Below are 60,948 nucleotides of genomic sequence, written 5' to 3' on the forward strand. Positions count from 1 at the left end.
CCAACGGTTTGTGATTTACCATTGACTACTACTCGTGCTTTGTACCTGTCTAAAGAACCATCCATCTTAAATTTGTGACGAAACAACCAATGACAACGGATAACAGGATGCGTTGTTGGACGGGGAACTAACTCCCAAGTACCATTGTCTAATAGTGCCTTAAATTCTGTATGCATGGCCCGTTGCCAGTGAGGATCCGTTAATGCTTTTAATGGAGATGTGGGAACTGGTGAGATGTTTGAGGTTAATAGGTTGAATTTTGGATTAGGTTTTAGTGTGCCAACTTTTGATCGGGTTGTCATATGGTGAGTGTTGGATGGTAAGTTAGTAGAGATGGTTGGGGCAGGTTGGTGAGTAGTAGAGTGGTTATTTAGGTTAGGTGGTGGTGAGATTGGTACATCAGTAGGTATAGGTGACTGTTGAGATGAGTTAAGGGTGGTTGGATTGTTAAGGGAATGTACAGCAGGTGGTGTAGGCAAGGTAGTGGTAGATGGAAAATTAAAGGTGGTGGATGGTGGTAACGGATCGTCTAAAAATCGGTAGGAGTGTGACGGTGTAGGTCAGCAAAGGGAAAAGAGGATTCATCGAAATCGACGTGTCTAGAAATATGGACTTTACCGGTTGAAGGATCTAAGCAACGATAGCCGCGAAAGTTTGGCGGGTACCCCAAAAAGATACAGCGGACAGAACGAGCTTTCAATTTATTTGGTTGGGTGGAGGACATGTTGGGGTAGCATGCACAACCAAAAACTCTAAGGTGGTCATATGTTGGATGACAGAGGTATAGTGCAAAGGTAGGGGTGTTATAATTTAAGCGAGTTGTGGGAAGTATGTTATGAAAGTAAGTGGCAGCGTATAGAGCCTCAACCCAATATGTAGGTGGAATATGAGCATGAACTAGCAGGGCGCGAACAATATCGTTGAGTCGACGGATCATCCTTTCGGATTTGCTGTTTTGGGGTGATGTTTGGGGGCATGAAAATCTAAAAACAAGACCATTTGTGGATGCAAATTTGTGGAATTCATGGTTATCAAATTCTCCTCCAAGGTCACATTGAAATGACTTGATGCTTTTGTTAAATTGGGTGAGAATGTGTTTGTGAAATTTTACAAGTTGGAAATGCTTCTGATTTTAGGCGTAAAGGGTACACCAATACAAAGTGAGAATAATTGTCGACAAGAAGCATGTAGTATTTGTAGGATGCATGGCTAAGGATGGGAGAGGTCCACAAGTCACAATGGATGATGTCAAACGGTGCAAAAGTAAAGGAATTTGAATCATAAAATGGAAGTCTCTTGCTATTAGATAAATGACAAGAGTTACGAAGAAACATTTTTATTACATGCAAGTTGAAACCGACTAGACATAAATTCTAAAACTTGTGAACTTGGATGACCGAGACGTTCGTGCCATTTAATTGGGGAAGAAGCCAAAAAAACTTGAGTTGGGGAAGTGAATGGGTAGAGATCGCCGTCGCTATCATGGCGTGAAAGTACCTGGCCAGTCTTGAGATCCTTCAAGGTAAAACCATATGGGTCAAATTCAATAGAAACATGATTGTCTCGAGTAAATTTACGAACGGAAAGTAAATTTTTAATAACATTAGGGGCATAAAGAATGTTGTTAAGGTGATAGGTACGGTTAATAGTTTTGTGAAAGCCATTCCCGGATCCAACAATTTGCAACGAATCACCATTTCCTACAAAAATATTGGCATTAGTAGACGTAGTAAAATGAGAGTTAATTTTACCTTGATCTGAGGTGATGTGTGACGTGGCTCCAGAGTCAAAGTTCCACTTGGGGTCGGATTGATTCAGATTGAGAGTGGACAAAGATGCACCAAGTTCTGTGGGTTGAAGTGGATCGATGCTGGGCTGCATGGGATATGTTGGGTTGCATGGGTATGGCGGTTGTGGTGGAGTGACGAGGCCGAACCCAGGTGGTGGTGAGTGAGGTTGCTTAGTTTGAGGGTTTAATGGGGCAGTAGGGAGGTTCCACGAGGAGGTCCAGGGTGAATGAGCGGGGTATGGGGAGGGAGGTGGAGCATTCCACCAACCGTAGGAGCCATAGTTTCCATAGGAACTAGAGGGGTTGTGATATGAATGTCGTCCACGACCGCGACCTCCTCTCGAGTAACCACGACCACGGCCTCGACCACGGTAGTTTGAGCGTTGTGGGTATGATTCGAAAGACTGAGAGGGATTGTAGGATTGTGGAGGTAGTGGGTTAGGGTATGACTGGGGCTGCTGTGGATAAGGCTGTGTTATTGTAACATGATTGATCATGGGTGCTTGATATGTCCATTTATATGCACATTCCCATATCATTTCTAAGACGTTTTAAGCTTAATTATGTGTAAATTATATGTATATTCGATGCTTTGATGGTGTTGCTAGTGATTTCAGGCTTAGAACAGGTAAAATGGTTAGAAACACCTATTGGACGACTTTTAGATGCATTGGGATGGTTCGTGGACGCATACGAGTGAAGATGGAGTGGAAACTACAAGTTTTGGCCGAAAACAAGGCTGGTGCGTCGCACCATGTAAGGAGGTGCGAAGCATTTTTTACTCAGAAACTTGGAAGAAGTTGGAAAGAAGGGAGGTGCGACGCACCAACCCTGTGGTGCGTCGCATATCGAGCAACTTCAGATTTGGTAACAAGGCCAGGTGCGCCGCACCTGATGCTTGGTGCGTCGCACCTGTAGGTCGGTTTGTGAAGACCTTTTGCAAACTCTATAAATACAAGGCCATAACCCTCCCATTCGACACACAATCACTTCTAGTCGACTTTAGGGTTCTTTGGGGGTATTCTTAGCAGCTTTTTCGTCCATCAAGGTCTAAGGGTTGTTCGTGATCTCCAAGGCATTCGGTTGTCGATTTTCTTAGCATTTACTTGTTTTCTACACATTGGTACAATATATTCTTCTATATTTTTACTCTTTGTGCTTTGTTTTTGATTATGAGTAGCTAAATAATTCGTCATCTACTGAGATGAAGTGATACATTGAATAATGGTTGCATAAATCTTTTGAATTCAAGTTGATTTGATTTAACGTTGTGTCGTAATCTTAGCTTATTAAATCTTTATTATTTAACTCTCAATTGCGGATAGTTTTTGCATAACTTCAGTGGTAACTAGGTTGTGTAGAAGTTATTTTGATTGCTTGGTTAGAAGCAATTGTTTCTATGACGGGTACGGTAGGAAGTAATTGATAGTTAATAAGGGTTAACGGGTTAATGGTTGGGTACAATCAATAGACACAATTGTTATCTAAATAACCAAAACAATTAATTGGGTAGGAAAGTTATGAAAGGCGTCTTGGGGTATGGGTATCGGTCTTAGTAATGGAACTAGCTAATTAAGGGAATTTAATAAAGTAACGAACTTGACGGGTACGGGGTGAGTCTTTGTTAGTTCTCGGTTATAAAATCAACATAATTGAATTGTTTCTTCAAATATACGCAACCTAAATAATGTGTATCATGGAGTCGAAGTGGATGATCTTCTCATCCTAATTGATTTAAAACAGTTTTCTTTTCAATAAATTCTTTGGAATTTCTAACTCTTCCAATCAACTAACTTTTTAATATAAAAATCAGTATGACGTGGTGTCTTTAAAAACCAAACTTTCTTTTAAATTACTTAAATCTCACTAACTCTTCCTAGTCTCCGTGGAACGAACCTTTACTTATTTCAATCTATATTACATACGAACGGGTCCATTGCCCGATTGTGTGTGGTAAACGATTCGGAGTATTTATAGGATTTTAATTTAACTAGGTTTTCACACATCAGTGCTGGTGGTGCTGGTGGACCTTATGGTCGGTTAGTAGTAACAAGGGCTGTTTGGGAGGGTAGTTGTTGTCGTGCAGCTTGTCGACGTTGTTCCCGATCTAACATTTCTCTTGCATAATCCCATGACGCGTCAGACTGAGTGATAAACGAAGCTACTGTATCGAATTCACTTGGAAGACCGATGATCATTTGCAAAACAAGCCTTGATTCTGAGATCGGGTGATCCACATCATTGAGTTGGTCTGCTAAATCTTTCATTTTCTGAAAATAGGCACTCATAGAGGTACAAGAAGCCATAGTGGTAGTGGTGAATGCATGTTCAAGAGTGGCTGCCCTAGAGTTTTTATTATTGAGAAAGATAACCTTAATCCGGTCCCAAGCTTGTTGAGAGGTTGATTCAGTCGTTAAAACGCGAACCAATAGATCGCCTGATAGAGTTCCATAGATCCATTGAAGAACAATGGAGTCTATTTTGGACCAAGCTTCATAGGATGGATCTGTTTTAGCAGGTGGTGGTGTTTCATCGATGTGATTCAATACATCGTACCCATGTGCATGAAGTTTGAATAATTTCACCCAGGAAGAGTATGTTACTTTTTCGCCGTCAAGAACCCGGACTTTATTCTGTATATTTGTGACAGAATATACTGGATGTAGGGCTTTAGCATCGGTGGCATTTGCATTGTTCGCGTTGGCATTGTTCGCGTTTGCATTGTTCGCGTTTGCATTGTTTTCGTCGGCCATGTTTGATCGAAATCAAATGGGCTGCGATTGATTTGTGGGTGGATCGAGATTGATTAAAAAAAGAGAATGATTATTAGCTCTGATACCATGCTAATAACCACGATATTCATTGTTGTTTTTCGTTGTGCATTATGGTGCCTGATACATCAGTTATATAGAGAATCAAATGGGCTAACTTTCCTATAGTCATGGAGCTAACTATTCTATAATCATGGACCAATCTAAACCAAGTCCTAGGCTGTCATTCGTTGAATGTGGACACGACATTATATATACGGTCTCTAATAATCTTGTGGTATGTCTTTACATTACATAAGGATATGTTTGTAGTATGTACTTAACCATTTTTCTATATTTTAATTTTTCAGAATTCATTTAATATGAGGATATGTAAAGTTATTTGTAGAGTTGAATTGAAGTTAAAGAATTTTAAAATGCTTAAAAGTTCCCCTGTAATTACCCTCTTTAATAAAGGAGGTGGATGTTAATAGTAGCTATTTTGTCTTTATCAGCATTTTCAGTATAAATTAAATATATGTCAAAACTTCCTTAAACCATGAGTTTATTTGGGTGGTACAGCTCTTACCTCACATGGGAGAGGTCTTTGGTTCGACCCCCCCTTTCGTTTTTAAACTTATTTTATCTTTTCACCAACATAAATTTCATATATAACCTTGTAGTTTTATATTTACACATATTGATATTTATACTCTTGTCCTTTTTTGTTTCATTTGATTTTATATGAAACTAATTTAAGTAACATGATTTTATTCAAACTAAACCTTTTTTATAAACAAAATTTTTGAAGTTTTTGTTTTTAGATTTTGGGTTTTCAAAAACTATTTTCTATTTTTTTGTGTAATACTATGATTTTTAACATTTTGTTTTTTATAAAAAAATAAAATAAAATAATATCTTATGTTTTTTTAAAAAAAATTTTGATATTAATTTGTTTACATATATTATGTTGATCCTTTTTGTTTTCTATTAACTTTTGAGTTTATCTTATCAATATATTTTCTTTCTTATTTTTTGAGTGACATAAATATGATGAAGTATCGGTACATTGCCATTTGTCATACCATGTAAAAAGGCCGCAAACATACTACATTAAACAAACATATGGTCTTAAATGGAGTAACAACGTTTGAATGCGTTGTGCCATTGCCCTTAAAATAAATATATTGGCGTTTATATTTTTTCTTTTGAAGTTTTTTTAAAACATTTTTTCAAGAAATTATTAATATGAGAGTAAACATACTTAAGACGTTGTGTTTGTGGTATTGCATTTAAAGAAAAAAAAACACGAAAAAACGATAAATTCGGCCCCGCATTGCGGCTTGAACTACCTAGTTGGAAATAGTCTAAGTAGAGTTGGGCTAAGGATTTTTTCGTTTTCTTTTTTCGTCCTTTTAGATCGATTTTAGAACTAGGCCCCCCATATAGTTATTGAAGCCCAATAGGAAGTATTACGAGGCACGAGCTAACAGCCTAATAACAATCCAATCCATATAAAATGAAAATGAGAGTGATATATCTACAACTGTTTTTTGCCATTCACAATAAATGTACATGTTGTACTGTGCAGTGTATAACTGTATAAAACACGTATTATTGTGAATGACTAAAAATTGTTGTAGATATATCACTTATATGGAAAGTGATATTACTATTTACTATCACTTATTTTAATAGGTATATTACATTTGTATATTATTGACATGTACAATCAATTGTAAAAGTAATGTATTATAGTACATCCATAAAAAAAAACGATACAATCATACGAATATTAGCTCCCATATAAAGTTGGTGGATTATAGAACATTACCTTTTCCTTATGAAGTACACTCAATAGTTATATTTATATTATTTTCTGATTTAAGTTCTATCTAAGTTGTTTTTTTATTTTTTTGTTTTGTTTTTAGATTCAGCTTTAAGATACCCTATTCGGCTTTGAATTCGTTTTGCAGTCAAAATTTTTTCAAGGGTTAAGCTCTAGGCTAAAAACATTTCTGAAAGCAATCTCCATACCTTTAGGTATAGATAATGTTGTCTACATTGAACCCCCCTATACCCCGCTTATAAAAAATTGAGTACCGTTGTTGTACCTTTCCATAAGAAAGTTTAAATGGTAATACAATAATATTGTTCGCAACTTTGCATCACATGTGGTTGTTCTTCCAACAAACAACATAATTAGCATGTCATATTAACTTATCATACATTCTTCACACAAACATTTTTTAACTACAACAATAATATATTCAATTTTTAATACAAATACTCAATTTATATATATATATATATATACGTACAAATATTATTTCTCCTAATTCTTCACAATTGTTCCTTAAAAATAACCATGAATGAACTTCCTCTATGTCATCACCCACAATAATACCTATCCCACAAACATATAAATCTTATAATAATGACAGCCTAAGTGTATATATCTATAAGTAATATATATGGTTTTAATAAAATACAAAACCATTATGATGTATAATTTATAATCATATTGAACAAATTTTTTTAATAATCCTTAATCAATATAGCCTAAATATAATATTTACTAATATAATACCCCGTAAACTAACGACCCAAATAGACAAATACCATTGTTACTTTTAAAAACCATAGGGGAAACGAGATGCAAACGAAATCCGTACGAATCGTTTCAATAATCAATATCTCAGACTAGGCAAGGAGACCTATTTCGATAATCAATTATCACAAAATGATATAGTGACGATGGGACTTGTTTCTCACAAAATATCTTATGTTCAAATCTTATCTTATGTCTAGGTAAGTTTTTCCTTCTATATCTCTAGGTAACAGGAGTGTATTCACACAAATATTTTTTTTGTTTGACAAGTAAATTCTACCCTAGACGCGTATGATGTGTGCTAATCGTACTACGAAAGAATCCAACACTAAACGGATCTTAAATAGTCTTTCTCACCATACCGCCTCCTTTATTAAAAAATACCGTCGAGGAGAACCTACCAAGGCTCGAACTCGAAGTAACCCCCGATGCCCCGTATAACACCTGTGGTTTAACATATTTGCGAGTAATTAAACTTTTCTTTAAAAAAAAAATTAAAATGTTTAACTTCTTGAGTTTGAAAAGTCAAAATCTTAGAAGCCACTTTATCTCAATCCTGTTTTTCTACCACACGATTAAACTTTCAAACAAACTAAATCAACGGTCAGATCTACTTTCTAAATCTCAATCGTCTCATCAAAACTCTCACCGGACGGTTTCAGTGTTTTATATCTATACTCTCAATTTTCCATTGGTGTAGCGATCTGCGTGGACACAATGGAGACGGAGCTGAAAGAGCTTTTTGAGGCAGCCAAAAAAGCCGCCGACGCCGCCGCTGGTGATGGCGGAGGCGCGGCGGAAGAAGATCGGTGTATTGATGCCTTGAATGCCTTGAAGAAATTTCCCGTCAACTATCAAATTCTTGTTTCCACTCAGGTAGATTTTCCACCAATATTTGTATTAGTATTATTTTATGTCATGTTAATTTGTATTTGTAATGATTTTATTGGTTATTAATTTGCATAATTTTAGGATTTTTTCTATTTTATGTCAATTAGTAGTAGTTTTTATATTATTTTTTAATTGTAAAGTGATTAAATTAGATAAATTGTTGGATTGGCTAAAATTAGGAAGTACCCAAGGAAAGTGTTTAGGGAAAAAGAAAATGAAGTAAAATTTAAGAAAAAAGTTGAAAATTTGTGATAGACAATTTTAATTAGTTAAGGTTTTAGCTGCTGTTCAAAAAAAAAAAAAGTTAAGGTTTTAGCTTGAAAGTTGAAACCTTTTTCTAACATAGTCAGACGCCCACCATCAAGAAGTTGTTATTTTGGGGTTTTGGCTTGAAATTTGGATGTTTTTTCCAGAATAATTGAAGCTAGTTTCCCAAGAAAGCTGGTTTTTTGGGGTTTTAGCTTGAAATTTGAGAGCTTTTTCCAAAATAATCCAGCCAAGCTTTCAAGAGTTCTGGTTTTTTGGTGTTTTACCTTGAAAGTAGAGAGCTTTTTTGAGGTTTACGATGAAGATGATGGATGACTGTGTTTTTTTATATAGTGTTGCTATGTATCGTGCTCTCTTGTTCCCTAGTCTTTGGTGCTTGCCTTGTACAAAGGAGTTGTCACGTTAAGGATTGCCTTTTAGCTAAAAAAAAGCATGCCTAGATGTTCCCGAGTTAAGACGTAACCATATATTCTACATTGACACAAGGATGAGAAGTTAAATAGGGAGTTTGTGACAACCTATCTCTTAGTGATAGCGAATGAGAAGTTGTAACTCCTTATCTTGTATAATTGCTGGTAAGTTTCAGCATTGTTGTAAATTGAAGTTCAAAGGTTATAGGGCCAGTCAACTATTTTGGGTTAAAGGGTTACAAACGCTATCATAAAAGTAGCCCCTTGGACTTGAGGTTCATTCAGTTAGTCTCATGCCATGCATCTTTCAGAGTAGTGGTTTTGGGGGTAAGATCCTTCATGAGGATATTAGGAGTATAAGGAGGAGTTTAACAATTTGTGTCACTTTAATAGAATCATCAGTTTGTAACATTGTTAGGAAAATGAGAAGCGAGGTGATTCATTTGTGATAAACCATAAACCTTCCCATGGTAATAGAGACTAAGAAATTTGAACACTTTAAAACTCTCAACTTGTAAGTTGCCAGTAATTTGCATCACAGATGTAAGCTGAAGTCCAGGCATTATTGGGCGAACGGGAGTTACACAAGCTACATTGTGTAAGCAGTGAGTTAGTTGATTTGCCCAGAACGATGGAATGATGTTACAGTTATAATCTTAGAGGCATGAGGCGAATAATGAGAGCTAGGTGTTGAACTGCTTACTACTCATATCAGCTTTTCTCTTTCATTTGTTCTTTTTAGCTAGACAAGTGGATGTGTTTAGGCTTCTATCTTACTTTGTTTCTACTTTCTAATGCATATCATAGTCACAGGAAACGGGTACGAAGCAGAGTTTTTCGTACGGTACACCTCGTACCGAAACGCGGTACGAAATAGTCCCGGACGAAGGCGAAACGCGATCCGAAACGTTAGCATAAGCGTACCTGATTTTGACGTATCAAGGTTGAAATTTGCTTTCCTAGATCTTCGGTTCGCCGTACCGAATTGATAGAAATCGCGATCTAGAATATAGTTCATCGTTTTTCCGGCCAAAATAAAGAGTGGGAAAGAGAAAGAGAAAAAATAGTGGTTGTAGTGGTGTACGTGACTTATTTTTAGAATTTGGTCAACTGGGAAAAGCGTTTTAGGTTTAATAAGGAACTGAGCTTATGTTGGGCTGACCTTATTTTTAATAAGTCCATTCGTTGTCAATTCTATAAATTCACACAATCACACATGTTAGTTTCGGGTTTTTTTATGATTTTGATTATGAACAACTTTTGGATTTTAGTATGAATAACAAGTCTTTATTACATATGTTAGTTGTTTATATGTTTTGTACCAAATTTACGAACCGAAAATGGTACGCGTTTCGCGTACCAAATTGGCGTTCTGAATGAACCTACCCTCCCTCGTACCGGATTTTGGAGACCTACGAACCGCGTACCCGTTTTTGTTCCGCATACCGTATCGTACCGCGTTCCATGTGACTATGATGCATATTCTAACAGTTTGGGTTTTTAGAACTTTATGCATTTAGCAACCTATGTGTTCTGTTTGGTGGTTTGATACGCTATCTGAACATGCTTTTGTGCCTTCCGTTGTCTTTTTACTTTAGGAGTGTGGCTATAGTGTACATGGACTGTAAAATGCTGCCCATTTAGTTCTACATTTTAAGAAATAATATCAGCATATATGAATTAGAAACTCATGAGTAGCACTTCTGGTTAAATAAATTGGCATGACTTCCATAATGAGCATATAACACAAGTTAAAAAATTATCTGATTACGCAAGGAATTAAAGTGTGGCATATTACCATTTCTTAGAGTTTTGAAATCTTTTAAGGACCATCATTTCAGGTTGGAAAGCGTCTTCGTCAATTAACAAAGCATCCTAGAAAGAAGATCCAGTCCCTAGCTGCTGAGCTGGTCGAAATTTGGAAAAGTATAATAGTCAAAGAGACGTTAAAGAACAAGGTAAATGGAGGCTCAGATTCCCAGGCATCTATGAAGTCCGAGCATGGATCAGATACATCTAATAAGAAAGTCCAAAGAGTGAACTCAATCAAGGTTGAGAAGCATGGTTACAGTGCCACATCATCATCTTCTTCTGAGAAAATAGTTAATGCTGTCAAAGTCGAAAAGCGAGAAAATACTAGAGTTGGGCATGATACGAAAGAAGAAAACAAGAGAATAAATAAGTCTACAACAAATAGTGTGGCTCCACCAAAACTAACTTCCCTTGTTTATTGCAAGGATCCTATAAGAGACAAAGTTCGTGAACTTCTTTCAGAGGCATTATGCAAAGTTCACGGGGAGATTGATGATGAACTTAGAGATGAAGCAGAAGCATCTGATCCATACAGAGTTGCTGTTTCGGTGGAGTCTGCAATGTTTGAAAAGTGGGGAAGATCTAATGGTGCACAGAAATTTAAATACAGATCAATAATGTTCAATATCAAGGATCCTAAAAATCCAGATTTTAGAAGGAAAGTGTTACTTGGACATGTGAAGCCAGAAAGGATTCTGGAATTGACCCCTGAAGAAATGGCGAGCACTGAAAGACAAATGGAGAATGGGAAAATAAAGGAGAAAGCTTTGTTTGATTGCGAACGTGGTTTACCACCTAAGGCTACAACCGATGAATTCAAATGCGGTCGTTGTGGAAAAAGGAAATGCACTTACTACCAGCTGCAGACTCGGAGTGCTGATGAACCCATGACGACATTTGTAACATGTGTAAACTGTGACAATCATTGGAAGTTCTGTTGAGGAACTACAGCCTGTAAAGTTGAGCAGAGATCGTTTAATCTCCTCTGAGCCGGCTTTGTTTCAGGTGAATTCAGCTTTTATATTGTTTTATTTGAGTTGTTAGAAACGATTGTTTGTTTGTCAGTTATAGTTATAGATGTATCATGTAAGTGTTCATTTGCGCCTTAATGTCATCGAGGCCATTGTGATAAGTTACCATAATTCAAACATTCAGTTATATGCCAGTACCTCCTTGGACTTATTTTATTTTCTCCACCCCTTCAAAACATTGTGTTAATCAACTATTCGGTTTGGGTTTTTATATGCATCCAAAAACCAAACTATTAATTTGGTTTTTCTAAATACAATAACCATAAAATCTAACTATTAATTTGGTTTTCTAAGTACAATAACCATAAAATCGGTTTTTCATTTTGGGACGGATTTGAGGTTTGGTTTTTTCGTGTTTGTTTTTTTTTGTTTTTTTTATGGTTTGGTTTTGCATAGCCATACAACTCACACCCCATGTTGGTTATGCTTATACTATACGTATATATATGTTTCTTCTATCTTCATAGGTTAACTTTATGCTCTCTTTTAACTTAAGATTTTCAGACGTTGTGAGAATTGGAAACGACTCAGATTGAAACAAAATGATCGCTGAACAAATTTTCGGATATTAAACATGCTGAATATAATTATGCTAGAAGTTAACAGTTGCTAGAACTTTTGAACAGAGAAAACTGCCGAGGTTACAAACAAATTCATTGCATATTTCAAACACCTTAACTCATACAAATAATTATTCTATGTACAAGTTTCTATAACAATAGATTAGCAAATACTACGTGGTATATTATACAGATAAACCTAATTTAGTTAAGCACAAGGATGAGGTTGGTGATGATCATCCTTAATTGCTTGAAACATTTCCGAACTCTTGTAAAAAATCCCTGCTCTTCTTTTATAATCCAATGGTTCTCTTCCATCATCTTTTCCCATTATGGCTTCCATCTCCATTTGTTCCATTTCTTCATTTACTACTTTTACTACATCTTCCTTGGCATCAAACTCGTGTTCATCCGTCTTCTCATTTCGTTTACTCTCTGGTCTCATTAACCGATCTCCACCGCCACACTTCAGGGCTAACTCCCGACCCTTATGCCACCGTGGTTTCAAGCTCCGGCAACCGAAACCATGAAGAGGTTTTGGGTGACAAGGGAAGGTCAATGGTTGTGGGGTTTGGAGGACGTTGGGTACGCCCAAGCAGAAAATTTGAGTATCCATATATGTATTATTTGAGTGAAAATAGAAAAAGGGTAATGAATGATATGATACATGAACCCATTTGAGGTATAGGGTTTATATAATTTATTATGGGATGGGACTGTATGGGGCCACGTGTTAAGATATTAACAAGTGTAGAGTCGTGGCAGGAAGTATTGAGAGGCATGTCGATTTTAAGTTTTTGGACACGTACGTACTTTTTTCAAGAGATTCTGGTTGTTGGTTGTTTGTTTTGTCTTGTTTAGAACATTCAAGGAAAAAACCAAATTGAAGAGAATCGCCCCGGATCTTTATAATCCATTATATACGAACATGGTATCCATGTGATATAGCGAAAGTGATGGCGACGGCTATTTAGTTGTGTTGGTGACAGGTGGTGATGACACCAACAATTGATTTTCAATGATATAAGTTGATGTAAAGATAATAGTGAAAATATTTTATTAGATAAAGATTTAGAATGTAAATTAGCAAAATAGGAGTTTAAAGTGTAAATTAATTCATTAAGGGCAAATTTGATAATGTCTAATAACCTTTTCCATATGGGGTGTTTATTATGGGCAATTTCATACTTTCATATGTAACTATTGTGTAACACTTTTTATTTTTAGGGGCGGATAATCTTTATAAATGAGTGTAGATATAAAAAAATTCAGAATCAAAGCTATTAAGCATTTAAGCTTAACCATTTAACACTGTTTTAGAAATATGATTTTCAAAATTGTTGATGCAGAAAAATGTTACACACAGTCACATTAAACGTAGAAAAATGTTATAAAACTAAATAAATGTTCTTAAAAGAAAATGGTGATCATGTCAGCATCTAAAAGTATATGATCACACGAACACATCACACATTTTATGTAGAAGGGTAAATAAATAAATATCTTTTTGCTTTACTGAAGTTTAAGAATTCTATGTACATTAGTTATTCATAAGGCCTCTCCCTAAGCCTTCGACACCTCTTCGACAGGCTCTTTGACCACGAAAACGGCAAATCGTCGATGGGCTCATCCTTCGAGCTGTTTCCATCCAGCGAAGAGGGTAGATGAGAAGCGAGAGGAGGAAAATGCCAAAAAAAAAAAAAAAAAAAAAAATTTTTGTTTAAAATGCAAGAGTAACTTATTTTATTTCAATCCCCCTTCTATATATACTATTTTTGACGATCCATTCAATACATCATTCATCAAACCATTTCTCAAACCATTCCATAAAACCATTTCATGTCCATTCCATTTCAAATTCCGAGACAATTGTGGACTGAATCGGAAAATCGTTTGTTGGCGGTGTGTTGGATATGGAAGTGTGAGATGCCCAACTTAAGCGAAACCAGTAGGTCCATGTGGACCGACATATGTGAAAGGTTCAATGCGAACACAACTGAAGGTCCAAGGAGCAAATCTCAACTACTAGGCCATTTCAACATAATTCGCAAAGAATGTAAGCAGTTTGAGGCTATCTATACGAGGTTGAAGGCACAGGGGACCTTATCGGAGGAGATGGTTTATGTAACGGCGCATCAAGAGTACCGGCAGAATTATGGTAGGGGCTTCAGATACGAGTGGTGTTTCTAGGAGTTTATGAATGTTCCCTCCTTTTATAATAATAATTAAGTGTCTTTTCGGGAGAAGCATGGGAGGGGATTCAGATACGATCACTGCTTCAGGCAGCTTATCTTTGTTCCTTTTTAATTGTTATGGATTATGAAGTAGACTTTCTAGTTTGATTAAGTGTGCTTTAGTATTTTTTTTTTAAGTGTGTTTTAACAGTTTGAATTGTGTGTTGTCTTTTACTATTGTAATGTTTTTAAGTATTTTAATAAAATAGAACTAATTGCATTTTTGGTCCCTGTGTTATCACACTTTTTGCAGGTTTGGTCCAAACTTTTCATTTGTTGCATTTTTGGTCCCAAAAGTATGCATTTTTCGCAAGAATGGTCCAATTTAACGATTCCGTTAGTTATCAACCGTTAATTTGATCATGTGCACCTCATGTGAAGGGCAGTATCATCTTTCTTGTTTCTATTTAATGTGTGTGTATATATATATATATATGTGAGAAAATGGAGTATGTGGCTGTTAGACATCCAAGCTTGAGTGTAGGACCTCTCACATACTAATTTTTTAATATATCTATAAATGTTTGGCCCCCCATGCTTACCACCGATAGTCCTCCCCTACACCACCAAGAGCATATAACCACCACCACTTGGAACCCTAGCCGCCACCATATCGGACTATTAGATTTCTGGAAAGAGAAAGAAGAAGAAGAGTCGAATGTTGGGTTTATAGCAAGAGGAAAAACCACCCACCACCACCACCTTTTCTGAATTTATCTGTACAACAACCTTGGAAACATTCACTTCCATCCGGTCCATCTTTTCTTTTATAAAATATGTATAATAGATGTAGATCTAAAAAATAAGAAAAAAAATATGGAAATTTGTGTGTGTGTGTGTGTTTATAGATCTGTAGGTGTGTGTGTTTATGAATCCGTATATATAGAAATTTGATGTGAGCCGAAGGTAGTGAATCCGTGGGTATGTATGTTTACAGATCTCAGTGTGTTACGACCTAACTTGAACAAGATCTGTTCCATAGGTTTGTACCTCTGTATCCTTGATTTCTATCAAGACAGAAACTCATGTCTAGTTGATGAAATAGATACATGTAGCTAGAGTGTGATTAACCGAGCCTTATGGTCTTGACCATGGCCCAGTAGAGGATCTCTGTTTGTCTATAAATTATGTTGGTGGTGGCCAAATGTAATGATTGATTTGGGTTGGTGGTGGTCGGAGGTGACTGGAGGTGGGCGGGTGTGATGATTGATTTGGATTGGTGGTGGCCAATACTGTAATGTATATGTGTGTATGTATGTGTGTATATATATATATATATATATATAAACTGCAAGATTGGTCCTATTTGTGTAAAAAGACGATTTGCCCCTCACATGAGATGCACATAATCACATTAACAGTTGATACTTGATGGAATCGTTAGATTGGACCATTCTTGCGAAAAATGCATACTTTTGGGACCAAAAATGCAACAAATGAAAAGTTTGGACCAAACCTGCAAAAAGTGTGATAACACAGGGACCAAAAATGCAATTAGTTCAATAAAATAAGTCTACTTTAACAACATAAGTTTATTCATAATTTTAAGAAGATTACAAACTTAATAAAGAGAAACATACAACATAATATTAAAAGAGCCTATTTATTTGTTCATCTCATAAACTGCTTTGGCAGTGTTGATGAACTCATTCAAAGTGATGACCGCACAAGCAATTTCTTCCACAGCTTCTTGAATCTTGTCAAACTTTCCCTGCAAATAAGTAAAGTATTGATACTCAAGATCAGAATAATGCCCCGTTTGTATATAATTGATTTGTTCTTGACACCATTTTTTTTTTTCGCTTGAAGTTTTAGATCAATTTCAACAAGTTCGTCTTTGAACATTTGGTGGTCGAGGATATTAGCCATGATATTGTCATTCACTTGATCAACAGTCATTGATGGTTTATGGTTAGGGACATTTGATGAAGAAGCCATTTAAGATGTATAAAAGTTTGAGTTTTGGTAGGAAATATCTGACAAGGAGCCAATATATATAGCTGAAGTAAAAGACGTTCCTCCAACTTTCAAAATTCAAAATATTTACACAATTAGTCCCTCCAACGTTCGAATTCAAAATATTTATAATTACAGTCCCTCAAACAGCTAAAAATTCAAAAAATTTACATTTACAGTCCCTGAGCGGCTAGCTACATTGTGACTCTATAAATACCAACCCAGAGCATTAACCAGTTTCATCACCATTCTACTTGTGTTTAATCTCCAAACTTGTTTCATCAACTAACTCACTCACCATTCCAAATGGCTTCATCATCATAAAAGAAGAATGTTAACTGACCTCGTCTCACCGAAGATGAGATGAAAACACGAATCTTGGCCGATATCAAAGAGGAAAAAGAGACAACAATGCGAGCAACACGTTTTAATCATGTACTGTCTTTTTTAATTATGTAATATGTATTGTAATGTTTAATTTTAAATAAATGTTGAATTATTTATTTTTTGTGTAAATATAAAATAAAATAAAAGGTGGAAGAGGGGTTATAGGGAGTGATTGTGAAAGAGGTGTAGAAGAGAGAAAAAAGCTGATGTGGCAATGTGGAAGAGGGAAGGATGAACCTAGTTTAGGGAGAGGCCTAATTGTACATTGCGTGGGTATACTTCTAGTCCTATGAACGTGTCATTCGGAAATCATGAAGTAACATGGTTAACATACACATTCTAATATAGACAGACAGATGGAAGCATAAACGCATAGCTAAAAGTAGAAGCCAGTAAACTCGTAACTAAGAAGTGCTGAGAAAAGAGTTGTGTGACTGTGTCTAAAGACACGAGTAGGTGCCAACACGTACACCAACAATAACGAATGTCTCTATCGACAGACCTCTATATATAAGCTCCATTCTGCACTCATTTCAGGTAACAAGATAGCCTCTCATTAAGCATCTACCTGCTTCATGCTTTCACAAACTGATGTTCACATCCAGAAGCTTGGATAAAACCATATAAACACATTTCATGTTCTATACAACGTAAGTAAACAAGAAACCAGGCACCATTATTCAACAATTATAATAACACAGTTCAAGAAATGATATGAGATGTTAAATTGGGTACTTTACCATCTTTCATTTCTGCACTTGTTAGCTTCTGAATGATTTCTCGCATACTAGAAGTTTGCTCTACATTTGGGATTCGTTCTAGCATCATCGCAAAAGTATAAGAATCAGGCAAAAAACCTCGGTTGAACATTTCCTCTAGAAGAATCTCAGCCGCTCTACACTCGTTTTTATTGAGGAACTCTTGGACAATAACATTATATGCGACGCTATCTGGCAAGTAACCATTCTCTTCCATCTTTGTAAGCAATTCTATTGCTTTACTGAACAAACCTTCCTTGCAATACACTTGTATCATCACTGTATATGCCTTCATATCCGGCTTCACTCCCTTCAGAGTGAGTTCATCAAACAGCTCAAATGCCAAGTCAGGCTTCCCACATCTACTAAAACCATCGATCAATATAGTATACAAACCTATTTCTTCGGCTAATTTATTGCTTCCCAACGAACGAAAGAGAGCTAAGGCCTCAGAACACTTTGAGTTTCTGCACATTCCGTCGAACATGACACCGTATGTAAATATATCTGGAGTTAGGCCCTTGGCTTGCATCTCATTGAAGAGTTGTTTTGCGGCTGCAGGATTCCCTGATTGAAACAAACCTTGTAACAAAGTATTGTAAGTCACGACATTAGGAATTAAACCCTTGTTTTTGATGTCTCGAAATATATCAATGGCCTCGTTAATTCGCTTCTTCTTGGAGTATCCATTTATCAAGGTGCTATAGGTAATAATGTTGGGTATAAGATCCTTGTCCATCATACGATCTAGAACATTTTTGGCTTCTTCTAGTTCACCACGTAAACAGTATCCATCAAGTAGTGCATTGTAAGTGATAACATTCGGACATAGACCTTTTCGTACCATTGTTTGCACAGCCAACTCTGCATCTTTTACAGATCCTTGCTTACAAAAGGAATTTACCAAGACATTGAAGGTCTCAACCCTTGGAGAGATCCCTTGTTCCTCCATATCCATCAACATTCTTGCCGCCTCCGTCTCCCTACCGAAGTTGCATAGACCATGGATCAGACTGTTATAAGTGATGACATCAGCAGGGACGCCCTTTTCAGTCATATTGGCGAAGAGTTGTAACGCCTGATCAACCATTTTGTCTTTGCAGAGGCTGTCGATTATTATACTATAATGATATACACCAGGCTTACATGAGCCGCCTTTTGTTTCCATGAAGTTCAACAATTCAAGGGCCTTGCTAGTGTGACCTACTTTACAAAGGCCATTCATAATGGTTGCATACATAACCTCATTAGGCTCACAAATTTTTTCTTTAACCAGTTTCTTGAATAATTCAACAGCCTCGAAAACACGATCCCCAAGGACAAGACCGTTTAAGAGGGTGCTGTAAGTGGGTACACTGGGTGAATAGCCTAGTTTAAAGATGGTGGCTAATAAAGCAAAACCATACTTCACTTGATTAAGGCGGGAAAAGCAGTTGATAGAGATGGTCATTGCATATATATCAAGTGGAATATTACCCATCAGCTTTAACTGATTGTAAAGTGAAAGGGCAGTTGAATAATGTTTCATTTGGACAACATTAGTAATGAGCTTATTAAACTGGACAACGGAAGGCGGAGGCTTTCTGTGAAGCATTTCATCAAACACTTGGAGGGCATCATCGAGCTTAGTTAACTTGGGTGGACTACTACTACTAGTGGACAAAAATCTAAGATTACAAGGAATGTAGTTTTCATTACCAGAATGGTGAAGAGGAGGAAGAACTGAGAAGAGAAGAAAGGTGCTGCTGCTGCTGCTACCTTTTTTAAGTTTGGTGCATAGCATTTTAGTATCCACTCTCCTTTCCTTATGCAACAAAATTAATACTCGTAATAGGTAAAAATGGACAACTACGGTACCTTAATAATAATGTCAACAGAAAGTAAATCTATACATCTATATAACATCTATACAATATATAAAACATTTTAATATTTGAAGTATTATCATAAGTATTACCTTTTTAATTTATAATTTCAATATCTATATTACTACTATTTTATATCTATCTTACTTAATAATAATTTCCATCTTTAAATAAGTTATAAACGATACATTTTTACATACACATGTGTTGGACAAGCTAAAGTGCATGCCCTAATTGAAGTTTATGAAATTTATTCATAAAACTAATCTACACCTGAATTTGTGAGCTTTATTACAATTATATCGAACTGTTATTTGTTTGATAACGGGAAAGTGAAATATAAACTAATGATGGGTTGCAGACTAATAATGTGATGGAGTTGATTAAGGGTGGAGATTTGATATGATAAAACTGTCAACCAAAACAACCAAAAGTGAGAATTATAACATTTTATCTATAAAATAGACTTCATTTGAATACTAAGAAACTGATCTTCATGTAGGATTGCTGCAACGTTATCCTGTATGTATCAGCTTGTTCCGCCAAAGTCAACAAGGCAACGGCCCTTATTGCCCCCACAGCCTAATCTCCTGATCAACAAGGGGTCAACGAACGAAGTCAGATTCCAGACAATCAAATTCCAATTCAACTTGTAACACAAGGTTTATCATCAACAACAATTACATTTTGGCCCAGCCATCTGCACAGAAACCATTGGCTGATACAGGTAAAAGTTTATCGTTGTCAATGTCAACCGGTCAAACAAAGGACCATGTTGCCACAAACACCAGTCACCTAAGATAATTGATATTAGTGTCTCAACATATGTCTTGCGACAAAGCAAATTGACATATGTTTGCCATCTTTATCAGCAACCAAAGTTCCATCCAAACCACCTCTTTTCGGCCTTATGATGCTAACCAATCAGATATTAGCAAATTGTAGTAACTTCTGATGTCCCTTTGTTCTCGACCCACGTTCATTAAAAGAATGCCTAACCCATGATTCTATAAACAATCATTGGTTGATCCTACATGAGCAGAACTATATATGGGTGATGAAGAGATTCTGATGTAGAAAGTCAACTGTAGACAAAAGAAGTCAACACTGTTAAAAGATCTCAAGAAAACGGCCACCAGTCAAAATCTCCAAAAGTCAAAACCAAGGATTTCTGGCCAATATTGCTGGAAGACGGCATGGAATGCATGGCTCTCACAATAGACCAGCCCAAGCTGATTATGTTTTATCCAATAAATCACTTCAAAAGATCATGTAAATGCTTAAAAAAAGTTGGATATCTGTTCCTTGAAATGACCATGCCAAGAACTATATTATTATGGGAAAATTAAATACGGAAGCAGTAAACACCAATCATAACTATGATAACGCCCCCAAGATGGACCATGTCAGGGAATCATATGAGTTTTCATATTTGGTACCATGCCATCTTTTCTTTCAGCACTTGTTAGCCTCTGAATAACATTCCGCAGAGAAGAAGGTTGCCCTTCACTTGGAATTAGTTGTAGCAACATCCCAAAAGTATTAGAATCAGGCAAGAAACCTTTGCTGATCATCTGTTCCAGAAGCCTCTCTGCCTCTTGACTCTCGTTTTTCTTCAAGAACTCTCGAATGATAACATTGTAAGTGACACTATTTGGCAAACAAGCATTTTCTTCCATTTTCAACAGCAATGCCTTCGTTTTGTCGAATAACCCTTGCTGACAATACACACTTATCATTGATGTATAGGTCTTGACATTTGGTCTCAATCCTTTCAAAGAAAGTTCATCAAACAAATCCATTGACATCTCAGGCTTCCCAGATTTGCTAAATCCGTTAATTAAGATATTATACAAACCTACTTCTTTCATCCATTCATTGCTTCTTACCAGTGAACGGAAGAGAGCCAACGCATCAGAACACTGTGAGTTTTTGCACATCCCATTGAACAAGATACCATAAGTAATTATAGTTGGTTTCAGGCCCTTGGCTTTCATCTCATTAAAGAGTTTTATTGCAGCTGCAGGATTCCCCGTTTGAAACAAACCTTGTAGCAGACTACTGTAGGTAAACACGTTAGGAATCAAACCCTTGTCTTTAATTTGTTGAAAAAGATGGATAGCCTCATTGATTCTGTACTTTTTGCAGTACCCGTTAATGAGGCTACTATAGGTGATGATTTCAGGTACAAGATTCTTCTCCGCCATACGATCTAGAACTTTCCCTGCTTCGTCTAACTCACCACGCAAACAATATCCATCGATTAATGCACTATAAGTAATAACATTTGGATGCACACCCTTTTCTACCATTTTTTGCACAACAAACTCTGCATCTTTTACGGATCCTTGGTTGCAAAATGAATTTACCAAGATAGTAAAGGTATCCACACCTAGAGAGATTCCTTTTTCCTCCATATCTATCAACATTTGTGTGGCCTCCGTCTCTCTACCAAAGTTGCATAGACCATGAATCAGAGAATTATAGGTGATAACATTTGCACGGATGCCTTTTTTAGTCATGTCAGTGAAAAGTCGTAATGCATGATCAACCATTTTGTCCTTGCATAGACTGTCAATGATTGTATTGTAAATTTCTACGGAGGGTTTACATGATCCGGTTTCCACAAAGTTGAGCAATTCAAGGGCCTTGTTAGTTTGACCTACTTTACAGAACCCATTAATAATGGTTGCATACATAACGTCATTAGGCTCACAAATTTTCTCTCTAACTAATTTCTTGAATAACTTAACAGCTTCAGAAACCCGATCAGCAACAATAAGCCCATTTATAAGAGTGGTATAGGTGGTCAAATCGGGAGTATGTCCTAGCTTGAAGACGGTGGCCAATAAGGCGAAACCATAAGTCACTTGATTCAAGCGCGAATAACAGTTAATGGTGATGTTCATTGCACAGAGATTACTCGGAATACCGATCAACTTAATTTGATTGTAAAGAGAAAGGGCAGTGGAATAATGTTTCATTTTTACGATATCAGTAATAAGCTTATTAAATTGAATGATAGAAGGAGGAGGTTGTCTATGAAGCATTTGATCGAACAGTTGGAGGGCATCATCGAGCTTAGCGGATTTGAGGGCACCTTTGACATGTAAGAATCTTGGATTCAAATGGGAATGTTGGTGGATTAAAACACAAGGAGCATAGTAATAATGGTGAAGCCAAAATAGTTTAGACCCTGGAGCTCGAGAGGACATTGTGTGAAGTTTTGAAAGTAAAGGCTTTTGTCCTTATGATTTATTGGTAATTGTAAAGTTTATATCGGTATACTGATGACCAACCATACCCTTTGAAAATAAAACACTTTTTTTTGTTGTATAATGAATGTATTATCAAACACAAATCAGTAAATATAATCAGACCTTGTCATAATGTCATTCATCACATTGTATACAAGAGAAGCATTGACTTATTATCATTAACTTAATAGACTCTCATCTACTAAAATCATGTATAAGAAAACCAACATCAAACCGAGACCCCAATTGTATATACTATGAAAAGTTCATGACACGAACCGTGATGTCAAATTACCATCTTTTCTTTCGACAGTTGTTAGGATTTGATGGATAGTAAACGTCGAAGAATCTTGTCCTAAGCTTGGGATTAGGTGTAAAAACATTGAGTAAGTGGTATAATAATCGGGCAAGACAAAAGTTCACTCTGAGAGTAAGGGAAGGTATAATGTATACCATGTATTGAGACAACACCAAGAGTCTATATCCTAGTAATATAGAGGCAGATTGAAGGAAACTAACACCTGAAGACCATCAACTATAATTATCACATGTTTCTCTCTTTCCACCTGGAATAACATTATGTCGTTTTTCTGAGAAACCATTTTATCTTTCAACACTTGTTAGCCTCTGAATCATAGTCCGCAGAGAAGAAGGTTGTCCTTCATTTGGGAGTAGCTGTAGCAACATCTCAAAAGTAGTAGAATCAGGCAAGAAACCTCTGTTGATCATCTGTTCCAAAAGCCTCTCTGCCTCTTGACCCTCGTTTTTCTTCAAGAACTCTTGAATGATAACATTGTATGTGACACTATTTGGCAAACAACCATCTTCTTCCATTTTCAACAGCAATGCCTTAGCTTTGTCGAATAACCCTTCTAGGCAGAACACTCTTATCATTGTGGTATAGGTCTTGACATTTGGTCTCAATCCTTTCAAAGAAAGTTCATCAAACAAATCCATTGACACATTAGGCTGCCCAGATCTGCTAAAACCATCAATCAAGATATTATAAAAAGCTACATCTTTCAAGAATTCCCTACTTTTCAGTGAACGGAAGAGAGCCAATGCATCTGAACACTGGGAGTTTTTGCACATCCCGTTTATAAAGATACCGTAAGTAAGTATAGTTGGTTCGAGGCCCTTGGCTTTCATCTCATTAAAGAGCTTTTTTGCGGCTGCAGGATTTCCCGTTTGAAACAAGCCTTGTAACAGACTATTGTAAGTCACAACACTAGGAATCAAACCTTTGTCTTTGATTTCTTGAAAAAGATGCATGGACTCATAGATTCTGTTCTTCTTGTTGTAACCATTTATAAGGCTGTTATAAGTGATGATGTTAGGCACAAGATCCTTTTCCACCATGCCATCAAGAACTTTTCGTGCTTCATCTAATTCACCACGTAAACAGTATCCGTCAATCAATGCAGTATAAGTGATTACATCTGGACGTAGACCTCTTTTTACCATGGCCTGCACAGCAAGCTTTGCATCGTTTACGGATCCTTGTTTGCAAAAGGCATTCACCAAGATATTGAAGGTATCCACCCCCGGTGAGATACCTTTCACCTCCATATCCATCAACATTCTTGCAGCCTTACTTTCTCGACCAAAGTTGCATAGACCATGAATCAGAGTGTTGTAAGTGATAACATTAGCGGGGATTTTCTTCTCTGCCATATTAGTGAAGAGTTGTAAAGCCTGATCCACCATTTTGTCTTTGCAGAGACTGTCAATGATAATGCTATAATGTTCTACCCTGGGCTTACACGAGCCGTTTTCCATAAATTTGAGCAAGTCAACAGCTTTGGTGGTGTGACCTCCTTTACAGAGGCCATTAATAATGGTTCCATACATAACCTCATTAGGCTCACAAACATTCTCTCTTAGAAGTTTCTTGAATAACTCAACAGCTTCAAAAACCCGATCAGCGAGAACAAGGCCATTTAAGAGAGTGTTGTAAGTGGGGACACTGGGTGGATGGCCTAGCTTGAAGATGGTGGCTAGTAAAGCAAAACCATGATTCACTTGATTAAGGCGGCAATAGCAGTTCATGGAGATGGTCATTGCATATATATCAAGTCGAACAATAACCATCAACTTTAACTGATTATAAAGAGAAAGTGCAGTTGAATAATGTTTCATCTTTACGATAACAGTAATTAATTGATTGAATTCGGAGATGCAAGGCCGTGGTTTTCTGTGAAGCATTTGATCAAACAGTTGGAGGGCGTCATCGAGCTTAGTGGGTGCTGCATTCAAAGTAGACAAAAATCTTTGATTCAAAGAGAGGGTTGCAGTAGTAAAGAAATGCGTGTTAACTTTAATAATATGATGACAACGAAACGGAAGTAACAAGTACATCATTCATTCTTAACTCGCTCATTCAGTGAGTTATCAAAGGATTGACATTTACTTAAACCCTTTTGGGTGGGTATTGAATTGAAAATGGAGACTACAACAACAATACTCCTGTTTAAAGGCGAGGTATGGAGGAGGCCAGACGGCAGTTGTATATCTACTGCCGTTATCATCTATCTTTCATCAGGACGATTACTTCGATATTTTCTTTTAGTGTTGAAACTCGTCAAATACATCATGTGATTTCATTTCAAACCTTAAATTATACGGAGTCATCCTTCGTGATATAAAAACTAGATATAAAAACGAGACAAAACAACATAAATCAATCAACAATTTAATTGGCAGGTCATGTTTGCTACAGGGTAAGCAAAAAGGCAGCAACTATTCAAACATAACATTTCCATTAACTGAATGCTGGTAGTGTTGTACACATAAAGAGGTTCAGCTAAGGAAAAGAGACATCTTTTCAGTTTGCATTGTTAGCATCGGTACTCAATCCTGTTAATCAACTTCTTGTCGAGTGGCATCTCAATTCAATGTGAAACTCTAAGAACAAAAGTTCAAAATGACCTATACTTAATCTTTTATGACCAAAAAATGCAACGAGACAAGGATGATAGTAAGGGAACTAAACTTTTAACAGCCTAATTTGTTTTTCTTGATTATCTACACGCACGCACCCCAACCTATACTACACGTTTCTCGAAGTTGGGACTTTAACTCTCAACTACTAGTTTGCTCCATGAGCCTCCTCTCAGCAGCTATTGCAGCTGCTACACCTGGTGGCAAATGCATTAAATTTAAAGTCGATTCTTCTTTAGTTTGTTGTTCTAGTGTGGATGGAGCAACTTTAAACAGAGACTCCACATCTTTGAGCGTGAAGACGGGCTGATCTTGGTTCTTTTTGTTCCCACTTATAAACGAACAACTATCCCTGCTTTTATTTAGTTTATATAAGCTCTCTTCAACGGTGTCTTTCACCTTTCATAAAAAAAAAAAAATTGTCAGAAAATATTCTTGCTTCACTTGATGAATTCTTGAAGACTCTTATCTGACAATATGTTTGGCTAAAGGAAGCATACTATGAAACGATGGACCAGTGTCTTTTTGGTTTGTCCAATACGATGCACCCTGCTGATTGCTTGTGCCTCGGCGGCAGGATTGAGTAGCGGCTCTACAAGAATAACATGTTCCGCTTCCAACAGGTTAAGCCCATTGGCCCCATGCTGAATCAAGATTAGCAGCACCTGAACAGAATTTGATTCTTTCCGTCTGTTTTTCTTATTCATGACATTCCCAACTTTCTCACCTTTAAATTGACTGATAGCATCATGCGCTCTCCTGAAAAGTTATTATAATAGAATGTCAACATCCATAAATGACAATGGTTCATCATTGCCACATACAATTTGGATAATACAGTTCAAAGCATACATACCTCCCTCCTTTCATTCTAACAAAACTAATATCATTAGCGGTAAAAGCATGCTCCAGTACATCAAGAACATCGTTCCAACTGGAGAAAACAAGAATCTTGGCTTCTGGGTTTGTAGAACCAATCCACAGTATTCTCCTTGTAACTGCTACAATCTACAAAATACCAAAATTTGTAATGTATGAAACATATTCTCGAACCACACAGTTGGGTAAACATATAAACTTTTATTTGCAAAATCTAAAGAAATGGAATCACATGTATACCTTTGTGCTATAAGAACCATTGACATTCACAGAATCTTCTGTGCTGCTAGAAGTTTGAGCAGAAACATTAGGTGACTCATTTTGCCTATCATCAACATAAGCAACATTCACATATTCTGTATGCTGTCTGCATGTTGGGCACATCACCCATTTCTCACGAGACTTCCCAGGATAATGAGTTCTCCTCTCACTAATTCCAAGGAAACCTGCAAGCAACCAAGTTACATGCAAAATCATTTACAACACTCTTAAAAGGGAAAGACATACTTCGAGAAGACAGCAATCTTTTAGTCACAAACATGTGATACAAACATAATCTAAAGGAACTTATGATCAACGAAAATGTACCCATGGTTAATCACACTATTATTGATTAATCACACAAGGCTACAAGAGTCCTTTGATTATAGGTATTCGTTAAAAAAAAATAAAGAAAGACCAATTGAACTATAGGTCTATACATGAAACTTACATTTACAGCACGTAATATGTCCACACTGAAAAACCATCTTTTGATTGCTTAGTCTTTCTTGACAAACCGGACATGCATCCTCTAACTGGACTAATTTTTCATTCTCTTTCTTTCCAAGCGAGTTAGCATGAGAATTTGTCAAAGGTTGAGCCTCAGATGGAACACATTTGCCTTCTGAATTGGAATTTTGTTTACGCTTTACCAAACCCTAAAGAATAGAAAAAGATATAAAAAGTTTAACACCTTTGTACAGTTTTATACAAGCACTAATGAAAAAAAACCTAAATCTAAGTATAAGCACATGATAATATGATATCAATACCTTCAAATAACGAAGCTGCCCTTTAATGCGTGATAATGAGGATAACGCAAAAAACTTTTCACCAGAATTTTCAACGCTTGCTGTTTCTAACTCTTCTAGACTTAATGCATCAATAGATGTATCATCTTCAATTTCTCTCAGCCGTAATCGTGAGGTTGCCATATTTAACTCATCATGAGCATTAAGAACCTGAGCTTGGGCAATTGCGAGGGATCTTGCTTGAGCGTACTCCTTTCGCATTCCCTTAAAAAAAAAAAGTTGTCATAGGGTTGCAAAGAATCAGTATACTAATTATGAGTACTACATTTAATTCAATATAATATATAAGAATCCCAATATATTTTTGATCACACTGCCTTTGAGAACTAAAAAGACGTATATAGGTAAAATATTCATAAACATGTACGAGTATTTCTTGGTAAAGTAGGATGTGGCAGGCAATCCACACAGAAAATTATCAAAATTTTCATGAAAAATCAAGTATAGAGCCATAAGTGTACAAAAGGACAAACTAGGTTGCGTTTTGCTATACAAATTATCTAAATGATCCTTACCTCAAGAAGAGAAAGATGCTTCTTGGCTGCTGACGTTGCTTCTGAATCTAATAAGGCCTTCGAATAGCTCTTTATAATCCCAAGAACAACTTCCAGCTCTGAAGGAGATTTAGAAACCTGTTGGTACATTCCACGGTAAATAAAAACCATCTAATATCACACACAGCAGAAATTACCTACATGAATTTAAATCCAATATTACTGAAGCTTCCTTATCTAAATGCAAACTTTCATCTATATTCACATCTATTGTGCTTTTGTTTCTCTAATTTTCTATTTATGCCAATATAAAAAACCTCGAAATATATTTGTAACCAAGTTGGACCCATTAGCTTTTATAATCAAACTAATTTGATTGTGGGTCAACCCAACCCATACCAGATATTAGACGCTTAGACCCATTACCCAACCTGCCACCCATCCATGTTGCCAGCTCAAAATTTAACACTCACCGTGATCTTCTCCCCAACATCCCTTTTCTTCCCTTCATTTTCTTTCTCCACACTTGATTGTGATAAAGCTTTGCCAGGTTGTGACAAAGTCCGATAAAAACGATTTAAAGCCGACACTTTCTTCCGTAAATCTACAGTCTCCTCAGCTGTTGTAATCACCCCTCCATCATGTCCTTTGTTTACTCGAAACAGCCTAGCCTCATAAGCCTGCATGAATGAGCAAGAAGGTCAAATAACAAATAGATTTGGCTTCACATCGGGAGAAAGAATTTGATCCAAATAGAAACCTGAAATAATTCATCCAGTTCACAGTGCACACAGATGCGGCCGTCTCCATTAACTTTACAATTTGGACAGTATCTCACTCGTTCTACATCATCTGGTAGTGGATTATCCATATTCTGGTCAACTTGCAGAAGTCTCTCCAGCAGAGTTTTTCGAGAGTCTTCCAATGAATCCAGGCCAGTCTGAATATAATACTTGAGTGCAGTTATGCTCCTAAAGCTGAACTAAAAAATAAAATAAGTACATTTTTAAAAACATGAGGTCCATTACAAGTATATGTTCCATGTCATATAAAAGAGATATCCATTCAACATTGGCTAACAAACATAAAACAATCACCTTGCAAATTTAAATTTCCAATCCTACATGATAAGCATTAACAAACATTCAACCAGTCTGTTTTCAAACAGAAAAGTCTCAAATCGCCATATACATTAGTGAGCAACTAGCATTCACTATTGAAGATTATATAGATTAATTTTCTTTCCTCGATGTGTACTGCATTCGAACACAAAATGTAGTTACAGGAATTTTTATGCTTAAAACAGTCCATTATCGCAATGACCAAAAATTTAAGGCAAAAGCAGCTACACCTTCACTTACTGATCAGCACACGGTGTACATATGAGCATAATATAATATATGAAATTTTGATACAAAACATCCAGATCATAATAATTAAACCAAAATTTTATATTTTTCATAATAAGCTTAATAACAAAGATTCGTGAATGTTTTCACGGAAAAAATATTTTCGTTATTTTACATAATTTTGACTGGCAACCAACTATCTTTGCTTGGTGGGCAAATATCACTTGTATGCTGAAAATTTAAGATCAAGTGTCTTCAGTAAAAAAAAAAAAAAAGATAAAAATAGCACACTCCAAAAATTTGTGTTTGCTACCAGCACACAACATTATGGCATAAAGAAAATGGGAAAAAAGGAACAGAAACTATTACGAACCATGCTGCAAGTCTTGACGTTTTTGAAGTGTTAAGAGTCCCAGAGACAGCATCCCCTACTTTTCTAATAAAATCAGATGAAAAATCCTTGTTTTGCTCAATAAGATGCAGGGCTTCTGCCCACCAAGTAGTATGCTGGTCTCTTCTATCATTATGTGCATTACCAACCTTAAAAGGAATAAAAAAAAAACAAATGAAGATTTATGAATTTAAGATGTCAACAGAAAACTGAAGTCCAGGTTCTTACTCAACAGCGTATCAGAATCTGGTGTAATATTGTCAAGAAATACTTGCCTATTTTGAAAATAACTAAAGTACCCATCAATTGAGCAGGCAAATCTTAAGAGCTAAATAAATGTTATTAATATTGCCTAAGTGACAATTTTGAATTAAACTTTTACCAAAAAAAAACATTTCTTGAGACACCACAAAAGAAATGGAGAAACCTGCTGCTGCATTATTTTGAGACATGACAAGTAAATCAACAAAAGGTTGTCAAAGGAGTGAACAGTTTTCTGCAAAAAATAGAATCCTAAAATGAACAATTTAAATTTGAAGTAAAAACAGTTTGGATTAAATACCAGCTCATAAGATTTCCTAAATTCCAGCTGAGCAACAGCCAATCTTGTGTTAAACACGGACAAGAACTTCTGCTTTAAATTGTTGCATGTCATCTGCAAAGATTGGTAGCTGGTACACCTGGATAACATGGAATGTGGCCTATGCACAATATTTTCCTCATCATTTGACCCATTTAAGATATCACATTGATCATCTGATTTGACATCACACGTCTTGCAGCCGTTACCTTCACATCTTCCAGGACCAGAACATCCAGTATTCAGGTTATCCGTCAAAGGGAGTATCTCAGCAAGATTATAATGTATATGAATGTTTAACAGAGGGTCCACCCTAAAATCTTCTGAATGCTCTTCGGCTAACTCCAAAGCTTCTTTATATAATGAAATAGCTTGACGAAAATCTTGTTTAATTATAGCTATCCCTGCAAGTCCATTCAACGCCACAACTAGCTTCCTTAGGGCTTCCTCCCCTTCCACCTTGGTCTTACCAACAAGAACCTATGCAAATGGAAAACTGTAAGAAGATAATGGGTATATAACAGTAGTTAGGTAATACTCTTTAAAAAAAAAAGGGGGAAAAACCATTAGTATCTCCTCCATTGTCATGGGAGATTGCTGTAGAGAACGTAGCCCAGAACTTCCTACTTGGGGATGACAGCAAGCTTGACGTAGCTTCAAGAGGGAGTTCAAAAGCTTTGCAGCCTCCACATTGGTAAGGACGGAATCTAATGAAGCATAGCATGCGAAAAGGACAGATTAGTTTTATAACTACCACAGATTCGTAGCCAACATTCACTAAACAACAAAATGAAAAAGGAACTGGTGTAAAGTTAACCAACTTTGGTCCAATTTTTATATTAGGTAGCCAAATTTTTGCCCCAGAAAGAGAGCCCTTAAGGCCTTAAACTTAAATAACTTCCATGTATGGTAATCAAGGTTTTTAAACAGTTAATGGCTTTTGGTGGCAAACAAAAGACAACTACCTGATATTGTAAGTGGACTAAAGTTTGGTACCATTTTATGCTATTAGCCCTAATAAAATGAACTGCAGTTAACTTGTCAATAACCTGAAGCTTGTTTTGTGGAAACATTAGTATTGAAACTCTGAATAACTTCCCTAGCATAGGTCAGACAAGTTTCATGTTGCCTGTGATAAAAGTGTTCTTCAATTGGTGTGAGAGATAGCCAAGAAAGGCATTCTTCTTGTGGAGGCAGCAGCAACTCATCAGAAACATGTGACTTTGAGGATCGCCACATTATTTGCCTGAAGAGATTATGAGTATATTCTACAGCCCCCACATCTCCCCGCTGTGAATGTAAGAGAAATTATATGAAATGAAGAAAAGCAGATTAAAATTTTACACCCTCAAATATATATAGAAATAATGATCCACTGAGGCAAGTAAGCTCAAAACACGTAACGCAATTACACATCCCACAAAGTTAACCATTTCAATAAAATGTAAGTCAATTATTACCTCATAAGGATCTCTAATGACATGAATCCACCACCTGAGTACATTGTATGGGCTACTTTGGAGAAATCTTAACAGCCCATACAAGTCATCTAGCTTACGCTGTATAGGAGTTCCTGTAATACACCAACGATGCATAGCATGTAATCGCATAGCCATTTCTGTTGCAGCAGTAGTATTACTCTCCACCATTTGGGCCTCATCCAAACAAAGCCTCCACCAAAATATTTTAGTGAGAAGAGTTGGTATAACAGGGTACCTGCAAACAAAATCTGGTTATCATTCAAAACGCAAGATGGAAAGAATTTTCACTTTGGTCAACTAGGCCAATTTTATAAATTTATATAAGCTTGTATGGGTTAAAATCCCATCAAAGACAGACGGTAAAATGCTTTAAAAAATAGATCAACATGATTAAGCAAAGAGCTAACAGAACAACTATGAGAATACCTTTTCTGGTATCTCATAAGATGGCGATCCCCCTCATGCCTATCAGCATCATGAGATAAGTCTTCTTTAAGCACATCATATGTTGTTAAGACAATGTCGGCACTAAGCAGTTCATCAATATTTGTAACAGGTTTACTGGAAGATGGAGTGGTTCTAACACCTTCATAAACATGTACTTTCAGAGAACCTGGACTTGTATGACTGAAAAGCAAAACAATAGTTAGGGGAAGAACAAAATATCAAGAGGAAGAGATACATTTAATCCCTTTAATCCTGTCTATATACATTAAAGATCTAATAACAAACTGTAAACACTCTCAGGTGATCCGTTGTATTACATTAACATCTAAGCTATATAGTTTTGGCTATTCAATTCATGAAGAATTATGCTTTAAAAACATGCAAGAAGGAAAAATGAGTGCAAAAGAAAGTGTACCGAGTAATTTCAGCATGCCACTGAGGCAATATAGGTGCTGGGCACACGACAAGAGTTGCACCAGTAGCAACCGGCGAACTGGTTGCTTCAATCAGTTCTGAGCAAAGCGGACAAATATGAGCCTCGTCACCGTCTTTGTCTGAATAGCCAACACAATTTGCATGTTGCCAAGCATCACAAACATCACACTGTACCCACAAACCTATATACCTGGAGCTTTCACTTACAGCCCCACAAACACACTCAATACGATCTCTTTTCATTCTTTTGATGTTAGGTTTGTATTCTCCAGCAACTTGTATCATCTCTTCATGTACACCATCAGCTTCAGTGTCCAATTTTCTATGTCCGAATACACATGCAAGTAGCTCAATAGTTTTTCCCAAACCCATCTCATCTGTGTAAAGATGACATATGATAAACCATTTTCAGGATCATCCTAACACTTTGAGAAGTTCAAATGTAACACTCGCACCTCGTAGCTCACCATCACCCACCCCCAATAGAAAGAAAGGAAGAAAAGGTAGTATCAAAAGATAATATCCAAAAACCGGCCAACTCTAAGCAAGATTTGCAGGGCCAGAACCACAGCTATGACTGATAGATTTTGCTTAAAGAACTGAGGATAACCCCCGAAATCCAAATTCCACACTAACGCAATTCCGAACCGAACAACCACAAATGCTTATAGAACTTCTTTCTGGTAACTTTCTATGTGCAATGTGGGATCAGCGTATTATAGATGTACATGACAGAGACAGCATTAACAACATAGAGCAAAACACGTACCTGATGGAAAATTTAGTATCCTGAACAAGGTTTAACTAGAGAAGGGGAAATCTCTAAACCCCCATGTCCCCGACACTGAATCCATAATGCCCAGACTCACACACATCTAGATTAATATAAATTACCTCGTTCATGAGTATCATAGCTTACACAAACAATTTTTCTTCAACTTAATCATTCTAAAATATCGACGAATCTCATATCGAAAGCAGGGCCGACCCAATAGTAGTATTGGGTTAGGCACATGCCTAGGGCCCCCATAATTGTAATACACTGGGCTAGAAATATGTTAGGTTTTTCTTTTAGAGCTTAATAATTTAGAGTTAGGGCACCTAAGCAAAACACACGCTTCCTTCTTCTGTGTTAACATGAACCACTCTAAGGGACCAAGCATCATCGCTTATCTTGAAAATCTAAGTTACATTACGAGGAGGGTTTTTACTATCCAAGAAAATATGAACTTGAAACATACGTGGAGCTATATTTCTTTGCCTTCCTTTTGCACTATAATATATATTGTTTGAAGTTGGGGTGGGAGGGACTACATCACAAGTTCCTTCTTATTTCTGTTTTGTTTCAATATTCATGTTTTAGGGTAGATAAAGCAGATGTTTTAATTGTCTACTCCATTGGGTAAATCTCATTTTCCTGACTATAGTTATATCCATATTACAAAATCTTAAATGACTAACACTCTTATTATCTAAATGTCTTTCTTTCTCAAGGCTGTTGATCTTAAAAAAAAAAAAAGAAAGAAAGAAAGAAAGAAAGGTGAGTTTGATAGACTTAGTGGATTCTAAATAGGGTAATGATCTCAACAAAACTTAGGCTCCCGGTTCTGCACATGTCAGGTTATAAGCACTTAGAAAACTTGAAAAGATAGCTCCCGGTTCCGCACATATTACATTAGTGAGCACACTAACCTGTTCTTTTGGGCAGAACCCGAAAAAAAAAAGGGGGGGGGGGGGGGGGTATGTGATTCTAAATGCCAGTTGATAACAAAAACTAGAAAGACTAACCTGCAAGAATGCCACCAAGAACATAAGAAGAACAGTTCTCAGGATTGATTGAAAGACATCCGCTGGGGAAACGAAAATAGAAAATGATGAAAACAAATTTCAAAGAAAAATTTACACTTAAGATAAAGCAGATTAGCTTACTAAGGGAGACAAAATTGAAGTTCATGAATGATATACTATGTTAAACTCCCTAGTGTGAGTTAATTCTTTAAGTTTGCCTGATGTCTTTTGTTCCCTCAAGTGTGTTGTTTCATATCTGTTATCAAAGGTTTGTGTAGACATAATGAACAGATCGATTATGATGCTGCATCTTTTTTGAGTTTTACCTAACTTGGTAGGACTTGGTCATATTTTTTGTCCTTCCATTAATTTTATTTTCCCTTCAGTCGTTACATTGTTATAATAAGGACTGACATAGAGACATAGAGTTATAGCCATACTGCCATAGTTGATAATGCCAAATTTATATCTATGAAATGGTAGCCAAGAGGATATATAAAATGCACAATGAACCTATGAACCAGTACATTGAAAAACAGCTGATGCTTAACGACAATTCTCAGGAACATAGAATTTCGTACCTAAATGAATTGTAATATATTTTTGAGCACGAATCGACTAAATCCACCGGCGTGCATAATGGTGAGATAAATTGACTTGGTTCACTTCCTGCAAAGCATTCTAAAGCTCCTTTTTCTCGTTGAACCATCCAGAAAGCTGCCCGTCGTTGATAAGGTCTTAGCTCAGGAAGCAACTCGGGCATATCATCGATTAGCATCTGGTTACCCCTGAAATTATTAAACGCGAAGAGAAAAAATTAATAAAGAAGTCTAATTTAGATAAACATATGAACCATAATTATAATTATCTAGTATCTAGATTGTCCACACTCACTTTGAGGGTTTTATAGCTTCATAAAAACCAGAAACGTCAAACCTAGCTCGTTTCCTGCGAACAGCCGAATCTTCATCTGGTTCTACATCAATCTCCATGTCTTCAGGCACCTTATATCCATATCTAGTCTCCGAGGTTGTTACTTCAGGACGTAGCCAAGCCATGACATTCATCATACTTTTTTTCCATAACGACCTCTTAGTCTCAAAAAGTGACTCACAGGCCTCAAACGCACACTTCTGTACCTCTACTCTCAATCTAACAGAAGACAAGCTCCCCGAAACAGTTAGCCCCAAAATAGGCCTCAAAGTCATATACTTTATATTTACCAAGTGAGCAAGCCCGGAAACACCTTCACTGGGCCCATCAAAATTCCCAGTTACCATCACACGCGTATCTACATCCAACAATTCTTGCTGTTCAACGAATTCTAAATACACATCAGTAGCAGCGATAACAGGCCACTGACCCGGTAATTTCACTCTCCCAATAAGTTCATTTACGTTTTCCAACCGTAACCTTAACTTAAACTTGTCATTTACATTACAAGAACTTTGTTCCTCAATTGTCTTATCCCGAAACTCTTCACTTACATGTACATTCGTTAACAGCACTTCTGAAATATCGTAATGCGTTTCCGCACCCCAGTTATCCCCATCCACATCAATGTATATCGTTTTATCCTCACCAGGTAACTCGTTTTCTGGCGCCTGGGATGTGCCTGCCTCACACAATCCTTGTTTAGAAACACCGCTAGTGTCGAGATTACGCCCTGCCCTACGAGGTCGAATCTGCTTTCTTTTAACCATCACACATTACTGCAAACATTCAAAATCACAATTGTTTATATATAGAGTAAGTAATTTATCAAGATTAATAAATTATTGAGTAATAATTTACATACAGTAATACTAATCCATATATAACTTTTTGATAACCTAACTTGTAAAATTGCTTAATTTTCTAAACTAAAGAATAAAAGAGTATTCTTTCAGTGCTTAGCAATATAACTAATAAACAAACACCATTTTTTTGATTAGTATTATGAGAGAAAAAAGGGATACATACATACCAATATATATATATATATATATTACGGATAATTAACTGGGAAATCGAATAATAGGTTTTAGCGAAGGCGGAGAAGAGCCACTAAGAAGTAATTAAGGCGGGTGAGGAGGATTGAGGCCCGAATATGTAACCGCTTTTCCAATATAAGTTATTTTTAGCTCCAAGGGGCAAGGACATCTCCAATTGGGTAAAAATGAAAGATTTATATCGTAAAATAACTATTAATGTAAAACAAATAAGATAATGTTATAATCATTGGATTTGATCAGCTAATGAGTAACTCAATCTTCAATCTAAGATGGCATTTTAGTAAATATAGCTGAAAATGTTGGATACGTATAAAACAGAAAGTATGGGCGAATGGACCGGGATATACGCCACTAGTTTTACGCTTTCCTTTAGATAAATAATTAGTTATATATATTTTTATCTACAGATTTCATAATCTATAAAATTTAAATTAAATAGATCATATCCGATAGAAGAAGAAAAATGAGGGTTGTGATATTTATATTTGATGCACAACAAACTAAGTTATTATACAAGAACAAATTAAGTTCGTTATGTCCTATTTGTATATTTGGTGTATAAATGATTTCATATAATTCAACAATACGATAAGTAGCATAACGACTTATAATATAAGTAAATTAAATTAAAATCAATATAAATGCCTCAAAATCTTATAATAATACTATCATCATCATGGTGCATCATAGTGAACCAAAATATGTCACATAAATATAAAGGCGTCAAAACTATAATTTGATGCATCACTTCCAAAAGAACTTGTCTAATATATTTGTGCATCGAAATTTTATAATGACATCACGGTGAAAATATAGTATAACTGTGCATCATATTGAATTTTACAAATTAATTAAATAATTAAGTCCATGTGTAAGCGTCGTCAAAAGTAGAACTTGATATATATCAATAAATAGGAAAAATAAATTACAGTGTAAGAGAAATTATGAATGTAAAATGATGCATGGGCTAAAAACTTATATGATTTGATTTATTAAGATGTAAAATGATCCACAATAATATTTTTAGTTCATAAAGTTAAAAAAAAAAGAAGATAAATACGATGCACAACAAACAATAAACACTTTATAGTTAAAATAAATACCCTTAATAGTACAACAAACACCAAAACTAAACATAACTTAAAATAAAATTAAGGTTTACAAATTTATATTGACAGCAAAAGTTACTTCGTTTGATTCTAGAAATCATAAAATAAAATAAGATAAAAACTTTGATTTAAACATAAAGAAAAAGAGAAGACCCATATTCCCCTCTCTATAAATCGAATTGCAAAAGATAATAATATTGGTTAGATATTAATTTGAGAAAATAGCGGAAACGTTTACGGTTGTATTTTTACATGCCTGCTTGGCCCCTAAAAGTACATAATTATCCTTATTTATTTAATATTTAATTAGTGAGTCAAATGACACATGTCTTCATATTATTGTGTCTTACTTATTTTACATTAATCTTTGTTTTATTTTACCTCGAACCTATATAATTATAATAATTATCACATTCTTTCTCATAAAAGTGTTAGATGCAAAATTATCATTTTACCCTTGATTATTTATACTTCTATACTATCTTATAATAATTATCATATATACGCACCACCAACAATAGTTCGTCACCACCACGAACGCCGTCACCACCACCAGTCGTCCTCATTACCAAACCGCTGCCGCATCGCACGGGTACAATGCTAGTTTTGTAAATAAAAAAAAAATCTTTGTAAAAAGTTGATACCACTTATTTGATTAAAAGGTTAATAACCTCAACCTGTTGGCCAATAGTTTTTTCTTATATTAATAAGAATTTAATTAAAGAAAACCTTTAAAAAAGCTTTTCTACTAAGGTGACAACTTTTTTTATAGGTTGAAATTAATGGAATAGTGATTGACAAAGTAAAAAGCTATTAATGACCTAATGTTATTGTAGATGCTCTAATCAAAAACCAATTCAAATATGTATAAAACAAGTTATCTCGTTTATTTTTTTCAATTTTATTTTTCTTTTTAATTCACTAATCTAAAATCTTTATCTAATATATCTATAACATCCTTAATAATACGATTTCTAATATACCTATAAGGCTATAACATCCTTAATATACTTAACAGCCTTAGCATCGAAATCAAAAGTTTCAAAGTTATTTACAACATACATTTTTTAACCCTTAAAATAACTACACTATCCTAATTTATATTTATTACTTTCACATTAATAACCACATCATTACCATCATCACCGCCGTCACCGGTCACCTCCATCGTTGTTGCCCTGTCATTATTGTCACTCCATTGTACGAAACTTATCTAGTTTGATTAGATAAAAGTTATAAAATCAGAATTTTGTATTCACTTTAGTAGTTTAGTAAGGGGGCGAACATTTTATATACAAAACCTACTTAAGTATAAAGATATATAAGTGGTCAATCAAGACGATGTTTCATAGACAAAACTTGTTCTGTACTTTACTTACGAGCGGTATTCGCCCCTATCTGTTCCTTAAAGGGGTGCATACTTTTAAGTCAGTTATCTTTTGATATAAAAAGATAAAAATAATATTGGTGCAAATCATTTATAAAATTTTATCTGTAATATGTTTGTAAAACTAACATTTAAAGAAATTTGGTTGGGACTTTGTATTCAACCAAGCACTACATTCTTGGGTTTTTTTTAAGAAAAGGAAGGAAGGGAAAAGGAAAAATAAAAAAAGATGCATTTTTAAGATATTTTATAAAATGAAAAGAAGAGAGAGGGTACGAAAAGTCAAGCCTATTTTAAGTCAAAATTTTCTGCCCAAATATGATCTGAGCCTACTTAAAAGTTACTAATCTATCCTCCTCAGAAATGTATAAACATTATTGTGAATTTCCTTTTTTTTTTTTCCCTTTTTAATGAACTCAAAAATGTTATTAATTCTTTATTTTAATTTTTAATTTTCTTTATCACTAGAAAATGTTTTTTTTTTATATAAATTATTTTCTTTCCTATCCAATATTTGGTGTCCTTAATAATATTTCATTATTTTGATTGATCGGTAAAAAAAAGGAAACTTGACCAACAATTAAAATACTATTACCAATAAGCTAGCAACACGTGGTCAAATGGTTTGCACAAACTGTATCTTACGAAAACGATACTGTAGTACATCTTCCCCCATTTTAATCTTGATTTTCATTTTCTGTCCATGGCGTCTGTTTCAATCTTCAGAGGCTTTGTCCATGGCCGCCACGTCACTCTTTTCCCTCACCAATCTCAGGTTCATTTTATCAAGTTAGTTAATAATTCATTTTATTATAACTTTAATTACGGTTTCTGTAGATATGTATTGATGTGTTTACCTAGCTAACAACTTTGCAAATCAATAATTTAGTCAAATAATCATTAATATAATTCTAGTTATTATATACAGTAGTTTTAGCCATCATATTTATTTTTATTTAAAGAATTTACATTCATGAACACAACATCTTTGTATGTATGTATATATGTAGCACTTCTTTAGTTAGCAGATTATAATAATTGTTTGCATTTCGAATTCAGTTGCCTGTTACAAGCATATTGGTTAGGTCGAAGAATCGAACTAATGGGTTGAGGCTTTATGCAAGATATTCAGACTCACAATCAGCTCAAACACAAGATCTTTTTACTTCTCGTCTACAAAGTACCTTATTTTATTTGCTTGTGTATATATTTGGTTTTCTTATGTATATCGTATGTCATGTTATTAAAAAAAAAAGTGTACATTTCACTTGCAGCCAGTTTGGAGAACTTGCCGAAGCTTGTGGAGGATATAGTCCAGACGTCAATCAATACAGGTCCTCGTGGAGCTTTGAGACTGGCCCAAGGTGTTCAAGCGTTTATTGGTGTTGGTGGCGAGTGGCTTACAGAATTATCACAGGTATATACGTGGTTCTCATTTATGTCTTTAATCATCTACACACATGTTCTGTGTTTTTTTGTAATAGTATAGCTCATCTTTAGCTACTGTTAAATGTAAATTTAAGATGATTTTAGTTAGTTTTTAGGAGCATTTCATTGTTTTCAACTAATTGAAAGGTTATGATTGATTGAACTGGTGGATTATATTGCAGTCAAGAAATTCACCTAGCGGAATCCCATCACAGCTTCAGCTTGGGTTGCTTTCACCACTTTACCTCCGGAAATTGTTTGAACGCTTGGGGGCTACTTATATCAAATTAGGTCAGGTGAGCCAGATTACCGCTTCTGAATTTCATTTCTTAGTGACCGGTAACCGATTCAACAAATGATTCTTGCTTCTGAATTTCATTTCTTAGTGACCGGTAATAAATTTGGATATATCTTTTCATTCTGTAGTTCATAGCGTCGGCTCCCACGTTGTTTCCGCCTGAATATGTGCAAGAATTCCAGTATTGTTTTGATAGAGCTCCGCTTGTTCCTTTTGATGAGATTAAGAGAATTCTGAGGGAAGAGCTAGCAGCCCCGATAGATAGTATCTATGAATTTGTTGATCCTACACCACTTGCCTCAGCTTCAATAGCACAGGTTGATATTGCTGTCTTTAGAAGGGCACCATTTTTCGTATGAAACTTTTGGTAACAATTTGGTAAATAAAAATCTGTAGGTACATGCAGCAAGGCTTAAAGGGTCGCAAGAGGATGTAGTAATAAAGGTCTTGAAACCCGGAATCGAAGATGTACTAGTTGCAGACCTTAACTTCATTTATGTTGTTGCTCGCATTGTAGAGTTCTTAAATCCTGAACTGAGCCGTACATCATTGGTATGACCTGGATATTTTAATGTGTTTGATTTTAAACTATAATTAATTTTGTTAGCAGCATTGTTTGGTTAATTAACTAATCTTGTTATGTATGACCCCCTTCTTCTATCCTTATTGTGTATAGACTTATAGATTTGCTTTTTACTTGTTTCGGTAATTCTTTCTCATGTATTTTCGTTGAAAATGATATGATCAATAAGCTACTTTTTAGTTTGTGGAAAATGCTAAATATGGATCAAGCTTACAAAAAGAGAAATGAATAGTATTTTAACTGATAGTTTCTTTGTATTCTATTTTTTTCTGGACTTCTTTATTACTAGGTCAATACCAGTTCTTTCTTCATTTGGTGTAAACACTCCGGTCTTGGGGTTGTTTCATATAACATATTGTAACACCTGAATCCCTTTAGTAGGTTGCTATTGTCAATGACATACGAGCATCAATGCTTGAAGAAGTGGACTTCAAGAAAGAGGCAGCAAACATAGAGTCCTTCAGAAGATACCTTGAATCAATGGGGCTTACTAGGCAGGCTACAGCTCCTAAAGTTTATCCAGAATGCAGTACCAAAAGAGTACTGACAATGGAGAGACTATATGGGGTTCCTCTTACTGACTTGGACTCAATAAGTTCTCTTGTTTCAAATCCAGAGACCAGTCTTATAACCGCCCTTAACGTATGGTATGGCGGAAACTCTTGCAACACATTCTTACTTACCCTAGTTCATGTCTGGTGATGTGCTTATATATTTAAGTTTGAAGATTGTTTTTCTGATCATTTCTACAGGTTTGGTAGTTTGCTGGCATGTGAAACTTTCCACGCAGATGTACATGCTGGTAACCTATGGCTATTACGTGATGGTCGTATTGGATTTCTTGATTTCGGTAGGTTTTTTTTCCATGCATTATCATGTATTGAAGTACTACTTGGTTCAAACTTGACATTTCAAGCTGGACAGATGAGATGGATGGGCTGAAGGGTCAAAATGTACGTGGGTTGGTTGAAATGGGCCATTTTTAGTACAGGTTTGTGGGCGAGGCCAGTTTGGCTTGACCTGCAAACAATTTTTGTCCAGTTTCAAGTGTTACATATATAGTTAATGTATATTGCAAAAACTTTGGAGATGGCGATTTAATCAAATTGCTTATGGATCATGTCACTCATTTTATATGAAACACAACCAGAATATAAATGGGTCGAAATTGTCACCTCTGATTTCTAGTGTACAAACCCGCATCACACAATGGACCATGTTACCGGAACCAACATGTATGTGCTGCAGGAATTGTTGGACGGATATCCCCAAAAACATGGAGTGCTATGGAAGTGTTTTTGGGTTCGATTGCAACTGAAGAATACGAGTCAATGGCCTCTGCCTTGATCGAAATGGGTGCTACAAATACGGATGTGGACTCTAGGTCATTTGCTAAAGATTTGGAGAAGATTTTTTCATCTATACAGGCATGTATTCGTACACTTCTGGTCCTCTTTTAATTGTTAAACTATTTCCCTTTTCCCTTTTCTGCTATGAAGTAAAAATAGAATGCAATATACATAAATACATAGATAAAGGATTTTTTTATTTTCAGGACTTGGATACAGAACTTGTTGTTGCGACAGCCACACGGACAAACACAAATGCAACTGCTGTATCAGCCAATTTAGTTGTTGATGAGAGACAGATGAATGCACTGTTTCTCGATGTCGTAAGCTTTAACATCTGATAAACTTTAAAATTTATATTTTGGTTGTCTAAAAGCTTTATATGCGTTTGTTTGATCTTTATTTCCACTCCAGGACTTCATATTAAAAGACTACCATTTAAAAATACAGTTTTTGTGTCCATAGAAATCACAGCATGTGATATCTAATAGCCTTTAATAGAAAGAAACAAATAAGAGTATGCTGTGATTCCAAATTAATATTATTGTCTCTCTTTTATAATGACTAGATGTTTAGTGTACCCACTCTCATTGGCGGTAACTAAGAGCAAGAATACTGTGGTTCGGTGTGTGGTCTGGTTTGTGGGGAGAGAGTATCTAACGGAGAAAAATGCTAAGAAAATAAGACAGGAAATCTTTTCAGTTTTCAAAATGGAGGGTTGTGATTGGAGGGTGGTGATTGATCAAATATGTAGGTTAGCAATTCTTCATAATTTTAAATCAACCTTTTAGAAATGGTCGGGCCTAGAATACCTATGCATCATAATTATAAGATGTAGTAGAGTACTGTATAGCCGCCTAATAATCCCCTTCTACGTGTTCAACACTTCAATGTGTGACCTCCTTAGTCCTTGATCAGAAACATCTAAAATTGTTTGTGCTTATTGCAATTTATTTGAGCTGTACATAACTGTGTTTGTGACTTATATAGTTATATGTATGTCCATAGGTACGGGTTAGTGAATCTTACGGGTTAAGATTTCCCCGGGAGTTTGCACTTTTAATGAAACAGCTTTTGTATTTCGATCGTTACACTCGCTTACTAGCTCCTAACATGAACATGCTTCAAGATCAAAGGATCACAATTGCCTCAAATCGAAGAACCAGTAAGCGATATACCTACTAGTCTGCCCATGAGAATCTAGCCAGGTAGAATTGTTGATGGGAGCTTTGCTGTTACTTTATTAGCTCTTCATTCGTATATAGCAACAGTACTCTAGTATATACCTACAAAAAACTGCTACGAATAACATAAAGCAATGTAATGTAATGTAATGTAAATGTACCTCGAAGAAATTAAGGTGATAGCACCAAACCACTACCAGTCTATCATTTTATAACTTTCAGTTGTCTATGTTGGTAATGAGTTCGGGTCATGTGACTGGAGAAACATAGTAGCGCTCAGGCGCCCCCAGTGCCTAGCCTGAAGCCACCATCGCGTAAACCCAGAAAGGGTTTGGGCAGGAAAGTGAACTTGTTTGATAGTTTGAATATACTGTTATCATTTAGAGTAAAATCAATATACCATGTATCACAATTTGGATCATGCTAATTTCTGGATTAGAATGTTTTAACATACTCCTTAGTAGATTTGATTTCAATGAAAGCCATAAAAGCCATGAAAGAAGGATATGTGAGTAGTCATATAATTTCCGTAGTGCATTTTCGAACGGTGAAATTCAAATGATGCTAATACAATACATTTCTCAAATGTCTGTCCACTATTAAAATCAAAAATAAAAATTATATCGGATTCTGTGTAGTAACAATCACCAACCTGAACAAAAGAAAAGAACCAATAAAATTATATAAAGCAGATATATGCAACTATACATTATAAATTAACCCATTTTAAAACGTTCCCTCCATGCCCCTGATCAGCCCCGGATCACCTTGCTTGGAGAAGGATATCCCATGAGCCAATGCAGCGGTGAGCCATTGATCCCTGGCTCAACCTCCTCGATTTCTGATCTGGTCTTACTGCTGCCTGAAATCTTTGAAGAAGATGGGCGGGTTGAATTTGATGGGTCTCTTGACATTGTAGCCTTTTTCCTATCCTCACTGAATTCCCATGAACCATTCCTATCTGTTTCTGTAGAGTAATCCTTTTGAAAAGAACGATCTGAACATGAAACCGGGCCCGTTCGTGACCTGATTGATTTATCATAGTCTTCCACTTCACTGCTTGGAGGAGCAGCAATCGTTTCTTCTGGGTAATATTGACCAAGATGAGTTCCATTTGAAAGCGTGAATTTAAGTACCTTCGAACAAGCACCACATCTCAAACTATGGAATCTTTTCTTAAAAACAAGAAAGCTTTGAGGCAGCTGAAGAAGCTCCGAGCATCGATAACAAGTGATCCATGGAGACCCACCTGCAATTGGGCGGACATATATCTTCTTCTTTGGAGACCGTTTCTTGATTTCATTCCTGTGCCATTGATCATCAAGCGCAGAAAATTCAGATTCTGAATGGTGTTTAGGGGTCGACGCCCCAGAAAAATGTGGGCTGTAGTACGAGTTTTGCCCATAATGAGGCCCGCTATAGCACACGTGTTGGCGGGGAAGCTGTGCTGAGTATTGCCTGTCTTGTGGACGGCAATGGTTGCACAAGCTGGCGTCCCGTCGTCTATCAGTCACCGGTGCTTCGCCAGAAAACGCCATCCGCTGGCCAAATCTTCCCGAATGGTTCAAAACATGATTGTAGTATGAAGGAACTTGTTGAGTGTTTGACACATTTGTTCTTTCAAGCTGATCCTGCAGGTCTCGAACCATTTTTAAGAGCTCTATTCGCTCCATTTTAGGATTTTCGGGGATCATAGATGAAAGATTTCTAGGATACCCATGGAAGTCGTTCAAACTGTAAAATGACCGAACATCAGTTGATCGGTGCTCGCCTTTACCCACTCGTCCATTTGAAGGATGAAACTCGTTATGCCTGTTGAACCGATACCTGATTCCCGAATCAAAATGTGTGTCTCCTTTCAAACCATTATGCTTCTTTCGAGTGACTTGATCATCATTTCCATCAAAAGAAGATACACTGCCCTCGTATCCGTAGTAATTACCCGTGCCACCAAAACGTGCATTTTCCAACGTCTCTACAGAACTGATACGATCAAATCTTCGACGATGATGCAAATCTGCAGATTCATCTTCGGATAATATGTCATCTTCATCCAAATGCATCACTTTTTTCTGTCTTGTATCAAGCAACTTTTCTGCTATCAAACTCTTGAAGCTTGACTTCGAGCCGCCATCAGAATCCCTAATGAGTCTCCTGTTATTAGCAATACTGTCATGTGTTGGCTCTTCAACCTCAGAAAAAGACCTGTAATTTAAATAACTACTGCTGTCTTCAAAATCAGTCCCATTTCTACAGCTTTTAAACTCTTCATCATAATCGATTCTGTTATGAACCGTGGCTTCTGGTGATGACTCTGGATCGTCATGATACGAAAGCTCGTATGAGTTGTGAGGTTCATCATGATCACTCTTTTGATCTGGCTCTATAATCAATTTAACCAAGGTATGTTGAGTCAAGCTGCTACCAATTTCATGATCATCAGAAAATTGTTCCATTTTCTGTTTTTCCAGGGAATGCTGGAATCCAGGTGACATGGCATCAATGGCAACATTTTCTTGCTTCTTAGCTGCATCTTGATATTGATCTTGATCATGATTCATTTCTTGATCTTGGTCTTGAACCTGTTCTTGATTTATTCTATTGTGAACCACAGCTTCAGGAGATGACTCAGGGTCTTCATGACCCGAAAGTTCAGTGGAGCTACGAGGGTCATTATGAAATACGTTTCGATCTGATTCAACATTTGAATGAACCAGTAACTGTCGATTTGAGCTGCTGGAAGCTTCTTGATCATCAAAAGGTTGCTTCATTTTCCATTTTCCAGATGAATACTCTTCAGCTTCACTTGATGGTGCTTCAGCTGTACCATTTACCGCTTTCTCAGCTACATCTTGATATTCAGTTGAGCTGTGCAGATCACTATGGCCACTGTTTCGAACTGGTTCGTCAATAGAGTTAACCAAAACTTGTTGATTTGAGCTGCTGCCAGCTTCTTGATCATCAGATAGTTGCTCCATTTTCCGTTTTCCTGAAGAATCATCTTCAGGTTTTTTTGATGTTATATCAACTGTGTTGTTTTTTGGCTTTTTTGCTGCATCATCACATTAAAATAGAATTAAAGCAAACAAAAAAAACACACACATAATGTCATAAAAAACACAACTTATATCTCTAGAAAGTGTATACAAACCTTGAAGTATTGCACCACAGCCCCCACATTCGTACACTGGAATTCCTGGTGGCTCAGGTAGAACATTCCGACATTTAGGACAACGAACTAAGCGGGGTTTATTGTTATTCTTGCTAGTCATAGTTTATGAAATGTTCAAGACTTTTGATAACCCTGAAATTATATGAACAAAAGGTTTGTAAATAATGAATCAAATCAAGGAAATTCCAGAGTAACTGATTCTAAATGGATCCTCTAAATGGGTACCAAAAAACTCACTTCATAACATAATACTGTACTAAGGTAAGATTTTTAGAGTAATAGATGGAGATGCAATATTTTTAGGACTATATGCTATAAAGATACCTTTTTTCTTCTAATATCTATAGATGAAGATAGATGTATGATTGGAGATTGCCTAAAAAGTAATTATATGTATTTTGATCATCAAATAAGTTAATATTAACCTCAAACTGAACAAAAGTATCCCTTTTTTTTGAAAGATTTATAAGCATTTATATAGATACGAAAAAAAGTGTGATGGTAAGATGACAAATAAATCAGTAAAAGTCTCAATCAAAGTTATGAACTAGAGTTTGGTTGGAAGAAGACAAATATGGAGTTAAAACCTGAACTACAAAAATTACAGTCAAACATCTACAAAAAAAAAGAACTCAAATTTCTAATTTAAACCACAAAAACTTGACGAATATAATACAATCAGAATTCAGAACATGAAATACATAGATAACAAGGGAACAAAAAACTTGTGTTTGCTTAAAAATAGAAAGACCTAGTCGATTAAAAGTCTTCATTGACCCCCTAAAAAAGGTAAAAGATATTGAAGCTATGAAATTCAATCATGAAAAAAGAAGAACCCATTTCTGGAAACCAGGAACATAGTATATTCTTAGTTCTTACCCATTTTGTCAAAAGATCCAAAACCCACAAATCAAGATAACTGACTAGCTATACTAATATCCAAAATATAGTTTTTTATTTAAAAAAAAAGAAAAGAAATAGTCTGTGTGATTAGCTACAAGTTTAATATATATAATTATTCCAGGAAGTGTGTAAGTTAGAAGAGAAATTGTCAAAGATCCAATATTTAGTAGCATATAACCAATTTAAGAAGTGGGTGACTAAAACATATAACTAAAAACACAAAAGATATGATTTTTACGATTAAATTTTACATGTGAAACAATGTAATCAATTAGAATGCGTCTTTCATGAAAATAAAAAAGACAGCTTATCGGTTGGTTAGGATCTAAAGTTTACAAACAAAATATTGATATCAAAAACAGAGAAAAAAAATCAACAAATAGAACTAAAAAAAAGAAGATAACCTGAAAATTTTCTTCTTTTTTGAATAGAAAGGATGTTGATTACATGAACTCCATGATCATGTTGTGGGAAATATTTTGTATTTCGTTTGTTATTAAATTTCTCTCTCTAGAAAATGAAGTATTTGGTGGGTAGTTATTAATGAATGAAGAAGAAAAAGAAAATAAAGGGTGTGTGTTTAATTTGTATAATCGTAATTGAGAATGAAAGCTTCTTTGTGATAAGTCTTGTGCTGGACTGCTATGTGTTTTCCTCTTTCTCTCTCTAGAATTAAAAGTAAGAAAGAATTATATGAGAGAGAGAGAGACAAGATGATGATGAAGTCGGCGGTGAGATCATTTAAAGCTACATAAACTAGTTTTTGAGTTTTTTTTTCTTCTTTTTTCACTAATCCGGTAAGAAACAAGATTATATTTACTCTATCTAATGGATTCTTAATATTTTCATTGCTTAATAAAAACTTGAAAGCTTTTCCTGATGATATTGATAATAGAGTAACAAACTGTATATAAGAAGACTAGCCTTGTACCCGCGCGATACGGCGGGGTATAGGAAAAAAAACGCTGGTTAATTAGTGGTACTCGTGCGATTACCGGATCACCGTACCTATGGCTATGTGTGTTTTAGACGGCGGTGGCTATGTGTGTTTTAGAGGGAGGCGGTTTTGAAGGGATGTATGTGTGTGTTTTGTTATGGAGATGTATGAGTGTGTTTTTTGATATAATATGTGAGCAGCTTCAGGGGAAAAGAAGGGAGACAAATTAGACGTAAGGTTTTCTTGAGGGTATTTTCAATATTTCAGGATTAAAGTGTTTGGTGTTAGTGTAAATTAAAAAGGTAAAATGTGAAATTTAAAAGTAGATTGTTTAATTTGGACAGAAGTAGTTTGTTTATATAGGGAATATAGAAGATAGTGTGTCCATTCAAAAGACCAAAAAGTTGAAAACAATACTCAATGCAAGCTTTTATATATGTATAATCCAGAGAATTGTTGCATATTAAATGAAGATTAACACGTGACTTGAACTTCATTTAACAAACTTTATTGTGTCCAATGCAAGTTATCCAAATGCTTTAGACAAATTAATATGATAACAGTATAACACTGTTAAATTTAGCTACACATATATATTCACAAAGACGAAATCTTAAATGCTATTTAGGACTCTCTTATTACCTTATAATAAGGTTTTGTTTTTGTTATTGTTTTGAAAAAGGTCAATTTTAACGAAAATGCTATTGATTCATTTACATATGTGTAAATGAATAGAAGAAAATGATCGAGTGGCTGAGATTTGTCTTTTAACAACAACAAGACCCAATCTTTGGGCGGGTATGGGAGAGGTGAGATGTAGACAGTCTTATCTCTATTCAAAGGTAGAGAGACTGCTTCCAATAGGGACCTCCGGCCATAAAGTATTGAAAATCGAAGAGTGAATAAAGTTCAGTTACCGCATATGTCGTCCGAAAATAGCGTAAGACTGTATACCTGTCTGGTGGGTATCCCCGACAACATTAAGAGTAGGGAAAAGTATAACACAAGCTACTTAGATAACTTAAAGCATAAGATCAACAATACACATACAATAGCAACCATAATGAACAAATACAGTTTTAAAAGTGTTAGAGCACAATAACCATGCCTACATGCATAAAAAAGGAAGTAACTAAGAACTTATATAGCCTGATTGGTCCAAGGAAACTAACGGGTGGCAAGCAACCTATAAAACAAACAAACTTAGCCGCCTAGCTAAACTAATCCTAGTCATCTCCCATGCTCCCAATCCACTAAAACCAATCCTACTACTCTTATAATCTCTCATAATCTCTCATCGGTCATGTCTTCCAACAGACAAAGCAATTTGGGGCAGTCTAGAGTAACCTCCCCCTCTCGATTTTGGCTTACCTCTACTCAAGCCAAAACCATTACGAAGGTTACAGAGAACCAAAGTCTAAGTAAAAAGTCTACAAAACTTATTACAATATACCTTTCAGTTCCTTTTAAAATAAGTGGATTCAAATTATATTTCACCTATACAGAAAATAGTTATTTTTCACACCATCACTATACCCATTATATAATAACATAATAAAACCATATAATATCGTAATATGACATAATGAAATGTCTATTTTTTTTTCTTTACTTATAGTTAGCTTATTAGCTTGAAAGAAAATGATAACAATGGAATACTATAATCCAATCCAATACAAAGTAAATATAATTTCACAAAACATAGGCTATGATATTAGAATTATAATATATATGTGATGTATAATACATATACGATGCACTATGTTATAATCCAATATGATGCACTATAATTCATAAAATATAATATGATATGTTATGCTATTATAATATAATAAGATTATAGTTAATAAAAGTAAACAATGCTAGATTTTATCAAACTTCAAACTATCAATTAATATCAATGATATAATTATAAAAGTTTATTATTTTAAATCAAACACGATATAATAAAAGTAAAATTAAATTACAATTTAGTTAAATTCCATAAACCGGTGAAAATTACATAGACTTCAAGTTTACAATTTGATGTATGCAAAACTTACTATTTTACAAGGACAACAATCATCAATTTACTAGTTTTTATTATAAAAATAAAAGAAAATAAAAATAAAAAACGTTAAAAAAAGTTAAACAAAATTTATAGTGAAAAAAACTTAACCATTTTTTTAAAAAAAGGTAAAAATTACTTTTGTGTGAAAATGAAACCCATACAGTTTAAATGAAATCCTTAGTGTAAAATTGTAAGAGATCAAAATTTTTGGTGTAAAATAATTTTAAAAAAAATAAAATAAAATAAAAAGATTTGAAAAAGTTATATAAATTTGTGATGATAAAAATTTAACCGTTTTAATAGAAAAAGGTAAAAATTAATAGTATAAAAAACAATGAATAAAGTTACATAAATTTGTGGTGATAAAAATTTACAGTTTTAATAGAAAAAAGTAAAAAAAATAATAGTGTAAAAAATAATGAACATATAGATCCACCAAAATAAAATGAGAAAAAAAAAAAATATTATTCTTTGCCTGACTTACGAGATTTTATTTTTAATATATATATATATATATATATAATATAAGGGAAGAAATGAAGAACATTTTGTTTTACGTTACCTTGGTCCACAACAAAAGGCTTGGTTGTGCAACTTGTGTGTTTGTGTGGTTATTACTAAACTACATGGCATGCCATTATTGGATATGGTTTGCCGTGGTCATAAAGACTGTACCCCACCGTAAACCCAGACGTCAACGCCGCTGACTTTGACTTTCATTTCCTACAAGTTTGTTATCACAAAAATAGTTTGACGACCCGCTTACATATAATTTTCTTCTAATTATTATTATTGAAACTACTAACATATTAAGAGAGTACAAATTGCAAACTAAAAGTTACACCATTAATTCCAATCTAAATTTTGATATTTTGATTTTGCGATTATTTATAAGAGTGCTTTACGTTTTTTTTTATATATACGAGAGATAGTGCCCACGCATTGCGGCAGTGAGATGATGAGGGTGATAGGTAAAGTCATAGAATATGATAACCAAATGCATTAGCCATACGGGCTCCGTCCTTTGATTTAAAAATTCGTCGAAAGCATATCGAATGACATCTCTAATAAAAGAGCATGAAATCTTAAGAACAGTCATACAATTTTTATAATTTATCGATATACGATTTTTTAGATAAAAGATATTGAATGAATAGAGGAATAAAATGATTTATTGACAAGAGCGATAAAAATGAGTGGTTGAGATTTGAGTAGAGAGAAAAATGAATGGTTGAGATTTAAAAGTATTATAGGTATATTATATAAAGATGTTTAAATTAGTGAATAAAGAAGAGTAGTAATTTAGGTAGTTCAAATCATGAATTGAAAATTTAAAAAAAGGCAAAATGTTTTATAAGATAGTATTAGATATGTCTCTCAGGTTTGTGTTCTTATTGAAAGATCTTATAGTATTTCCATATCAATCAATCTGATGCAGGGATAATTAAGTTGATAACTTTGAGCTACGCCACTGTCATCTAGGAACAAACAAACTAGGGTGGAAAAAGGTTTGTGTTTCGGAATGCATATATAGGAGGTAAGATACACCATACAATAAAGCCTCAAAACTATACAAACTCTAAGGATGTTAAATTGAACTAACAGCTAGTAAAAGCAAGTATGATTATGACCTCAATAAGTGCTTCTCGCTAGGTTCGTCTCAAGATGACACATTGATGACATTCGAGACCTCAAACATGAGCATGACTACACATTGCAATCCAAATTAACAGGGTAGTTCATAAATGGGCATGTGTGAACTACATTTCCACTTAACCGGACCTATAAGCCATGTACATGACTTACAGAACAATTAATTGGTAACACCGAAAGGATGACAAATTAAGCAACAAACACGACACACACTGACATTGAAACATAACTATTGAGCAAAAGAAATATCTATCAACTTGGCTCTACTATATGTCTGCCTCCAAAAAAAGGCGTCTCCTTTGTATTATCCTACACTTCCGATCGAATCCTTACTTACTGAGTCATTTCGTTAAAGAAAGTGATATTCGTACTACCATAATTGATACTACTAAGCAATACCAGCTGGTACTAGGGATATGCATTGGTCCTGAGTCGGCAAAACCCGACCCGACCCGCGACCCGTGAAAGCATGAAAAATGGAGCTGTGACCCGGCCCATGAAGGTCCGGGTCAGGTTCGTAAGGGTCACGGGTTTCCTTCACAATTTTTCGGTTTTTGGCTTCACCTGACCCGACCTGTTTGACCCGTGACCTGTGAATGCACTAAAAACGTGACCCGTGACCCGGCCCGTTAGTGTTTCGGGCGGGTCGGTTCAAGTCAGTTTAGGGCGGGTCACGAGTTTCGGTCCAAATGCTCATTCTAGCTGGTAGAATATGCTGAAAAACTTGTATTTTTTAGTAAATTAATAAAAATTAATAGTATATATTATCCTTTCTCTTTCGTTAGTGCTTGTTAATTACTTTTTGGAACCAAAATTATATTAAAAGTTTGCAGAAAGCTTTAAGAATTAAATCGGTGGTCCAAGCCAGCCAATCGATAATTCGATATGCATGTTTTCGGCAGGTCCGTGAGACGTCCGTCTTGGCTCATCAAACACCAAAAGAAAGAAGTAAATGTAACATGCAACCGTATTACTGTCCGAAACGCAATACATGTAGGCCACATGGTGACCTGGCAGAAACCAGTGCTTCCCCACTGACATCATGCCATGTGGCATAATCCATGACAACTTCCTTTGCCCATGCTGAAGTCATCATATGCTTCTAGAACACGTTCTAGACAAATTGTCAAAAGCTTCTGTTGTTGTTTTGTTTTCACTTTAATGTACAACGTTTTTTTCACTTTATTCATATATTTGATTTTTGATTTGTTTTGAAAAAGATATAATTTTGAAAATTAACTTAAAATTCTTTTAAAATCATATCATGATGACATGTTAATTACACTAATTTTTTTCTTTTGATTTTACTACTTGTCATCATTTTATGATTAGACTGATTTTTAGGCTAATTATTTAGATATATTATCACTTCCTTTGTTTTTATATACTCCATTATATTAGTATAGTTTAAGAAATATATAAAGGGAAAGGGTACAAAAAGTTTCCAGTTTTTTTAATTTTAGCCAATTTTTTGCAGTCTAAAATGGTCGTGGAATTAAACATTTAGTTTCAACAATAAATTTTAGTTTTATTATAATGTTTGTAGGATATTGAATTGAAGTTGTCATCATATATTGATGAAGTAGCGATTTTACATACATTATAAATAGTAGTGCAATTATCCACACTTTTAATTAGTGTGAACAATTAATAAAAGTTTATCACATTTTTAAAAATCTACAATTTTAAAAATATGAAATTTTATTGAAGTAGAAATTTATTCACAATAAAAAAATATGTAATTTTAAAAATCTACAATTTTAGGCATGGACTTTTATATTTAATGTCATGCCACATTTGTTCACATTACGTATTACAGTTAGCGTGAACAAAATTTGTGTCACAAATTAAATATGAAAGTCCATACCTAAAATTGTGAATTTTTAAAAATTTTCACTTTTTAATATGGATAAATTTCTATACACCTTCAGTTCAATATAATGTTACACACATAAAAATGTAACAAATATTTATAATCTATTCATTCTAACTAAAAGCGTGGATTATATTGCACTATTATTAATTTGTAGTGATAGTCTTCGATGAGCATATATAAATACACATACATGCATGTTATGTTTTTTAAAATGTAACCTGCTACACAAGCTAATTAACGTGTCAGATTGTCATGTCAAACCTCTATATACTTTGATCAATAATTTACAAGATGCGCATGGTCATATAAAGTAATTTTGATTAAAAGAAAGAAACTAGTAATAACTTTTTAAAAAATAAAAACTAGATCATTATTGATATCCAGACGATAAACCTTTAATATGTGTAATAGAAATCTGATTTATTTATTAATAAAGCATATATATATGTGTGCGCATGAAGTAGTTATCAAAGAATATAGCGTTGTTTTGAATCCAAAAGTCAACAAATGGTGCGATTTATGGATTTTATTGAAAGGCTAGTTATATTCTATTAACTATATCATGTTTTTAGAATGGTAATTACAATCTACACATATATTTAATTATTAAACTAATGTCTACGTGACTGTCGTGACGCGACGTTGGTAACAACATGAGGTGGCGGCGGCAACGAGTGATGGTGGTGGTAGCGGCAAATAGCGTAAATTATTGATGTAAAGGTAATTTATGTAAAGTAGTTGTAGTATTTGTATCAATTTAAATGTTCATATTTGACTACTTAAAATGATTATTTTTTTAATTAACCAAATGACTATTTTGCGCCTAAAAGTAGTTACATGTAATTGTCATAAAAATAAAAATGACAATATTTTGTTGTTAGTCATGATTAAGGGTTCCATCATAAATCAACAATTTAATTTTGAAATTCAATTTCTAAAGTGGTACAAATAAAAAAAATAGGGCTAATTGTCTGGAAAAGTATTTTCAACTTTGACATTTTTGCTTTTGTAAGGCTTCAACAAAAAAAAAAGTTCTATTTAATGGAAGGAAACCGTCTAAAATTTCTTTAATTTTAAACACTTATTAACAAGATAGAGGAATAATTTTGTAAATAAATTTAGAAAAGTGGGGGCCATGGTACCCCTCTCGCACCGACTTGGCTCCACCCCTAAAACAAAGAATACTCGACTAGAATTATATATGAGATATATGTTTCTTAAATGGTGTGGTATAAAGTGCTCTATAATACTTGGATATCAAAGTATAAAGCTAGAACATATTGCATATGCATGTACTATGCAAGCAAGAGTGCAAGACCGGGGACTTGGTCTACAATGACCATTTCAAAAATTCTTTGACTTAATACGTAAGACTAGGAAAGAGTCAGCTTACCTTCAAAGGTAATACATATATACAAATAGAAAAGAATTATGTTGACATATAGAAAATATTTTAGACCTTGGCAAGTCCTATGTCAACGTCACATTCGGTAATTATAAGTCGTTAAAGGTAATCTTATGTTAGGCTAAAGAAACTAAGAAATAACCAGATATTGATTGCCCATAAATGGATGCAAAACTCATGTAAATTGTCAAAGGCTTACCAATGAGTATATGTGATGGAAGCATATATATAGGTAAGTAAAAACAATAGCTTTATCGGCTCAGAAACTTAAAACTATCAACACTTTGGCACATGACGGATCGTGTACCAACAAGTGCTTGACAAAGTTCTTTGTAATGTATCTAGACATGTATTGTTCTAGTTACAAATGAGGATAGCTGCCTTATAACTTCATTTTTTTTTTATCCTTTACACTATTAGATACAATATGTCAATATGATATAGCTTCCCTTTGCTTACCCACCTCCGTTTCAGATTCAACCCGCTTTCTGCTGAAGTTAAATTGTAAGTTTTGAACTGAAACCAAACAGGTCTTTAGCTATTGAGTTGTACTGTTGTGAAAAGTGAAAACGATTCTCAGGTCCATTCCCCCCCCCCCCCCCCCCCCCCCCCCCCCCCACACACACACCCTAGCATTAATGCCATCTTTTTAAAACATCAAAGCGACCAATTTCTTATTCAAATCATTAACTGAATCAAATTTTCCTTTTAGAGCCTCATTTAGCTTGCGAAGTAAAACTGTTCTATTATACTTTCGGCTAATGTGTACTCTTTGGTTGATAAATTTTAGATGCAAATTGTTTGATGTGCATATTTAATTCTATTTTGGGCGTCTTTAAGAAATTCAATTGTATAAAATAAATTTCTTTTAGAACAAAGCAATGACTGAAATAAGACAATGTGGACTTGGCTTATAGCCATGGATGGTGATGTCATTAGTGTTACTTAGTTTAATATTTTTCATTTCTAAGATCTATGAAAAGGTTTATGAGGATGCAAGATTAACATGTACAATCAAAACTGACCACAACACCTAGCATATTCAATGTCATTCAAGAATCCAAGAACCCCATTATCAGCTAAAACTCCGTTTTGAGCAACTAAAACTCCCTTTTGAGCATCAACAACGGATGGAAACTAAAACGTAATTACAAGACAACATGATCAACCCACATCGATTATATGGGATTCAAGATTATAGTTTTCAATGTCTAGATCATTTACCCATTTAAGAAAAAGCATGTCTACAAAGCTTCTAAAATTGCATGTCCCAGGCCAATCACATTCACTTACTCTGAGGTTGATTTATCTTATGGCGTAAAACAGTACAGGCAAAAAAAAAAACCCCAAAGATGTGGTTTTCATTTTAGGCATAATAAACTGTTTTGAAATTTATAAAAGAGACAATACTAAAATAATCATGTAAATTGGCACAGTATTGCCAATGAGCATGATGTGAATGTTTATATCTAAAAAAGAGAGGTTTGTATGTAATCAAAGCAAAGAACTACCAAACTTGTAGACACATCGCAGGGTTTGTGAAATCAAGATGTCAAAACAGCACGCCTTTTGTTGCCAACGAATGCTTGACGAAGCTCTTTGTATCCAGACATGTAATGTTCAAGGGAGAAAGATAGCTGCCTTATAGCCTCCCTTTTCTCTTCCGCTCTGTCGGAAATAACTTCCCTTTGCCTATCCACCTCTCTTTCCAAGTCCGCCACTTTCAATGTTAGTTCATCTGTGACTTTCTGTGCATTATCAAATGATGAAAGTACCTGCACATGTTCAGTCTGTAGTGCATTCAAACAGGTCTCCAGTTCTTGAATGACATTCCCCTGATGACACTTCTCAGCTTGAAGTGTATCCAGCTGAGCCTTAACTCCATCTTTCTCTAACATCAACGCATCCATCTTTTTATTCAAATATTCAACTAACTGGCACTTTTCTTCTACTTCCATTCTTAACCTTCTAATATCAGCATTCAAGCTATCCTCTTTCGCCTCATGTGTGCTTTTCAGTAGTGAAATTTCAGACATGAAATGGTCAATTTTTGTATCTAATTCTGAAATTTGATCATCACGTACTGATATATCAACTACAAATGAATATACCTCCTCTTGCAATCCAAGATTCTTGTCTTTCTCGGAATCAAGCTGCTTCTGTAACAAGGCTATTTCTTGCTGACTCAACCCAAGTTGACCTTGCAACCAATGAGTTTGTTCAAATATTTTGCTAGACAGTTCCTGCTTTAGTTTTGAGATATTATCTTCTGCTGCTAATAGTTTCTCTCTGGATGCCTCCAATTCTTCTCCCATTGATTTATTTCGATAATTAGAGTCATAAATCACAAATTCAAGGTCATCCACCTGTTTCTGCAGCTCAATTACCTTAGCTTTCTCAACTTCAAGATGGCTATTCTGAATTTCAAATTCTGTTTCACTTTCTTGGATCTTGTGCTTCAACTTAGCATTCTCGTCTTCAAGATGGGTATTCTGAATTTCAAAATCTGATTCACTTTCTTGAATTTTTTGCTTCAACTTAGTATTCTCGTCTTCTAAAATCTGAAGTTTTTTGTTCAAACTAGCGACCTCTTCTTCCAAACAAGAAATCTTTGAAAGCAAGACATCAGGGACCTTAGTTTCTTTCGCCTTCATCGCATCATCATTGACTGGTGAAATCAGTAGCTTGTTAATAGACATGAAAGATTCTGAATCGGAATCTGATGATAATGAGAAGGAAGACTCTGAACCTTCAATTTTATATATAGAGGAGCCACCGCCTCCTGAGCTCATCACATCAAAACCGATAGGTGTCTTAAACTTGCGTGTATTACTCATTTGATCAGGGGTAAACATCTGAGTAACTTGAGGAGAGCTTGAATCACACGGATCAAGATTCTGGTTTTTGATCAGAGATGGACAGTTCCTACTAACTTCTCCAATCAGATGAACATGTTGATCAGCCAACAAACCATGCATTCGTGACAATTCAGTGACATGTGTTTTCAATTCAGATTTCTTTTCATCATATATTTCAGAAGTCATATCAGGGAAACTTCCATCCTTTTCTATAAGCACAAGGATTTCTTTGATACACTGCTGAAACCCTGCTTTCCAAAAGCAATAAGCCCGATCAGTGTATGGAATAATATGTACAAGATATGAAGTCCAAAAAACAAAATTAAGCTTAAATTAATATATTAATGGAAATGTACAAGAAATGAAGTAAATTATCAAGCAATCAAACCCTAGAGAAGTAATTCATATATTGTGATGGCTCTCACAGATTTATATTTATATATGTGTGGAATAAGGAACTCACCTTCAACATTTTCGGCAAGACATACAGAAATTTCAGGACTAATCTGATGACCATTCTCCCCAAGGGACTGCGACTTGGATTCAACGACCTCCATGTAAACAAATCAACTTGCCTGCAACACTAACAATGTTAAGACAATGTAACTAAATACAATATCGGTTCAATCGTTCAGTAATAGCTTGTAACACTAGCAAGGTAACAAACAGCCAACAGTCAACACGAAAGAGTCTTTATATATAGTCAATCTACACTTACGGATATACATACTACAACAAATAACTCAAATATCCAAACTTTTTAGGCATATCTTCACTCTTAAATGATTGTACATTGAAAATAACGAGAGCAACCACTATCGGTAGATATATACATAAATAACAAATGAAAACGAAACAGCATGTTAAAAATCCAACACTTTGAAATGAATCTTCAAATTCGAGCATGTTGGTTTAGACTTTAGATCATTATATGCAAATACAGTTTAAATACAATTAGAAAAAGCAGTATAATCTAACTTAAAACTTAGAAGTATGGTGGTGTTTGGAATTTCTTATTTTTCTGATTTTTTTAAGCAGGGAATATTATTGTTATAACTTATAAGTGATAGTATGGATTTTTCATTTTCACCGCGGAACAATATTTGAATATTAGATACAGATACACATACTAATTTAAACTAACGATTACATGATTTCAGATCTCAAACAAATGAGAATAATAAAGATCAAACCGCTGATGAATCATATCTAAACAACATAATATTTGATTAACGAAAACATAGAATCATAACCAAATATTAAATAAGAAATTAAACCAAAATTAAATTAGAAACTGATATTTATAAACTAACCTTATTACACGAAAACTGAGAGTGATTAGAAAAAAAATTGATAAGTGCCAAATGATATGATCAAACCAACTTTTGTGAGTGTGTGTGTGTTTTACAGAGTGAGAGAGTGTGTGTATCAAGACAAGGATAAATGGGTTAGATAGAGGCTCCGAACACCAAGATAATTACGGAATTTAGGGACCCGATGTTACCCGCCTTTTGCCCGTTCAATTGTTTGTTGACGATATTGTCCTTTCTTTTTCAAATTTTTTTAATTGATTTGGGAAGAACGTTGAGGGGTGTTTATGGTACTTTGTTTGCATTTGAAGTTTCATGTGAGTAGGGACAGCTATTAGACAGCAATTATTGGAAGGCCCACATGTGATTTGGGCCGCTCAATGCGTTTCTTTTTTTCAAAATTTTGGAATTTGTAAAGCGGGAATGCATATTTGGTTATTAATTTTTCAGATATAGATTTTTGAAATTGATTAATTTTCCTATTTTGAATTCATGGATTTATATTTCAAAGATTTTGCAAATGAATATAGAAAATCGTAATGAACTTTTTATGCTTCTTTATGATTCCTGTTATTTTTCTTTAATTTTTAGCATTTGGAAAATAAAAAATATCTTTCTTTTTTTCTTTATTTACTAATTTAAACAACTTCACATAATCTATTGATGATGTATCATCTCTAATACTCATTATACTTGATTAATAATCATGAGTAAAGACTGAGAAAGTCTCCCACCGCCTAATGCTCATTATATTTGTTCAATAATCATGAGTAAAGGCTGAGAAAGGCTCCCACCGCCTAATGCTCGTTATACTTGTTCAATAATCATGAGTAAAGGCTTAGAAAGGCTCCTGCCACCTAATGCCTATCGCTTGAAGCCATGTTAATTCATAAGCCTCAAACATACCTGGCAACGCCTACAAAAGGCTACGGCATGTATTATGCTAGGAGCGTACAACATATGACGTATGGCCGCACATGTGGTCCAAAACCACATAACCAGACAACCGTACCTATT

General features: G+C 35.1%; 8 protein-coding genes and 1 non-coding gene across 12 annotated transcripts; 3 read left to right on the forward strand and 6 right to left on the reverse strand.

Annotated features, from left to right (window-relative positions):
- Nucleotides 1-3,819: 3,819 nt before the first annotated feature.
- LOC122604943 lies at nt 3,820-4,542 on the reverse strand. The gene has a single exon (XM_043777800.1). It carries the CDS (start codon nt 4,540-4,542, stop codon nt 3,820-3,822), a length of 723 nt encoding a protein of 240 aa, XP_043633735.1.
- A 3,270-nt stretch (nt 4,543-7,812) lies between these two features.
- On the forward strand, nt 7,813-11,717 carry LOC122605413 (transcription elongation factor TFIIS-like). Its single transcript, XM_043778361.1, has 2 exons — nt 7,813-8,026; nt 10,560-11,717. Exons 1-2 carry the CDS (start codon nt 7,868-7,870, stop codon nt 11,469-11,471), a joined length of 1,071 nt encoding a protein of 356 aa, XP_043634296.1. The 5' UTR covers nt 7,813-7,867; the 3' UTR covers nt 11,472-11,717.
- Nucleotides 11,718-15,305: 3,588 nt separating this feature from the next.
- Nucleotides 15,306-15,514, forward strand: LOC122606383. Its single transcript, XR_006324894.1, has one exon. It is a non-coding gene; the product is annotated as a small nucleolar RNA U3 (small nucleolar RNA).
- Nucleotides 15,515-17,307: 1,793 nt separating this feature from the next.
- On the reverse strand, nt 17,308-22,539 carry LOC122604944 (protein Rf1, mitochondrial-like). Its single transcript, XM_043777801.1, has 2 exons — nt 20,745-22,539; nt 17,308-19,313 (listed from the first exon to the last, which is right to left on the reverse strand). Exons 1-2 carry the CDS (start codon nt 22,534-22,536, stop codon nt 17,401-17,403), a joined length of 3,705 nt encoding a protein of 1,234 aa, XP_043633736.1. The 5' UTR covers nt 22,537-22,539; the 3' UTR covers nt 17,308-17,400.
- A 470-nt stretch (nt 22,540-23,009) lies between these two features.
- Nucleotides 23,010-25,195, reverse strand: LOC122605942 (pentatricopeptide repeat-containing protein At1g62930, chloroplastic-like). Its single transcript, XM_043778908.1, has one exon. It carries the CDS (start codon nt 24,937-24,939, stop codon nt 23,182-23,184), a length of 1,758 nt encoding a protein of 585 aa, XP_043634843.1. The 5' UTR covers nt 24,940-25,195; the 3' UTR covers nt 23,010-23,181.
- A 59-nt stretch (nt 25,196-25,254) lies between these two features.
- Nucleotides 25,255-36,494, reverse strand: LOC122603203 (E3 ubiquitin-protein ligase SHPRH). The gene is made up of 20 exons (XM_043775846.1): nt 36,402-36,494; nt 35,330-36,147; nt 35,017-35,223; nt 34,436-34,497; nt 32,628-33,024; nt 32,192-32,392; nt 31,745-32,000; nt 31,334-31,574; nt 30,849-30,991; nt 30,267-30,764; nt 29,687-29,853; nt 28,725-28,941; nt 28,438-28,644; nt 27,986-28,102; nt 27,432-27,674; nt 27,110-27,317; nt 26,638-26,843; nt 26,375-26,526; nt 26,019-26,277; nt 25,255-25,917 (listed from the first exon to the last, which is right to left on the reverse strand). Exons 2-20 carry the CDS (start codon nt 36,136-36,138, stop codon nt 25,660-25,662), a joined length of 4,848 nt encoding a protein of 1,615 aa, XP_043631781.1. The 5' UTR covers nt 36,139-36,147; nt 36,402-36,494; the 3' UTR covers nt 25,255-25,659.
- Nucleotides 36,495-39,588: 3,094 nt separating this feature from the next.
- On the forward strand, nt 39,589-43,982 carry LOC122605836 (uncharacterized aarF domain-containing protein kinase At5g05200, chloroplastic). The gene is made up of 11 exons (XM_043778791.1): nt 39,589-39,700; nt 39,985-40,105; nt 40,200-40,342; nt 40,536-40,649; nt 40,780-40,968; nt 41,048-41,203; nt 41,616-41,881; nt 41,987-42,084; nt 42,483-42,661; nt 42,790-42,906; nt 43,592-43,982. Exons 1-11 carry the CDS (start codon nt 39,629-39,631, stop codon nt 43,766-43,768), a joined length of 1,632 nt encoding a protein of 543 aa, XP_043634726.1. The 5' UTR covers nt 39,589-39,628; the 3' UTR covers nt 43,769-43,982.
- Nucleotides 43,983-44,280: 298 nt separating this feature from the next.
- On the reverse strand, nt 44,281-48,536 carry LOC122605837 (protein ENHANCED DISEASE RESISTANCE 4). The gene is made up of 3 exons (XM_043778793.1): nt 48,247-48,536; nt 46,919-47,071; nt 44,281-46,819 (listed from the first exon to the last, which is right to left on the reverse strand). The coding sequence occupies exons 2-3, from the start codon at nt 47,037-47,039 to the stop codon at nt 44,520-44,522; spliced, it is 2,421 nt and encodes an 806-aa protein (XP_043634728.1). The 5' UTR covers nt 47,040-47,071; nt 48,247-48,536; the 3' UTR covers nt 44,281-44,519.
- An 8,535-nt stretch (nt 48,537-57,071) lies between these two features.
- Nucleotides 57,072-60,053, reverse strand: LOC122604040 (protein NETWORKED 4B-like). Of its 4 annotated transcripts, XM_043776933.1 has the most exons (4): nt 59,935-60,053; nt 59,085-59,196; nt 58,513-58,872; nt 57,072-58,431 (listed from the first exon to the last, which is right to left on the reverse strand). In XM_043776933.1, exons 2-4 carry the CDS (start codon nt 59,176-59,178, stop codon nt 57,308-57,310), a joined length of 1,578 nt encoding a protein of 525 aa, XP_043632868.1. In that variant the 5' UTR covers nt 59,179-59,196; nt 59,935-60,053; the 3' UTR covers nt 57,072-57,307. The 4 variants fall into 4 exon arrangements, with proteins under 4 accessions (XP_043632868.1, XP_043632865.1, XP_043632866.1 ...); XM_043776930.1 differs by having other exon boundaries at nt 57,072-58,872; XM_043776931.1 differs by having other exon boundaries at nt 57,072-58,872; nt 59,085-59,204.
- Between the last annotated feature and the right edge of the window lie 895 nt (nt 60,054-60,948).

Source organism: Erigeron canadensis, chromosome 6 (genome assembly GCF_010389155.1).
Source record: "Erigeron canadensis isolate Cc75 chromosome 6, C_canadensis_v1, whole genome shotgun sequence".
Taxonomy (NCBI): domain Eukaryota; kingdom Viridiplantae; phylum Streptophyta; class Magnoliopsida; order Asterales; family Asteraceae; genus Erigeron; species Erigeron canadensis.

Coding starts and splice junctions, on each gene's coding strand:
- LOC122604943 (XM_043777800.1), bottom strand. CDS start 4,542: ATGGCCGACGAAAACAATGCAAACGCGAACAATGCAAACGCGAACAAT.
- LOC122604944 (XM_043777801.1), bottom strand. CDS start 22,536: ATGTCCTCTCGAGCTCCAGGGTCTAAACTATTTTGGCTTCACCATTAT. Junction 19,314..20,744: donor CATGGTACCAAATATGAAAA/CTCATATGATTC, acceptor ATTATTATTAAG/GTACCGTAGTTGTCCATTTT.
- LOC122603203 (XM_043775846.1), bottom strand. CDS start 36,138: ATGGTTAAAAGAAAGCAGATTCGACCTCGTAGGGCAGGGCGTAATCTC. Junction 35,224..35,329: donor GAAGCTATAAAACCCTCAAA/GTGAGTGTGGAC, acceptor TAATAATTTCAG/GGGTAACCAGATGCTAATCG. Junction 27,675..27,985: donor AGCATCTTTCTCTTCTTGAG/GTAAGGATCATT, acceptor TTTTTTTTTAAG/GGAATGCGAAAGGAGTACGC.
- LOC122605942 (XM_043778908.1), bottom strand. CDS start 24,939: ATGATGTACTTGTTACTTCCGTTTCGTTGTCATCATATTATTAAAGTT.
- LOC122605836 (XM_043778791.1), top strand. CDS start 39,629: ATGGCGTCTGTTTCAATCTTCAGAGGCTTTGTCCATGGCCGCCACGTC. Junction 40,343..40,535: donor GGCTTACAGAATTATCACAG/GTATATACGTGG, acceptor ATTATATTGCAG/TCAAGAAATTCACCTAGCGG. Junction 42,085..42,482: donor TATTGGATTTCTTGATTTCG/GTAGGTTTTTTT, acceptor TATGTGCTGCAG/GAATTGTTGGACGGATATCC.
- LOC122605413 (XM_043778361.1), top strand. CDS start 7,868: ATGGAGACGGAGCTGAAAGAGCTTTTTGAGGCAGCCAAAAAAGCCGCC. Junction 8,027..10,559: donor AAATTCTTGTTTCCACTCAG/GTAGATTTTCCA, acceptor CCATCATTTCAG/GTTGGAAAGCGTCTTCGTCA.
- LOC122605837 (XM_043778793.1), bottom strand. CDS start 47,039: ATGACTAGCAAGAATAACAATAAACCCCGCTTAGTTCGTTGTCCTAAA. Junction 46,820..46,918: donor CTGTGGTGCAATACTTCAAG/GTTTGTATACAC, acceptor GTGATGATGCAG/CAAAAAAGCCAAAAAACAAC.
- LOC122604040 (XM_043776930.1), bottom strand. CDS start 59,178: ATGGAGGTCGTTGAATCCAAGTCGCAGTCCCTTGGGGAGAATGGTCAT. Junction 58,873..59,084: donor TCTTGCCGAAAATGTTGAAG/GTGAGTTCCTTA, acceptor GCTTTTGGAAAG/CAGGGTTTCAGCAGTGTATC.